Here is a 72,089-nt window from a genome sequence, read left to right on the forward strand (position 1 = left end):
GGGCCCAGGAGGAGCTCCCAGGAGGGAGCAAGAATGTGATCTATACTACGAGGAGCAAGAGGTGATGCCAACAAATGTATCCCTGCGAAGGTGAGGCATGATAGGGGTGCCAGTAAGTCTGAAATAGAGACCAGACTTTATTCTGAAGGGCCAATTTGACCTCAAAAGTATCAGCTGAGCTCATGTAAACAACAAGGTTAACGACCATGTGTACGGCATGTGACTAGGCCCGTGGGTAGAATAACATATCACGCAACCCCACTGATCAGTTAGCAGTGAACCAAGGTGACGGAGTAGTAGACCACGTGTTAGAGGGCCAGGGTAGATGAAGATGTGGCCAATTCATCAAGCGACTCTAGAAAACTGATAGCATGTATAGAGGTAGTAGTCAATGAGGGTAGTGGGATAACACTGTATACTGCTTGTGTCACAATTGATGATATGTATTCATTGAACTAACTCAGAGAGCTCTGTGGCAGCTGGGTTCTTTGGCACCCTTTGTCACCTTTTTCCTTTATGAATACAAATTAAACATGTTTTCCTTCCAAAGAGGTGCACTGAGATTTTTTCCTTAGAGGAATGGTTTTTCTCTGGTTGGTTGTCTGGAGGTTTGCCTTAGAGTTTGGCAGGTTGGTTGTCCCTGGTCTTCCTATAGATAAGAGACTGTTTTTTGTGACTTTGTTGAAAACTTGACAAGTGCAGGTATTTGTTCCTGTCAGTGGATTTCTTGTATAGAGTTGTTTCTAGATGGCTATTCATTCCAACTGAGATGGTTGTTTCCAGGAAATGTATGCTCTTCTTTGAGTATTCCATGGTGAACGTGATGCATTGTTGGAAGCCATTTAGTGAGTGATGGAAATGTTTAAGCGTATCTTTACATTCTGTCAAAATCAACAAGATAAAAATAGAAAGTAGGGAAAATCGTATGTCTGTGCGCCTCTTTACGTTGTCTGAAGGTGGTGTTCAATGTGTGAGTATCATATGTATGCTGGCTGCAGGACCCTAACTACGGATGATATTCCCCCGATCAGACAAAGGGTAAGGATACAACTGGTTGTTAGTTAGGTGTGGTTACGTGCCATAGCAAAAACAAAAATTCAAATCAACGATTGATATATAAAATTGCTCTTTATTAAAGACTAGATCAAAGGTTCTATAAGGTCTTTTAGGAACAGTCCTAAAATGTGCAAGGTTCTGTCTTAAGCCAACATTAACCAGACAGTGGCACGTGCTAGTGTGTCATCCCGTTGTGGGCTTTGTCAAAGCATGGTGGTGCAAATATGCAACATTAGAAACACAATTCCTGTTCAGAGTCACAGGTCATTGTGGATTAGCAGCATTGTGCATACCATTTAGTTATCTCAATATCCTGATACGGTTCGTACTCTCTATTTGTACAAAAGCAACCTTGTTAAATCAGAGTTAGCAGCGCCACCCAGACTCCTGTGAATGCCACAATCGTAACAAGGAAAATTCATATACAGCAACCGACACCCACAGACTATTATTCTTACTTATGAACTAACCTGAGGCTCTCGCAATACATTATCAAGACATAAGGATTGTCAGTGCCACCAGGACTTTTAACAATGGACATAAGAGCCCACCTGTACCATGCTGTACACATGACCTTTTAAGGAAGACTCATAAGATGGGCAATTGCCCAAATGTATATGTGAAACAGTCATTTTAGTTACTAATGCAAGAATCTAAAAATGTTGGGATACTAATGCATGTTAGCAATGGTGGAAAAAACATACTAAATGTTAACATTAGCACATGCCACCATCTAGTTAATGTCGGCTTAAGGCAGAAAGTTGCACATTTTAGGACTGTATCCAAAAAACCTTATAGATCTTTCGATCTCATCTTTAATAAACATTCTGCTTTATATCTTTGATTTGGAAAGCTTTTTTGCCATGGTACAAAATCACACCTAACTATCAACCAGTTGTATCCAAATCAAGAAGTTGTCACCAATACAATGCAACTATGTTAGTGGTTTCAAGGATTATTTTTTTGTAAGAACTCTTGTTCGAGGTCGACCGTGAAAAGGTTAGCATACTGTGGTATCATTTTTGTGCCCATGGATGTTCTAGTCTTTTTTAGAACTGTCTTACATTGAAGCAGACATTATTGTGCATGAGTAAAAATCTCATGAGATCTGTGTCTCTCTTAGTGTTCACTTTTAGCAGGAATTTCTGGCATGTAGCAAGTCCATCTTTATGAGAAATGTTGGAGTAAAGTGGGGTGACATCCAACATGGCCAGGAGTGCATCTACCTCTTGACTCTTTCTAGGGCAGTGTGTTGTGTCATGTACAAAATGTTCTGTGTCCATCACCAGATGTTTCAGAATAAACTCATTATAGCCAGATATGGTGTATTTTGATCAAGTAACTCCAGAGATGATCTGGTGGCCCAGTTTTCCTGGTTTGTGGAATTTTGGGAGCAGATAAAAAATCTCAGGAGTTGGATTGTTTGCTAGATGTTGGCAGTGTCCCTCAACGCTTCTCAACATGGTTTTGTGATTAGTTCCAGAGTTGGATTATCACTTAGTTCCTGGTAATAGTTTGTGTCAAGAAGTCGGCATGCTTTCATTTTGTAATTCTGTGCAGATATGACCACAACCATACCATGATTGTCAGTTGATTTTATTATGATTTACTTGTTTATTTTGAGGGTTCTTATTGCCTTTCTCCCTTGGGTGGTGAGGTTCTGTGTAGTCACCTGTTGTTTATTGAGTATGTCGGATCATACATGTTCCAGGTTTAAACTGCGGCCACATGGCAGTATCTAGTTTGAGTGCTTTTTTGTGCCCTCAAAATCTGTGGGAGCCCTTTGTTCATTGTTTTGCTCCAGAAAATATTAGTTGAGATGCAAGTATCGCATGTAATCCTCAATGTCCCACATATTTGAATTTTGTCTACCTACGGGCTAGAGCAGGAGGTAAGTCCCTTGGAGAGTGCAGACTATTTAGCAGTTGTCGGGAGAGTTTGATGACTGAGAGTTAATTAGTGGTGAGTTCATGCATTGGGATCTCATTGTTGCTCCTGTTTGCAGATTTAATGGAAATTGAGGTTAGATTGAGTTTAGAGTAGGGGTCCTAGCTCCAATCACAGAGTTGCATCTGTTCAACCTTCTGGTGACCATCCACTCAGCCATGGTCACCAAATTCAAACTTCTCTGGCTTTCCAAAGGGGAAAGGCTCAGAACATGGTCATGATGGCCAACACTGGTTGTGGCTTACTCTGACTCTACCAGTGTCAAGTAACCCTTATAGTATATGGTATGTTTCATGAGGAATCCATTTGTTCATTGGAATAATGTGCAGCTGAAGATCCTCAAGACTGGATTTTTGATAGGGAACCAGTAAGCGTAAGTCCAAAGAACACATGTATCTCACAGGCTGAAAATGATAAAAACAGCAAGCATCCCTATAGCTAGACAAGGGAGCCTACTCATCATTCAAAAATATGGCACTTATTGTGTAATATAGGTTTCTAGGGGGTGCATATGCAAAACAATGGTCAATCTGCAGAAGCTGTGCTAATATATTTTCCGCACACCCAATCTTTGGCTAGACTCTGAAAGCCCTAACAAGGTGTGCAACCTGGGTATACATCCATCCTTAGGGGCGAGACTGTCCATTCAACCAGAGTGGCACAGTGCCCACCCTCATGTAGTGACAGAGCTGATGGGCTACCAGTCACTCCACAACCACATGCTATATGTTGCCCTGCAAAAGTGCCATTCCGCTAGAAATCCCTTCTGCAGGTTTGCTGTGCATTTCTGTTTGTTAATAAACCATATTGCTGTATGGGGTTGAAATAACCCCATACAGAGGAACTTCAGACACTGCGCAATAACAAACGCCAAGCGCTCAAAAAATGGCAGTGCAATCCTTGTGACACCACAAAAGATAACTTCAAATCCATAGCCAAAAAATATAAAAACGCCATCTTCATCGCTAAATCTGAAGCCTACAACCTCTGTATCTCCACTGCCAACTCCCACTCCAAAGAACTCTTTAGTATCTTTAAAGAATTAACTGTACCACCCACATGGCCTGATGAGATCGTCAAAGACGAAGCATGGTGCACAGGCATACAATCAGTTATGCTTGCAAAACTAAACCTCCTCCAAAATAAGATATCTCACCACTACAAATCCCTACCTAAGCAAAGCCCTCATGTACAGACAAAACCTAATGTAAAAACTAGGAACTTGCCCAAATTCTCATTCACTGAAATCTCCGAAACCGAGGTCATTGACATCCTCAGACATCGCAAACCTTCACAATGTAAGGGTGATGTGTGCCCCCCAAAAAAAATCAAGGACTGCGCAGAACTGCTCGCACCTCTTCTCACAGCATTCATCAATGCCTCATTCAAAACTGACATAGTCCCAGACAGCCTTAAAGAGGCCTGGGTGTGCCCTCTTTTAAAAAAACAACGCTAGACCCTGCCAACCCCAACAACTACCGACCCATAACAACAGTCCCATTCCTCCTGAAAATACTAGACAAGGCCGCCAACAAACAGATTCAACTTTACCCTGAATCAAACGCAATCCTAGGAAAAAGACAATCTGGGTTCCGCAAGGGGCACAGAACCGAAACTGGCCTTCTAGACCTAAAAAACGAAATCACTAACATCCTGGACAAAGGTAATCCCGCTCTCCTCCTCCTCCTTGATCTTTCAGCAGCGTTTGACCTGGTAGACCATACCACACTTACCAGTCATTTTACGCATGCAGCGCACTTCTCTAAGGACGCAGCATCATGGGTGACCTACTTCTTAGAGGGTAGAGCTATGAAAGTGTTCTCAAACCCAGCTCATGCAGCACCCTCCACCATCCAATGCGGTGTCCCACAAGGTTCATGTACTGCCCCCACGCTCTATAACCTTTTTACCAAGCCTATCTTTGATAAACTGGACGAACTTGGGATCACATACACAAATTATGCTAACGACACCCAGGTTCTCCTACCCCTTATGGGCATTATCATCAAGACGCCACTACTCTACAGCAAATCTACTCCACCATACAAGCGTGGATGGCTACTAACGGCCTCTGTCTGAACGGAGGCAAGACCAAAATCCTCATTCTAGGCCAGAAATCAACACTCTCTAACCTTAACCCACTGTACCTCAATTTCAACATAGATAACTGCATCATCCCAGTATTATCTTCAGTCAAAACATTGGGGGTTCACATAGACGCGACCCTATCTATGGACAAACAAGTCAGCGACATAGTATCGGCCTCCGCACTGAGTACTAAACTCATCATTGCAATAAAACCAATCCTAACCAAGGATAACTGCCTCTCCATCGCTAGAGCAACAATAGGAGCCAAACTAGATTACTGTAATGCACTCTTGGCCGGCAATCTGAAAAAAACATATATAGGCTCCAAACAACGCAGAACAACGCCCTTAGAGCAGCCCTCAGCATACCAAAAAGAGACAATATCACACAAGCCAGGAAGACAGTACACTGGCTCCCAGTGAAAGGACCGCATTTCCTTCAAAATTCTCACCACCACTCATAAATGTATCAACTCCACAGCACCTTCATACCTATCTGACACATTATACAGAACTCAATCCACCAGACCGACCAGACAACAATACACCAATCAACTCACTATACCTCGCATCAATAGGACCAAGGCAGGAGGATAGGCTTCCCCTTCCTCGCACCTAAGCTGTGGAATTCTCTCCCCACTGACCTCAGAGCGGAAGCATCTCTCTTCCGCAAAAAACTTAAAACTGCCCTCTTCAACTAATCATTCGCTCCCAACCACCTGTCACTCAATGTATGTATGTAATAATAATTGCGTCCAATGTAACACCTACGGACCTGAATTGTATGTAACTAAGTATAAGCAACACTGTACCAAGCACCACAATGCCTTCGGTCTGCTGTGCGCTCAACAAATGTGAATAAATAAATAAATAAACAAATAAATAAAAACGATGATTAGGAATTTCAACTGGTCCCGGCTGGAAGGCCGGATATGGAAAAAAGTGCTTGGTTTACCTATGAGCCTTCCAATCTATTGCCTGAGATATGAGCTGGGTCGCTCTTCTATGAAGATGCAGGTGGATTGGCAGGTTCCCTCACTATTTAGATTAATCTGGTTACCTCAGTCAGGATCTCTGCTGGAAAATGTTAATGTAATGTTAAACACATGTCCCAAGAGCTTCCTAACTAAGCTGGTTTCTGATGCTCGTAGAATGTTGGAAATATGTGCACGCACGAAAATGGATTACTGAATAATCCTCAGAAACCTAAAATTGGCCTTTTGAGAAGTGACTGGATAAACGCTATAACAAAGGCATGAAGATCATAATAGTGAAATCATGTGTATAATTCAATCTCTGAAAGGGTAATCTATCAGATTCCACTTTCATAAACTCCATGCCAAAATCATAGTGTGTACCTGTGCCCTGCTGCATTAGTCTCCTGATCTGCAGCACCTGGTCAACCAGTGGCACAGAGCAAATGCAGAGGTCACAGGTGTCCATTTGACAGCCAAGTATCTGAAACACAGGGGCAGCATTTAAGAATTGCAAACCTGTGCTAAAATATTGATGATTATAAGTAGCCCTTGCTGCTGGCTGGGCAAACTCTTAAAATAAGCCATGCCACGGTTAGGGCATGGTTCATGGCAATGTTCATTATTATTACAACAACATCCACTTTGATGTCACACATGTGTCAGCTCCTGAGAGTTACCTCATCTTGTGGAATGTGATGTGTATTCTGGCCACATAGACCAATCTTGCCAAGTGACAATTCAAGACCCAAAGTTAGAAATTAAATAGTTTAAAACACATGGGGCCTCATTACACGGTAGGCGGTAAGGGTTTACCGGTACCAGTATTTTACCGGTACCGGTAAATCCTTACCGCCTTACTACGAGGTCCCTTTGCGGGTTGGGGATTTTAACGCCTGCTTTTTGCAGGCATTAAAAACCAACCCGCAAAGGGACCCAGGGAGCTAATTACGGTACCGCAAATTGCGGTGCCGTAATTAGCGCCTTCACCATTCCCATTATGCCCTATGGGGCAAAAATGGGGAATGGGGAAGGGCAATGGTGGAAGGGGGAATTACCGCCCCTCTAACCTTGGAATGGGGCGGTAATTCCCCTTTCCACCAAGGCGGTGGCAGTATTTTACCGGCATGAACCATGGCGCTAATTGCGCCATGGTTCACCGCCTACCGTGTAATGAGGCCCCTTGGGCTGGATTTGCAAGCTCTCAGAAAAACCAGTCATTCCAGTTGCCAGCCATGAAACTTCCCCAAGTAAGGGAGACACACCATAAATCCAGGACACGTACATGAGAATTGCCAGCTTGAAAAACTTTGTACGGGCTAGGACAATGAAAGTTCACATGCTCGACAGACATTCATCTGTGCTCCAGGCTGGGACAATAGAAGTCCTGGGACACTAACCTGTCAAGTGAAAGGGGCAATAAAACCTTCAATTAAGATGAAAAACCCCTACCTTGCCTGGAAGAAAATGACATTTGGTGGTAGTTAAAGTTAAAGAAAAAAATTACCCAACAAAGGAACTGCCTTTTGATTAGAAAGACTATTTTGTAAAGAAACTTTAACGACTTTTTATCTCTGCAGCAAGAATTAGTAAAATATAAAAAGATTGCAGTTTCAAATCTAATTTTATGGGCTGTCTTTTAAAACTTGGTAGAACTCATTGCCGCATGGGGAACAGAAGTTCCAGAATACGACAGATTCCAAGGAAAGTACTAATGTTGCAAATATAACATTTTGTACATACATCCCTGGGAATAATTCGCATCTGTGTACAAAATTGTGGAATTTTAGCCAAATCTTTCATGTGTAAAATGACCAAAAGGTATCAGAAAGGCGAAACAAGTTCACACAGATCTGAGGATTGGACTGATCTGTGCTGCACTTAACATGTAACCTGTGTGTATAATTTGCCAAGAGATTCCAATTGTAGAAAGGTATGTTTTTGGCAAAATCGGATTTTAAGTAAAGTAAATGTGGGAGTTCTTGAACATTGTAAACCTCACCTCATAAACCTGACATCATTTCCTTGGAAATCCAACCAGTTGGGAACAAGGCGGAGACTAGCACCCCTGCCAAATCCAAGTAGTTTAGGGGCGTGCGTAGTTAACCCTGCCCAGCCTACACTTTGATGATGTCATTTTGCGCTACAAATAAGGTCCCTGACAAGACCCTAGACAGACATTCTTCCTGATTTTCCTGCACTGGCGTCCTGTACCTGTCATCTATCCTTACTCCAGATCCCAACTACAAGCCACTTATTGCTGATCTTACTCCAGGGCCCATTGCGAAAACCAAGCATTGATGATCCTGCTGTACCATTGGCATCCTGATCCAGATTGGCTTGCTGCCACTCACTGCATGCTGCTTCCATCCTGCTACCCTGACGCCTTATCTTATCCAGTGACCAGATGTGCTACCCGGTAACCAGTCCATTCTCAGCTGATCCTGTCCAGCTGATTTTGTCCGGCTGTCCTTTGTTAGACCAGATCCGCGTGGTGACCAGAGCGCTGACTGTCCAAAATCCAAAAACTAAAAAGTGGACTGTGAGTATCAATAGGAACCATAGAAATTGAAATTCATAGTATACCTTGGCTTGCTTTGTCATATCCCAATCTCTAAGGTATCCTATTCTGACCCCGATATCTTTTTAAAATTGTCAGCATTATATGTGAAACCCTGCCTTTGATTCCTAGTGTTAGCGCTGATTTTCTCTTCATTTCTGTTCTGCTAGAACATAAGCCAGTAGCGATTTTGATTAAATACATTAATTTGCCCTTAAGGAAACAGGGTACACCACGAGTAGAGTTACAACGGCTGAGTAACGGTGGAGATTCACGGGTGGTATTCTCTTTTTGTTCATCATTAAATCCAGTTTAAGAAAAATGTGCAATCCATTTTAAAGCCGTTTCTCTGTTGCTTCTTTACTCTATTTTCCTAAAAACGAACCTCACTAGATCTTGCATAACTCACCTAATTTTCCAGCTAAAAACCTTATTTCACTTCTATATTGTATCTATGATCTATAGCTACACCTCAACACATTGCGATTTACAATATTTCACCCATGTTTATTAAAAACCGTTTTGGTAATTTCAGCCGGGAATTGCAAAAGTTTGCTAATTTTCCAACTTGTCATTTGCTGCAAACATGTTTTAAAACCTGCCACTCACTTTTGAACTGTATGCTCCTGGTTATACATTGCTTGTGATTGTTTGTACTTCTACATGGTTAGTGTAGTGAGGAATAGTATTTGTTTCAAGGATTTTGCACACATTCATTAGTTCATTCACCCATTTACGAGTATCATTTTAGCATTGCCAGGGTTTAAAATCAGTTTTTCTCTCTTGTTTGAGGAGGGAAGGTCCGATTTCCATTCTGTTTACTATTAGTCATTCCTGATTACCTGCTGTTTCTTTTTATCCATTTAGAATTGATTATTTTTGGGTTGAGGGCACAATGCAGGGTGAAATTCTTACTCAAGTGCTATCTTTCCTAAACTCAAAAAGTACTCCTATTCAGTGGTGTTTTGTAGATGTGTCAAAGAAGGTTAACTAAGTGCATTGCTTACATTCCTATTGTTCTTATCACCCCATTGGTGATTGCTGCCCCATATTAAAAAGTGTATGATTTCTTTTAATTTTCAAATAAATAAATAAATATTATATTTTACTAACCAGCCTGGTTCATGGTCCATTGTGACCCTGGTTATTTGAAAAGGGGGTGTGATATGAGTGGTGTACTATCTCAATATTGAATCTAATCTAAAACATAAACATTTCAAATGCTCACTGCATTCTGGGCCGAGACTAAGGTGTGCATCGCCTGATTGAAATCCTTAACAACACTCACACCCCTCTTGAAAGTATAGCCTTCCCTCGTCCCATGTTACCACAAAAGGTGATGGTGGTATACCTCTTAACTGTGTCTTTTTTACCTCTATGATTCTATTGGCTCTGGGTTTGTAGAGGTGTGGGGGCTGAATAGGTGATTTTGCCTCTGTTCATCCTTGTACTCCTGCAGAGAAAAAGTCAATTTGTCACACACCCTCTTTATAAATAATTCTTCAATACATGACATCCTGTGTGTGGTGGACATGTATATCTGTTCCCAATGACACAGACAGCCATGCCCTAGAGTCAGCCACTATGCATGCTTGCCCGCACTGCTTCATTATCTTCTGGGAGAGTAAAGTGGTTAACCAATTAATAAAGCAATAATGTTGTTTTTTGTTAAACCAGTGTAAATATGCTCTTTTTCTGTAAATCCAAATAAAGGCAGAATGTCAGGTGCATGGGGTCGGGTTAAGTTTAAGGTAGCGTGCCTTATGTACAAATGCTTTTATGATCGTGCTCCAAAATATTGAGTGCAGGATCCATCGCTATCAACCTACCAGAGACCTCCGCTCTGGAGTTAAATTGTTGATGGGTATATCCCGGGCTAAACAGATCTCGAAGGGTGATCGGAGGCTTTCTGTGTTTGGCCCGAAGCTATGGAACCAGTTACCAACTGCCATTTGGTCATATCCATCGCTAGAAGGCTTCATAAAGGCATTAAAAACCTTCCTATTTAAGTGAGCCAAAGCGACATAGGCTACAGAAGCTTTCTCTCAGTCAAAGGTTGAATCATAGTTAACACCTGTGCTCAAATGCAGTTTAGACTGCTTGGAGTGCATAAGAAAAACTCAAAATCAAACCTTTCCTAGTTGTTTGTTTGAAGACTGAAAGATATCCTTTTGTTGAGGTTCGTATTTTGAAGAGCAGTGCTTCTCATGCACATTTGGGGGTTGCATGATGATTGCAATGTGTTTAATGTGTGAAAAGTTCCCAGGTTAAATTCCTCATTCATTCCATCCGGGGCTAGACTTCCCAATTTCTCAATCCAAACTAATTCTCTCTGGTCCCTGTGGTTTCCATGGTTTCCACCTCAGTGTGTTTTTTCACTACTTCTAGTATCATTACTTTCAATTGGGCGATTGTGTGCCTATTCTATGTGAAATGTCGTGCCACTGTCGACCTGAGGTTGTTTGCTCATTCCATCGTTCCTTCACTTTCCTAACTGTCTGTCCAACATAAAATATCCCACAGGGACAACTTAGTCCATAGATAACTGATCTTGAGTCACAGGTGGCAAAGTCCTTCAATTTAATTTTTTTTCCATATCATGGATGTCTTATGTAGCTACCTCTCATCACGTTGTTACAGTTGCTACAATTCAGTCATTTCTTTCAAATGAAGAAAACTATTGCCATATGCATTAGGAATATATCTGTTCTAAAACTAAATTGATCAATGCTATTCTGGATATTGGAGAAACTATAGTAAAATGTGTAAATGTTGGTGAAATTTGTATGACTACATATACCAATACAAAGAAACCTTTATTATATATTGTTTTAAGACAAAATGAATCTTTGTCATTATTTTGAATATAACTAAGCGATAAAAATACATATTGGTTGATTTACAACACAAACAGGTGTGCATGGGGCGAGAGTGTTTCACAAGTGTCTTATGTACAAATAAGGCACTTGTGAAACACTTGTGGGCACCTGCTGTTCTCTTATGAATCCTATGGATGCCTCACTGAATCCCTGCCTAAAGTCTTTTCCCAGGTGGCCAGGGAGAGGCAGACACTTCCTGATCATGACCCTGGGAGAAGAAAGGAATACTGGGGACGAGACATGGTATGTGCCATCTATTAAAGGAGACATATTTTCACACCCACAATAGATAATGGCTTGTTGCCACCATAACCCTTCTGTTGTACGAGTTCACCATCTTAGTGTGGGTGGAAATAGTCAGAAATCCTGTACGAATAAAACAAATAGACATTTTTCTCAAAGTGAGGGAACTCAAAAAATTGAAGATTCCCCTAATTCTCGAAGAGGGTATAAGAAGGTGGTTTGTGAATTTTAACAACAATTATCAAAAGACCTATATTCCTCTTTACAAACTGGTCTGATGACTGAGTCACCTAATATTCCCTTTATAAAGTTTGCTGAGTAGGGAGATCAAAAACTAAGAATGAAATCGGTGAAGAAAACTAATTTTGTTATTCAGGACTTAAAGTCTCAGAATTCCCACAGTACTGAGACGAGGAAGATGGATGCAGAGGACCAAAACTGTAGTGGTCATCTAATTATCCAAAATTATCCTTACCTGAGGGAGACTGAGAGGCTTCAATGGGCCCCTCAGGTGCAAGCTGTAGAGAAGTCAGAGAAGTCAGAGAAACAGAAGCAGAAGAAGCAGTTTACGATGTGCTTGAGGCAGGGCTGGAGAAGCAGGAAGAAGCCGCCACGACTGTAGGACCAGAGAGTGTCTGTGCCTCTCGTTTTCCCCCTTTCTTAGGTTGCACAGTGGGAGGCATGAGAGAAGAATGCTTCACCCCAGAAAGTATGTTGTGCAGAGGTTGCGTAGGGCAAGGCAGAACTGCTGAGAGCAGTCGAGACTTCCCTGTTGGTTGGAGAGCACCAAGGATGCTCCAAGGAGGATCTAATCTGGTGTGGCAGAATCGAATGTGACCTAAGAGATGTTTGGGTCCTGATCTGGATAAGCCATGAGTATTGAGGTTCTGCAAACACCAAGTGGAGTACAGAGAAGCGACTTACCCGGTGAGTCTGAAGCAAGCAAGTGACTCTGGGGTGCTCCTGTGCTGTCCGCGTGTGCCGCGCAAATCGTTTCACTCACGTATGAGTGAAAGACATGCAAACAAGCTGTATGAATGCCGAACTGTTAAAACTCATTGCAAGTGGCATGTTGTAAACTTAAAAGGCTCCAATTCTGAGCATGTACAGTGTTGGAAACTCCAACTACCCGGCGAGGAAACCTCTTTGAACTCTGAAAGACACAACCAATACCCAAGCCAAAAAAGTTGGAACATGCAATATCAATCTATCAATCTAACAACTACTGCCAGAGGCCAGAGGGGAACAGTGCGAGCTGGTTGATCTTGCTTTGGGAGATCTACAGATGTGGTTGATACAAACACACATTGCCAAAAGCCAAACGAGAGGCAAAGTTAAACCTTATACATGTCACTGTTTGGTTGTTGAAGTAGAATGGGAAATAATGTGGCATACAGCCTGCTCTCCTGGAAGAAGCTATCCAGAGGGAGAAGAGCATCGTTTGTAGAAAAGTCCTGATATGGACCACCATTCTGCTGCTGCATGCAAATTCTAGTATTTTACTATATTTTACATCTGACACTCTATTGTTGTATATCCTGTATAGTGCCCATATCTATACTTTAATTCTTGTATGCCCCCTGTACATTATCATATTTTCTGTATTGTAATTAATTTTGTATGTATTCTGTAACCTTGATGTGCCTAAGTAAAGCGCCCAGATACCCTTGGGTTCGGTGCGCTATATTAGCAAATAAAAACAAACATACAAACAATGTGAATGTTCTATTCCCTGAAAGCTACGAACATTTTTGGATACCAACAAAGTCTATTGCCATTGTTGTTATTTCTACTTTGAAAGTTACCATTGAAACACTTTTCTGTTCTGGTGTTGATGAAGTAGACAGGCAGGTGAGTATATCCATAGGTAAAGAAGCGATTGCCGAGAAGAAACCTGGTGAAAGAATAAGCCAGGTCATGGAAAGTGCAAGTGCAAAAGAGTGGTACTAATAGAGAACAACATATTTAGTTGTGACATTGGGGAAGAATTGTGAAAGCTTGTTGAATCAAAGGTTACAATTCTTTCTGCAGTTATAATTGTGGAGAACCATACTGACCAAAACCATTTGTTGTTGCTACAAAAGCCGAGGCTATTCTTATTTCAGGAGGAGGGAGAGCTTATGACTGTTTCAAGGTATTTTATTGAAATACTGGAACTTTCTGGAATGAACTACAAAAACATAAGAACTGTTTTGAACATTGTGTTGAAACACATTTCCTTGTTTTGCTTTTGGTGGAGAAACTCCTTGTTTGGATCTGGGGAAAGGAAATTCACCCAGACCATGACAAGCGACATTGATCATACTGTGAATAAAGTCATATGTTATATATTGTTGTTGATTTGAATTGCCATATATTTCCTTTTTGAATGGATTGTTGTATAAGTGTGAGGGGTAGATATCCCTTGGTTAGAATCTTCAATCTAGTTTATGTTAGGCAGGGATACCCTTGTCAATGTAGGAATAATGAGCCATTTATCCAACCTGTTTATTTAATAAAATGGCAAAAGTTGAAAACCCCTTACAAAGTTGTCCGCCTCACATTTCTGACCCCTCGCATAGTGATCAAACTCACCCTGTATAATCAGCTAGTGATCTCTCCTAAAGAGATCAATAGGCATGGCTGAATGTTCATCATAAGGAAAGGCATCTCTCGAGCAGAGATTGGAAGATCTTGACCGTAGTAAAGTTTTTTGTTAGGAGTCCAAAAGATATTTCCTAAAGCTCTAAGATAATTTGACATTCACAAGAACCATAAATCTGAACCAATGAATCTTCATGAAATTTCTATATCTATTTCATGAATTTCTATTTACATTTTAAGACTGATTATCCTTTATTAGTAATATACTTGTATGTGTATTTAGGAGTGTGACCTGTATGTAGTAAATTTCATAGGTGGTGTTTCTTGATTTATATATGTGAATACAAGTACTGGAGCCATCAGATATTTTGTTAAGGGTTCTTTTCCGTCCTATCAGACATGTAAGTGCCCTGTTATGTCATCCAAGTTTAGGCACCTATAAATTACAAACCAACTCACCAGGTGTGCAAAGTATTGGGGAGGGGGTAGTTGTCTACTGTATAGGTAACCGGTAGCGACACAATTTTAGTGAAGCAACAAGGACATGTAAGCTTTGTTCACAGGCGTGAAGAGATACTGTATGGACACAATCACTGATACGAGATTGGTGATTGATGCAATAACCAAAACATTTGCCGTATTTGTGAAAGATGTATAACTCTGTTCTGTTACTAAACACTAGTTTTCTGTCTCCTCCCTAAATTGACACCCAGCCAACTTTATAACAGGCACCTGCACAATGTCTGGTTGAGTATAGATGTAGTGATAATAAATATTCACTAAAAAAAAACTTTGTTAAGGGGACGTTATGGTTAAGTTGTGCTACTAAAAACCTGTGAAACTCACTAAAAAACACTTTACAAATATGATATTATGGTTCGAAGTAAAACCGAAAAACCCCTGAAATTCGCCAGTTATGGTAGGCTAAGCAACCATAACTGCCCACACCACTGTGCAATGCTAACACTAACACCCAGGAAATCAAAGTTGACATCACAAATGTCGTTGATGACATCACTGATGACATCACATGTGCATTTACTTTACAGACAAGGGGTTGTGAATGTTATTTTAGCAAAAAAGTGTCAGGAATTATCGGGACATGTGTAATAAACTTCATACTTCATCACACAATGTAGTGTGCTAATGAAAATTCCATTGCAGTGTTCTTTCTAGTACAGGAACCTATGCATACAGAAATGTAGGTATTGGCTGCAGCATACACTACAGAGTTGCTATATTTTTAATTTTCCAAAGTTATATAATAAAATGGTAAATGCTTCTGTATCAGACTTTTCTGGTCTGTGAAACACGTACTAAGTTGCTAATAATGCATCACTTACTACATATTTCTAGTAATATACAGAAAACATAAATAGACTACAATGCATACAAATATGGGGCTTATATATGGAGAGTAAAGTAAGCAAATAAGAGTCAGTATCGTTAGCAAGAGTGTATAATCTACATGATTGTATTCACGCATAAAAATGATTGCAGTGCTTCAGGCCTGCTTTTTCCCCTATATATGTACATCATAAGATGCAATTAAATTCTTAGGAAAGTATTGTAAGAACATGTGAGAATAGCAATATCTATAAATGTAATACCTTTTGAAAGTTACGTTTCTGACTGTCAGTAAATAAACCCACCTGGCCTAGATATGGCAGTGAACAAAAAACGAAGGATCTACACTTGTGATGTCATCAATGATGTCATCATTGCCATTTGTGATATCATCTTTGATGGCCTGGGTGTTAGTGTTAGCAGTGCACAGTGTTGCGGGCAGTTATGGTTGCATAGCCTTCCATAAATGGCGAATTTCAGGGGTTTTTCGGTTTTACTTCGAACCATAATGTCACGTTTGTAAAGTGTTTTTTAGTGAATTTCACAGGTTTTTAGTAGTGCAACTTAACCATAACATCCGCTTAACAAAGTTTTTTTGTGTGAATTTTACAGGAGTTTAGTATGGCAACTTAACCATAACGTCCCCTTAACAAAGTTTTTCTTTAGTGAATTTTATGAGTGTTTAGTAGGGCAACGTAACCATAACGTCCCTTTAACAAAGTTTTGTTTACTCAATTGGACAGGTTTTCAGTAGAACAACTTAACCATACTGTTCCTTTTGCAAAGTTTTTTTGCTAAAGATGATCGGTTTATAGTAGTGCCACGTAACCATAATGTAAAAGAACTTCTGACTAATTTAAACACCTTGCGGAGAATACCACTTCACAATATGCTCGTGTACAGAACGGTAACGTGTCCCAGAATCCGTAAACACTTAACAGTAAGATGTTTGCTCATGGACAATGTGGAAACAGATTTTATATTGATGTAGGAATGTCCACCTGCAACATTTGCCTTGCACAGCGACAACATGTATTGGTAGTCAGCCATTAACAATGTAGTACACATTACATACTTTTAGCAAAAGTTTTAGTTATCTGAAAATGACATCAGCTAAAGGCATCCCTCCTCCCCAAGAAACAGCAGCAGTACTTTAATGAAGGAGCATGACAAACACTGCCCCAACCTCAGAAATAACAAACGCACAATATTTTTGCACCGGCCACCCACCCCCCCATATCACTGTTTGATGTGTCTTTCCTCATTTCCGTTCGCCAAAGGCCTTTTTAGCTGTCCTACCAAAAAACAAACCCATCCGTTAACAAAGTAAATGTTGCATTAAGAACCACCTTTCACAGTGTAAATGTATTAAAAATCGCATTCACTCCATGTACTTTATATTTCTCAGAAAAGGATATAAACGCTATAAAATGTATCAGTAATAGTATAGATGTGCAAAGAAGTAACGTGTGCTACGGAAAAATAGGATTTCTGGTTATAATGGCAGGCCGGATTACAAAACAAAATCCTTTTTCAAGATGGCCACCATCGAAAGGAAGGGCGGTTGTTGCATACATGGCCCATCTTCATTTTCCATGGCAGCAAGCTAAAAGCAAAAGTAAGTGCCGAGACGCAGAACCTGTACATAAACATACAGCGATTACAAAACAAAATCCTTTTTCAAGATGGCCACCATATAACGGGAAAGCGGTTGTCACATACATTGCCCCTCTTCGCTTTCCATGACAGCCTCCAAAAAGCAACAGTACGTGCCGTGATGCAGAACCTGTAAATAAACATACAGCGACGTGTAATGTGGTACCTTACATTTCAAAATGATAAACAGGATTTTAAAAGAAAACATTAACATTTAAAAATTTGTAACAATGGTTCTAAGGGCAACATTGACAATGTTCATGGTGAGACACACGCTGTTCTTTTCGCATGCACAAAGTATGCGTTTCTGTTAAAGCACCCGCTTTGTTTGCACAGGTATTTGCAATACGGCGCCATGACCGTTGCCTTACACCAACATAAATGATGTTATGTCACTCCTAACAGCTAGTTCAGCGTAGGGACAGAGGGGGCCAGACCTGTCATCCCATAACATTATAATGGACAGGCAGCCGGTCATGAGCAGTTGCATCTGGCGTTGAAAGAAGCCGTCACTTGGCATCTGGAAACCATGGCACGCACAGTATGGCAATATGTACCTAGGCGGAAAACGTAAGAGAAAATCTGTGTCAATACCCAACCTTTAGGAAAACATTTCAAAACAGACACAAAGATTGTGAAAAACAGTACAAAAATGGAAGTGGACAAACATGACATTTTAAGGAATTATTGGCGTTGACCATGGGTACATATAGTGCAAGCCTACAAAGGCCGCGAAACAGCAGTCGCCATAAGGGTTAAAAAAAAGGCAACTACACAGTGAGAGGGTAATTCAGTTATGAAGCCAACATGAATGGACAAGCAAGAAAAAATTACATGTCTTGATGTTACACAAGACCAAAAGAACATGCAAACTGATACACAAAGCTATGTGGGCAAGCACAACAGTTGAAAGAAGAAGAAATAACGGTTAACAAGTGAGACTCTACTCATAGCATGCAAATGCTAACAATCTGCACTCTCTGTTATTGAAGGAAAAATATAACTGCACAAAAAGATAGTACTTCAGTTACATTGTCACAATTAGTGTTTGGTAATATAAAATTAAAACGCGGGTTGGTGTAGAGTCGTCAAAAGTAAACTTACATGATCTTGACAGCCTCCATTGCTTTTCGCAAAGTCAGACAGTAATGTGGTTGCATCAAAGAATCTTTGTGAACTGATATTTCATGTTTCTTACAAATGATTTTAAAAAATAACCTTATCAAAAGGTATATTTTTCCAAGCTCTCATTCCTTGCATAGCTTTTGAAATTTCCCTTTCGCTCAAGGTCAAAAAACAATAGCTCCTTATGGATTGACTTGAATGCGTGGGCCTACTGAGCTTGCAACCAAAAAAGCAAATCAACTGACCTTCACTCAGAAGGGAAATACATTCTCACTTTGCAACAACATATGACAATCCAATCATGAGAACCGCTACTCCCATACGCCTCCAGAACCACTGTTTCCAACAAACACTCCAGGTTGTGGGCTCAGATTTCAAAATGTAGGACGCCAGTCCGACTTCAATATTAATCTGAAAACATTGTAACACAGGCACAGGCATTGGGCGCCGTACATTGACCACCAACTTCCACTTTACCGTAGGAATTTGGTGGCAAGAAAACACAACTTTTTGAGTTTGCGCTGCCACATTCCATCCCAAGCTAATTAAAGCTCACCTTCGGAAACAGTATTTCATAAATATAACAAGTCCATAGGTGTCTTGTTTTGTATGTGTTACCGGCGATGTCCATGTACACCAAAACATGAACGAAAGATGGCGGAGACAGCGAAGAAATGTGACGCACTTCACGCTGTTCCAAAACATGATGCTATGGATTAGCCAATCGATTTCTTGTCCGCGGAGCGAACAGGGAAGTGTGACCGTGGAGCGGACATAGATATCACACTTTTTTTTAGACCTAATTTTTGAGCGATTTAATGAAAACTACTGGACAGATTTTCACCAAATTTACAAAAGCACGCTTTCAGGACCAATCCGCTGCCCCTGCCACGAATTTGGTGAAAATCTGTCCAGCGGTTTGGCCTGTAGGCGTGCGCAAAGTTTTTCCCCGATTCAGCCTGTGAGAAAAAAAGATGTTTTGGGACCCCCTATAACTTTCCCCCCCACTAGACCAAACATCAGAAAACTTTGCAAAAAAATTCAGAGTTGCCCATATACTTTTTTTTGCAAAGGTTGGTGCTGATTCGTCCAGGGGGAGCGGAGTTATAGGACGCCCAAAAAGTGCTCTTCCTGTGAAAACAGCAACCTAACCATAATGTGAGATAGTGATGAATAGCTCTACAACCTTATTTACTTGGATGTTATGCTTTTCCCTGAAATATTAAGTGATTTATGTTAAACATACAAAACAAAATAAGAGAAAACATTCTATGATATGGAATTGAAGATGAAATGCAAACACACGTTTGAATCTATACTGCCATATTCCTTAAGGAAAATAAATAAAATGGAATTGAAAATCATAAAATTGCACCATAATTATGGTTTTCGTTATTACATCATTATAATGCAATTATGATTATTAGTAAAAGGATAGCATACATTGGGAGTCATTCCGAGTTTGGAGGTAATTTGGTGGTAATTCCACCAACAAAATCAGCTACTTTTACAGGTTCCATCACTTGAAATCGTGGCAAAAATGGCTGTGTATATAAAATATTGTGGCAAAAATGTCAACCACAATCATGTAAAGTATGCGGGAGACACCCCCGCAACCCCTGGACCCATTAAACCATTTAAGGGAAGTGGGGGACACCTCCACAACCTGCGCACCCCTTAAATAGTATAATGGGGTACACCTTTACCGGGTCAAACCACAGCCATTTTTTTTACCTGTTATATTTTTGCCGCAGTTTTATTACCTGATACCGTTTTCAGTCTAACTAGATCTGTATACATTATGCTGCTGTAGAAAAGACATTCTCCGCAGTCTTCTAAAATCCTTGAAGACCCGGTTTAAAGGATTACGTCAATAGCAAAGTCACATTAGGAGAATTTATCATCAGTCATTACAAGATTAAGTTCTGAATAATACAAACACTAGTTTCTTTTTAATGATGAATTCGGTCATAATTAAAATTAATTTTCAATTATCTTTTGAAATGTGTATTCTAGGTCACTTTTTTATGAGATTTGATATTAGTACTAAACACTTATCTGCCAGTGATGCTACAGCAAGCAAGAAACAATAAATGTTAAATCCACTGGTTTTCGATTTGGCAAGCTGCCTCCATGGTCCCTCTGGGTCCCTGATCAAATGCTAAAACGTGTTGCTTTGTTACAGCTTATAATCATTTGAGTATGATATGCACGTAGATTTAAATAAAAATCCTTGCAGGGAGTTACCTGATTCAGACGTTATAGTGCAGGCATTATTTTCTCCTCTCCCGCAAATTGGACTGAACGGAAAGCTCTTTGTGCATCAGGTATGCACTACAGTATTTATAAATTAAAGCAAAGGCGATTCGGAATGTCATGTCATTGTTGATAGGTATATGTTTGACAATGCAACAGATAGCTGTCTTCAAAATAAATCCATAATAGCTTCATACTGTATACGGAATGAATGGTCAAGCCAACATTCTGGCGTAGATTTACTCTTATTATTGTAATGAACGAATTCCTCAGTGTATGGCCTACTAGAAACATGATGAGCGCATATGTTTGATTATTTATTTTGATGATGCATTGTTTTTGTTAAGTATGTATTGCTTCTCTATAAAGTGCCTCCTACAGTACAGAGGTTAATGATTATAAATTAAATGAAATCTAGTGTGGCCCTTCATTACAAGCCATTTACAAAACTGAAGGTTGATGGCTGGAAGGTTTTTAATTAATCATAACCATTCGCATTTCTCTGGGCAACCCACCACACCATCGCTTTGCAAGCCTATCATAAAATTACAAAAGGGAAAAGGTTGCATGCAAGCTATGTCCCACTCAAACTACTAGGTCACATCCCTTCTGCACGAGGCCACAAGCAACACCAGAAATGTTCTGCCAATTGCCCAAGCCAAATCATCGTCTCCCCAGCTATATATAGATGTTCTCCATTCAAGGCTTCCAGTAAAGGGGAGTGCACTATTATCTCCCTTGGGTAATGAGTATTTGTTCATCAAGAAGCTTTCCCAGACCTGGGATATAATTGGACACGTCATAGCGTCCTGTGCCTTTTTGCTTCTGTCTCCCATTAGCGTCCAAAATTTAGAGTGATCCCCTTGCATCAATGTAGTGATAAGTTCCTGGTTATTGGTTATGTATGCTTCTTGTCTAAGATGTTTAAGTGTACTTCTGTACGTGTTGATAATTTGCCTCTTAGCGAGCATGTATCCCATACCACCTTTTTGTTTTGTTCTGAGTGCCTTCAATGCCCTCCTCTTTTCTGCTCTTGTTTTACTCACCCTTGGATCATATATGTGAGTGTGAGTAGTTCTACCATGCAATTTGCTCCTATTTTGATGTCTTTTATGCATACATGTACCAGGTGATTGTACTTTTCTCAGGTAAGTTTCTGCCCTCTATGTTCCATCTGAAGCATCACTAGTTCCCACTTCTTAATGAACAGTCTACATGCCCTAGTATTCCATTTCATGGTTAGCCCCCCCACCTAGATAGTGAGGTAAGGGCCAAGTAATGATCTATTTAATGAGTGAATGTACTAAGGCCTGTGGTTAAGAGTAGTGGAAGTGGTCACTTGGTCACTGCCAAGGTCGTCACCCATCACCAATTATTTGCACACCCCACTACCGATGCTGAAACATAGAAGTGGTCAATCCATGACTTACTGTGAATCCTACCCCATGTGAGCAAACCCCCCACGACCTGCCCCTCCATCGGCATGCATACTTGCAAGTCCCAAGTGTTAGGGAGAATTCTCCATAATGGCTAATTTCCCTTACCTACTGAGTCCCTCAGCAGCTTTACTGGATTTCTAGGATTTATTGTTTCACCTGGTAAGAGTGTGAGCTTTTTTTTTCTCACTCTTACATATGTTTTGCTGTGTGTGTTTAACAACGCAGCAGGTCTCTGGGACTGAGAAAGTAGAGTCGCCACTGGATCGAGAGAACCGAAGAGAAGCTGACAGAAGAGGACCTCTACCACGACTGAACCTACCGGTGAAGCCATGCTGCAGGTCTGAATCTCCAAACTTCGATGACAGGGAAGATCTGCAAGGAATCTTCTCCCCTTAAGCTGGTGGGTCCAACCAGTTCACCAAACTGCAAGCCAGGCCTCCCTCCTCTGGTCGAATTTGCTGTGCACAGCTACAGTGAACCGGATAGCCAGGAGGATTGGACCCTGCTTGGGTTTTTAAGGAGCGCACCTTTTATTTGTTGCTTTGCTCCGCTGCTGGTTTCTTCTGTGGCCAGTGCAGAACCCTCCAGTCTTCCTTCTTCTTGTCAGTCCGACAGACGCTTCAGGAACCGTGAGCCTACAGGATCTGACAGGAACGTCTGCCTCCGCTACAGCATTCTTCTGCTCTAAAGGTACTGTGCTAACCCTGTTGTTCGTTCCGTCCGACCGCGGTGAAAGTGTTTGAAATCTTTCGCCAATCCGAGGGCTTGTCCTTCTATATTCTTTAAAATAACTTATTTTTCTTCTGACTTAACCGCAAACTACTCTGAACTGTGTGATCCTCTGCAAAGACTCTGGTCCATTGACTTTGGTTCACGCCTCTTGATTTGATTTTCTCACCGTAGTAGCCTTTTCTAGATTGTCCTGCTTACTTACTTGTTGGTGCTGCTTAATTTTTGTCTCACATTGTCTTTCCCTCCCTTTTAAATTGCTGGAGTGTCATTTTGCTCACACTTCATTTTGAACTTAACTTGTCCAGAATCTATATTGGGTGGTGTGTATTATATTGAGAGTGTGATTTTTCTACTGCTTTACTTTAGTGAATTGTTTTACAACTGATGTGTAAATAAAAGTATATTCTTTTACTCAGACACCTTGAGTCAGTGTTTGTTTGAACCATAGTAATTGCTGTCCTTTGTGTAACTATTGATATTGCTCACATTACTCTTAAGATAAGTCTCTCTGCTCAGCCATCGCTACCACTTTACTGTGTAGTACAGGCTTGTACCGAAGGTGAATTTGTACTGTCACTTGTAGTCTTAATTGTGTGTGGTGTTCCCAAAGGGTACTGCATATGATTCTGCCTAACACCAACTAGACAAAAACTGATCCCAGAAGCCGCCATCATGTTTTGGACCCTGACTTGCCTCTCCACATGTAGCATGCCCTCCAAATTCCTGTGTTACAACACACTGTGAATTTAGATTCCCAGCGAAGATTATGTGTTGGCTGTGGTTTTTCCACAGCCATAGTTCGAACACGTTTCCTAGCTCAAAATGGAAGTTCTCAAGAGTGGTACTAGCTTGATTCCAATAGAAGTTTACAAGTAGGACGTTTTCTTTTAAACCTGGGAGGAATATGTTAACAGCCATTAGGTCAGAGGAGTTCACTGGGACTTGGCTATGTATGCAGTTTAAGTTCAAGCCTATTGCAATGGCCAAGCCCCCTTTCAGCTTAGCTTTGGGGCCTTTAGTTCCATCTTTGCAATAAGTAAAGTAGCCATTCAAAGACATGTGTGGACATAGTTTCTTGCAACAATATGACTCCCACTGCTTTTAATGACTCTGCGGTTTCCATGTTGAGTTTGTGAAAGCCACATATGTTCCAGGAGACCACTGTTAGGGGGTCTCTTCTAAAGACTATTCAAATTAGACTTTGAACATGACAATGGCAGCTTCCAACCATGACCAATCCCCCTCCCCTATATTCGTGGCCACTGGAGCCTCTTTGGCGCCCACTTGCGAGTGGTCAATGGTAGGTCCTTCCATAGATGTTTTCAAAACGCGATCAGCGTGCTCCTGATCTAGTAATTCAACGGAGCCATGTCCCAATGATTTTAGGATTGTCCGATTGTTCCATACTATTTGAGCGATCAGGTGGATGCAAAGAAGCATACTGAACTATCCGACCCTTTTTTAGGAAAGGCCACCCTCAGGATGTCATCTGAGCGAAATACCGTAAGGCAGGTATGGCTTAACATCCCTTGATGATTTGGCCTCTGTTCATATGTAGCTGGCCACAAATGTTTGGAATGGTGTACCAGCCCATGATTGTACCTCGAAAGTCATCAGATGTAATACGTGAGTCCTCATGTGTGATGTCTGGATAGGATCACTTTGAAGCTGGTTCTGTACTTGAGGTGTCCGTTAATCCACCTGCCGGTTGTGACTCTTCCTTTGTCTTAGTAGTTGGGGTATCCGATATCTGTGACACACTCGTTGGTGTCAATTTAGACATAGAAGAAGAGAACCGTCCGTGCTCCTCGTTGTTACTCTCAAGGAAAGCTGTTATTTTTGAATGTTTTTTCTTCTTAGTTGGCCTTTTAAGCCCAACGAGCACTCCTATCATTGATGTCATTGGTGGAACTGTTTCAGAATACTCTGATTCAAGACCTTCTACTTGTGAACCTTCCTCAGTTGGAGCTTCTAGCTGATGTGTCACGGCACTGAAACATTTCTTTGAGTTATTTCCTTTGTTGTGGCTCTTTTTATGTCCCTTACTTTTCTGCCCAGTTGCCCTCGTACAGCTCACATGGGCACCTTGCGTGGAATCAGTGGTTGCTTCTTGCAGATCAATGTTAGACACCATGAGAACTTCTACTACTCCATCAGTGCACATCAATCTGCTAATGGCATGGGACTATCTGGAGTCACCCTGAAGCTTGTGGCTGACATTGGATAGTAACCAACTTAGTCTAGGTGGCATGATGGCAACCTATGAGGATGATTTAGGTCTTCACCTGTTTCACTCTTCTTATCTTCAAGCTGCCCCGTATTTGCCCTGCGTGTTACAGATAGAAACTGTTTCATCGCTGTGTCAAATGAGTTTAGCTTGTGCACGTTTTCCTGCACTCCTTCCTTAACATTGTCATAGAGTCTTAGCAATGACTCTAGGACCAGGTGGGGGGCACAAGTGGACGCAGGACCCTGTGTTTCCACTTGTGGCATGATGTTTGAATATCTTCCTAAGGAGATTCCAACCTTTGTGGGGTTGAGAGCGGGTTGTGTGGTGGTGCCGAACCTCTTCAACCTCTACATGGCAGACATGGGTGCTCTCTGGGAAGCAGGTACAACAAACCCAGTCAGGCTGGGAACGGTAACACTCAATCACATCACCTTTGCAGATGACAGTGTTATTCGACCTCACTCCCATGGGATTACAGCGCAAATTGTGCCTGTTCTTCGAGTATACAATAAAAAAGAATGTAACTATTAAAGGCCAAAAGTCAAAGATAGTGGTCTACTCAACTAAGAGATCCCCTAAAACCTTTGCATGGAGAGTAGGTGGTAATCCCATGGAAAGGTTTCAAACGTTGTGTGACTTGGGGTGCCATGTCTCTATCAGTTCATCAAAAGAGTGATGGAAGCAAATGCTAAAAAGCAAAACAGCTCCTTTGTTCTCTAGGTTAAAGCAAATTCATTTACAATTAGAGGGCTGATTCATGGAACAAACGTGCGCTGAAAAAAGTGTTGCAAGCTGGCGCAAGCAGGCGCAAGCGTGAAAAAGGAAGCGCACGATTCATGGAAGTCCCTGCGCGTGTTTTTCCCGAAATGTGCGCCAAACCTGTGCGTGGTGCCCACGGGCGCACACATCATTGCAACATCCCGAACCCCGTGCGTGACGCGCACAGGTAAAGCGCAGAACGTCCGTGCACACACCAAAAAGGGGGTGGGACACGGAGCGTAACACATGGAATGGGGAACAACTCGTGAAAAAGAAGGCGTAACTGGGGAAGTACTGCAGGGAAATAAACGTAACGCCCACACGCACACGAACAACTCGTATTCATGGATTTGAATACGGGAAACCCGCGCATGGCAAAAGACGCGCATAGGCGTCAACGCATCGTGGGACACCGCAGGAGGAGGAGAATAGCTAGGGCCCACATTTTTTCCCCCTGGACAAGCCTTTTTGGGATGCCTGACGACCAGGTCTACGGCAGGTATAGGTTTCCAACTCGTATCATCCTAGACCTGGTCAGGGAGTGGGAAGATGACCTGACATCCCCCACCCTCTGCTCCCAAGCATTGAGCCCCTTGGAGAAGTTGCTCAATGTCCTGCATTTTTTGGCCACTGGGTCATTTCAGCGGACTACTGCCATAGTGGGGGGGTCTCACAGGCCACACAGTCACGCTGCCTACACCAGGTCTTGGCAATCATGACTGCTCGCCCCTCAGTCCGCAGGCACATATACATGCCCAGAACACCTGCAGAAAGGCAGGCCGTCGTCCAAGACTTTTACAGGGTGGCACACTTCCCCAAAGTGCTCGGTGCCATAGATTGCACCCATGTGGCCCTATGTCCACCTCAGCCCACTGAGCACATCTACCGAAACCGCAAGCACTGGCATTCCATCAATGTACAGGTGGTATGCGATGCCAAGGGAATCATCACCTCTGTTTATGCAAACTATCCTGGCCCCACCCATGACAGTTTCATATACAGAATGTCCGCCCTGAGCCGGGCCCTGGAAGCTGGGCAGCATGGCGACACATGACTCCTAGGTGAGTACAAATGCCTGTGCACATGCAAGCATTTCACACACAGACAAATACACAAACCCCAATAATCACAACCATTATCACCTCTCCAGGGGAAAGTGCCTTCCCTCTGAGCAAGCACATGATGACGCCAATCCGTAACCCCACCACACCACCCCAGGTAAGATACAACGCGGCCCATATTGCAACCAGGGGCATAGTGGAGTGCACATTCGGAGTGCTCAAGTGACGCTTCCGCTCCCTTGACCTCTCTGGCGGGCAGCTACTCTATGCACCCCCAGTAGTGTGCAGGATCATTGTGGCAGCATGTGTCCTGCACAATGTTGCAACACAGCAGGATGTACCGGTGGACATGGTGGTACCCCCACATCTCCAACCACAGGCACAGGTTCTGCCCATGGGAGGGGATAGGGCACGTGGCGAGGCAGCCCGGACCCAGCTTGTGGCCACATTGTTCACCTAAACTCCCACCCCTGCAGAGTGCACACAGGCCTGGCACATACCAGGTGACAATCGATGATGACAAAGAGACAGTCAACTGTCACAACCTTACCACCCTGAGAATGTTGCCATGGAAGTGCCACATTGTGTGCATCCCTAGCTACTCAAACCAACCCATCCTGTGTGACCAAAAGGTACACATGCAAGGTGTGAATCACACAGACCTGCAAAACAGGCCATGACCATCACTGGTATGTCACCCAAACCCTCCCAAACCACAACATGACATGGCAAGCAATAGCAAAACACCAACACAGTACCAATAATTTACACATTGACATGTGAAAAATGTAAAGTGGCATCAGACAATGATGCCTGACATGGAATCAGATGAAATGACTGACCAAAAACCTCCCACCCAAAATAAGTCATACCCAAATGCATCCCAACAGTTGTAGTTGGAACATAACAATGAATGCCTGTTTACATGCACATTGTGCATTGCAAAATCAATACTGCAAAATCTGTGTGCTGTGTCCATCTCCTACAACACACTGCTCAGCACACAGCATAGTGACCAGCCATTGTGTGTGACGCACACCCTGAGCATCACATCAAAGCGACAAACTAAATCAAAAAGCAAATTGCACATGTACAGGATCCACAAATGGTCATAGATCATGTGCTGCAGGGACACAGTGGGCCCCAGAAGGCTAACTGCATGCACATGTGGACATGGAAGGGTGGTTGTACATGTTGTGGATCATAGTGCGAGTGTGTGTGTCAGTAGGGATATGCACTAAATACATGCATGTACAATCAAGTGACCATCAGTGTCCTCATCACATGTGAACATTGCCCATGTGTACAACCCAGCATGTCAAACAACAACTATACCCTCACACCTGAAAGGTAAACACAACACATGAACAGCCATTGAGCAGCAGAATACATCATGTACATAGGATACCACAATTACAATGTCAGGGTGCCCATCACACTGTGGGGCAAGGCAACTGTCCAACAACAAAATACCCCCCATCCCTCACATATCACCATGACCTACTGAACAACTGTGCATGGGGTATGTAGCCTTCATCCTTGAAGTGCACCTGGCCACAGGATCACCCTTCCCCTTTGTCAATATCTTCCACCTTGTGTGTAAAAAGTGTCCAGCACCCTCAGAGGCCACCTTGACTTGCAAAAACACCAAATCAAACAGAACTCAAAGCAGGCCAACACAGAAGCCAAGCAAAAAGCCTGCAGGCAGCAAAACAAACCAGAAGAGCCTCCAGTAGATGACTTGAAGTAGCAGTACGTCACAAAACCCAAGTACTAGCACAATGATAGAACAACCAAGGTAGCACAGTAAAACAATGTCACAACAGGATGTGTACCATGTGTGGTACATAACATAGAATGATGCACCACAAACGTATGTGTACTGTCACAGCTCCCGTGTACAGGCGCAGGAGTGGTACGAACCAACCACCCCCACCGTGGTCTGGGTGCCTGCAAGGTCAAACTCACACAGGCCTCTGAGACCCTGGTGGGCAAGGAGGGTCAGAGATGTGCAGTCGGGACAGGCATTGGTATACTGGATAACCGGAATGAGGGGCAGGAGAGGGGAGTAGGATTGACAAGGAAAAGTAGGGAATGTGCAAAAACATAATAATCACATTAACACATACACAATCAGACCAAACGTGTACAATCATGCACATAGTACCAAATTACTCAAATTGAAGTCAAAGAGAAACTTATCTCTGGGGTGAGTGCTGGCCTCCTGCCTGCCCACTCTCAGGTCTTGTAACATGAGCAGTTCAATGCTGCAAAGAGAGCCAGAGTCACTAATCTGTGCGTGCCCATAACACACACACACACACACACCACCATGCATGTCCCAAAGTAACAAGATACTCTACAAACTATATGGTGTGGGGCTTCGTACCTATATGTAAGATTCCCTCCATGATGGTTCATACACAGTCAATGCAGTAAGTAATGCGCCGGTGGGTGCGTGGCAAATGGAAGACCAATGTGTCAAGATTCACACAACATCCAATGTTCCCTGGGTAAGCATCCAGACACATTTAGCAAGGTATGACTTCAGTACAAGTCGTGTTCCAGCATAACCTAAATAAAGTAGGCAGTGCATGTGGCAATTTAAACCTGTAAATGAAATGCACTACACACAAGTCTCTCCCTCGCTGTCTGTCCCTGTGAGCTGCTTCTTTCCCTGTCTTGGAACGCTACATGGCTAATACAACTGCCTCAATGGACCATGTTGGACCAGAGGATATGTGCCACTGCCCCTGCATGTTCCCCTGACAACTTTCCCATCAACTACCCATTACTCCACCAACGCATCTTAGCTGTACTGTGTGCTTCAACACCAATATCTGTCCAAGCTCTCCGTCATTGGTGCTACTTAGCATGAATGTGCAACTGTCCTGGTGGACGGTTGGCTGAGGTGTGGCCCCCTTGTGCTGCTCACCTTGCCTGGAGCTCCTTGAAACACGTAAGCTTCTGTATGATGTATGAGCGCAATCCCTGTGGTTCTGCCTGTGCACACATGTGCATGTCTGCCCCACCGAACGTGGCCAGCTTCCAGACATCCAATGGGCCATGTCTGCTGGGTAAGGTGGTCTGGAGGCTCATCCCCCTGCAGAAAGGGCAGAAAACACATGATTAATGCATGAAATCTCCATGTGTGTGTCTCCTCAGGCATGTCATGAGTGAAGCATGTTAGAGACGTACATCAGAAATCACTCCATCAGTGCGACTTTCCCAGCCAAAGTGTCAGCCAATGTCTACAGCATGAATTGCATTAAGCACATGTACAGCAAAGATAAGAAACACACTACACAATGTATAGCAATTAATGCACACATGAAACATGAAACCACCCATCTAGCAAAAGAAGAACTGTGGTCAAAATCACCCCTATCATCCCCACTAGGGGTGTCACATAACTAGTACAGCAGCAGACATGCCACAAATATGACAGTCCAAAGCCCTTGTGTAATAGGCTGTAACACCGAACCATCCTTGCAAGCCCATGGATAAGGGAAGCAGGAGTGGCATATGTGAGTCAGGACCCCAAGCTGCAAACACATACACGAGACAAGCTTGAAGGGACCAGCTGGAACAGACAGTGGATGCTTTCGAAAGCCACAAAGCACCACACCGTCACATGAAAGCAGAACAGACAAGCAATTTTAAACTATATTAACTAATTACACTATGAAAAACCTACATTACCTAATTAAACTAACTATCAAATTGAAACTTAACTAACTAAACTAAAAGAAAAATCAAAAATGGCCACATACGACCCGTGGGGGAGGCACCCAGGAGGGGGGAGGTACAGGGTGCTGCTCAACACCCACATGCGAAGAGGTTGAGGAAAAAAAAACCTCCATGGGCTCAACGCCTGCAGAGCTCGACCTATGTGGGAGATACCTCGTCGTCCGAGTCTGGCTCTTCCTGGAAAGGAGGACCTGGCACAGGAGCCTGACCATGCCTAGCCGCAGCTTGCCCCTCGTCGGCAGCAAGTCTGCCAGACGGGTGAGCCTGGTTCTGTGCGGCGATGACACAAAGGTCTGCATGCAGAACCTCCCGTGATACACGTGCTTCCTCTTGCAAGGTAGCACGTGTAACACGCAGTTCCTCCTGCAAGGCCTGGCTGGACAACTGATGCACCTCCCGGCAAGCATGTAGCTCAGCCGAGATGGTACGCTCAAGCTGCGCAAACCTCTCCTCTGACCGCTCCCTCTGGGACATCAGAAGGACACCCAGAGTGGATCTGAGGGAAGCATACTCCTGCCTCAGGGCCTCCATGTGTGCCTCTGCGTGAGCAACAATTGCTTTACGCAGAGACAACATTTCAGCCTGGCGTGCCCTGTCTGAGTCCGCCATGCCCAGCCTGAGCGAGCGGGCCGTGGACCGTGCCGCCTGCTGCTGGAGAAGCACATGCCTAGCAGGGGGGAGCACGGATTGGGCCACATGCTCCATGCTCACAGCGATGTTCTCCATTGCTGCCCCTTGGCGTTCAAAATTGGCAGTCATGTCTTGCTCCTACTCAGTATACTGTGGTTGCGCGCGGCGACCGCGTTGCTGGGCTTGACACCTGCGGGACCCAAGGACCGGGTGTCCTCGTTGTGTTGGCACTGCCCGTGGCTGCACGACTACATGCCCCCATCGACGTGATGGCCCAGGCACATCAGTGACTGGTGTGGAGGGTGACCCTGTATCCCGAGCCACCACAGGTGGAGGTTCCAACACTGTCTGACCCCTCATTGCAGGTGTCGCAGTGCCCACATCAGAATCACTCACCCCTGACATATGGACCTGATGCACATCCAACTCGACATGGACGTCAGAGTGGTCATCCGGGCTGGACTCATTGCCAGCCAGAAACAAGATGGACTGTAGCACATGTGGGTTTTCGTGGCCTACCACCCCACGACCCCCACTTGTGCTGGGTTGCTGTAGTGATAACAACCCTGTGCGTGGCATGACAACACCATCCTCTGGCTACATTGCGTCATCATCTGAAAAGTAGAGAGAAACACTACACTACACATGTTAGAAGCACACAACACACACACACATAGACATCACACAGACAGCAAACACATCAAGCAGACATGTCACACACAAAAGATAACCTGCCATGCATGCTGGGTCAACTTGACATTGCTTCTGTGATTAGGCATGTAGAATGGTGTTATATCGCTCAGAAGTGGGTCGATGCAGTGCAGCAAATTTGTATGTTACTCACTACCTACATGTACAAGTACTTCATGATGTGTATCTGAAAATGTGAAGGCAGTGCAAGGTCAACTTCAGGCCTCACATGCAATGTGCATTCAATGGGTAGCATGGCTACAAGCAAACCACCCCTCCCCCCAAGTGCAAATGCAGGGATGCCTTGCATGGTATCAAATGGATGACCATAGACCTGTGTATTGACAGACAGTGTTGACTAGCCTCAATTGCATCATGTGAGTCAAGTGACAACACAGTAGATGATGATGGGGCAGTAAGCAGGACACAAGATGAAACCTCTGGAGTACACCCATGTGTGAAGAAGACACTACACCAGTTGGACAGAGTCATTGGCCATGAAACAGGCTGAGGCCTGTGACACACACAGACTGTCACACCCTAAACATGTGTGCAACGCAGGTCTGAACCACAGTGGCCATGGTAAGGCTGATGAAATGCCATGCAATGTAGGTAACCCTGGACACACACTACAATGATAATCCAGTCAGGGACACATAGGGGCATGCACGGAATCCACATGGAGCATGAATGGGCACTCATGTCCCTGCGGGGCATCTGACCTCTGCACAGTCCAAGTGAGACACCCTGCATCAAGTACAAAGGATGTACCCCACAGCATATGTCTGGCAGATTGGCTGGTGGAAGTAGCATGTACACAGGATGGATGAACAGGCAAGTACTCAATGGCAAAATTGAAGCAGACCAGTGCAAAGGTGGAATTGGGGTGCAGAGGGAGGGTGAAGGGGCAAGGGAGCATGCCTACATGGAGTACCCGCATGCAGGCAGAGGACACATGCACATCAGTCATGCTATGACATAGTCCCAGGGCTCAGAGGTAGGTCACCCCAGGCTACATGCAGAAGGGCCAGTGAGCTGGAACATGGACCGGAGGGGCATCCTGGTGACCAGCATGTGAGTAGGGTGCAATAGTGGTGATGCGGACAGTCCCCGTCTGCTCCACATGTCCACCATCCTGCAGAGCAGCCATGCATCAGTGAAGCAATGCATTACTTGCACATCAGAACCATGTACACATTACATGTAGTGGCAGTCATGCACAACACATCACACAAGTAAAACACACATGTCCTCAACAAACATGCAGAAACACTCACTGGACTGGGCATCAAAGTCTGGCATCTCTCCCACTCCTTCGACCGATTCAGGTGGTATGAACTCCGCAACAAGTGACTTGTGCGGAGTGAGGTCTTCCTCCTCAGGTGCAGGCCCACTGGCAGTCACCAGAGTCAAGTTGTAATTTGAGGCACGCTTAGCCTTAGCACTGTGTTTGAGGTCATTCTGTGCGCACCTCATGGCCGAATGCACTCACATGTTCCGCAACTTGCTTTCAGTGGGAATCACGGTGGGCAGCCGTAGTCTGACAATTAGGCCCCACTAGCATGTCATGGCTGTGGTCCCGCACGTAGTCCGCAAGGAAGTCCAGTTCCTGGTTGCAGAAAGGCTTCTTCCTCGACGTGCAGGAGGTCGTGGCTGTGTCTGGGGTCCCAGCCTGTGCTGCAGGTGCAACCTTCCTCCTCTTGGATTGTGGCGCAGACCCTGGCTGGCAAATGCCACCCTGATCAGTATGGCCAGTGGCACCCGTGGATTGAGCCAAGGGAGTGGCAGGTGGAGAGATGACCAAAGGCCTGACTTGCGTCAGTGGCAGCTGGGTGCCCTCTAATGGACCCTGCGTAGCAACATCCGCTGTGCCAGGGTCAATGACCGCGACTGTCCTGGTTGGCAGACTCACAACCGGGGTGTTGTTGGCTGCATCTGCCCCTGCACTTGCCAACACCCGGCTGGTCAGGGCAGCAGATGGCATTACTGCCCCAGGGACACGTGTCTTGGTCAGAGCAGCCCTGCGTGCACCTATGGTTTCCCTCCTGGCCTGTTGAAAATCTTCCAAGGACTCTTCAAGTGCCAATGCAGCCTGCGCTGGCAGACCTTGAGCCTGGGTGGTGTTGTCCACAGCTGCACCTGCAGCTACCACTACCCTTGGGCCCGTGGCAGTCGATGAAATGGACTGTCGGGTCACACGGGCGCCAGTGCCAGATGCAGAAGCTGGATCTCCCAGAACCACAGGGGTTGGTGGCATGACTGCACCGGCACATGGCACAACATTGTGCACAAGTGCGCAGCCCTGCCTCTTCCCCCTCTGCGGCCACCCTGGACACCCTGGAGTACCCTACTCCCTGGTCACCCCAGCCACGTCCCTGACCACGCCTGCCCTGAGGAGGATGCCCAGCTGATGCGCCCCTCACCTTTGGTGGCCTCCCAACCATGGCACAGATGGAGTAGTGCAGGCACAGATGGAGGAGTGCCAATGGGAGGTGTACACCACAATTGTCCTGGTCAATTTGGGTGAAGGGGGTGGGATGCAAGATGTCAACAGCACCCCTGCACCTGTAAGGCTGTATGTGACCCCGGTGATGTAGTGATGGGTCACACAATGCTCAGGCATCCCAAAACTGCAGTAAAACCGTGCACGCAACCCCTGCAGCCTACGTGCGTGGACTTAACCTCCCGCAGTACGCGGTGAGACCCAGTAAAATGAAAAACGTGTATGCGTGGGACACGCAGGCTACTATGACCTCGAAAACGGGTGTGATACACAGGGGCAGCCGCAGTGGGAAAAATAGCGTGCGCGACTCACCGTCAGACTAGCGCGATGATGAAAAACACACGTAGTCAATACCCCCGCCAAAAGAAGAGATACGTCCTTGATCCGCTGTGAAGTAGTGATGGTGCGTGAAACAACACGAAGTAGCAACACACACGTCGGTCACGAAAGGCACGTACAGCGAACTGCTGGCCCTGCTCAACTTTAACCCGCGCTGAGGGAAACGCCCGCGCGCATCACGTCACTTACGCGCTTAGGCCCTTTCCTCAAATTACACGCTTTCCCACACGGACGTGTGGTTTTTTCACGTGCTGATCCACTATGCACCCGTGTTGTTGGAAACGCCCGTGTCCGTAACGTCACAGACGCGCTTACGCGCTAAGGGCCTTTCCTCGAATTTCACGCTGACATGCAATTTTTTCACGTGCCAAATCACTGCGTATCAAGCTGGCCACACAACAACACACGTAAGACCACGCTCCTGCCCAGAAGGCCATATTCCTTCCCCCCTAAAGCCCCGAGCACGCTCCCACCTGCCATCTGCTGAAGCCTGCCTGCCTGCTGCCCACGTTCCCTGCTATTTGGTGCAACTTCAGCCAGGGGTGCAGTTGCTGTGACCACCCCTGCTGGAACTGAAGACTCCTGACTGGGATACCATCGCTCCACAGCCCAACCCCAGGACCCAGTTGCCCACCCACACCTGCCTCTGGGGTTGTGTTATGCTTGATTTATGCTTGGTTCAAAATGGCATGGGCATGGAATGCATTCTGGGAGCGCTCGGAGCCATGTTGGATATTTACTTCACTCCGCAGTGAAAGGCTGCACACATTTTGCTGAAGTGCTAGATTCACAGTGCTGAGACAAACATGTTTTTTCAAGCTTGGTATGCAGTCAAGGTCATTTCTGCTGGCAAAGCTAACGTTGTTATGTCTTGCTACTGTTCTCCGTGGAGCGTGTTTTTAGAGCAGGGAGGCCCTCTGTTCCTTGAAGGGAGCTCTCGATTGACCCAGCTGGCAACCGACGGCTGTTCCTCAACTGCGCAGGTGCAATTTCCAGAAGGTTCGAGAATTAACTCCCCTTTGTGGAGTGTCTATATATGCGGAAACCCGGAGGGGGTCAGGTGAGGCTTCAGCCAGAGAAGGACGCTCTGTCTGGCCTTCCTGTGAGCTGTGGTACTCTCGACCTGGCTGTCCCCGGAGTCTTCCAGCCGCTTCTGGATGAGATGAGGACTTAATTACGCTCACGGTGATGTATTTCCTTTTGACTTCTTTATTTCTTCTGTGAACTATGTCCATATTATTTTTATGAGGTATTTCTATGTACTTGTAAGCTTTGAATAAATAGCCGTAAAGAGCTGATTTATCTTCTATGAGTGCATGGTTGTGAGTTATTGTGTCTGTCTGTTTTTGTTGTTCAAAGTACTTGCTCCATAATTGCATTGATGAATTATGGTTGTTTTGTGCCCTTTCGGGGAGAGCAGTACAGGTTGCCATGTCTACACCATCTGGCACCACTGGCAACCCCCAGCCAGAGAGGCAGAGGGCCACCAGCTTCAGTGCCAGTGAAGATGGTGCCCTGGTGGAGCCTGGGACAGTATGATGCCCTCTTTGGAAGTTAGCACACCGACAATGAAGGACGGAAGAGGATCTGGATGGACATCGTGACTGCCATCAACGCGGAGGAGGTGGCAGTCCGCGACATTCAACACATCCGGAAGCGCTGGGAAGACTTCAGGTCCAGGACCCTTAGCAAGGCCCGGCGCCTCTTGAAGCCAGCGGATGGCAAGGGGTGCTGTGTCCACCTTACCACCATCCAAATGAGGGTCATGGAACATATACACCCAGCGCTCCACGGCCAGGTCCTTGAGAGGCAGACCCGTCTGGAGTCGAGCGGTAAGTGTACATGCCTACTGATTGTACACTGTGCGTGCTATGGTGTGCCAGGAGTGTGCACGTTCAACATATGTCTTTGTAGGGCCATGTATGGATGCATATGTACAGGGATGTGAACCAGCCACATGTGATTCCTCTCATGTGTGAGACACATCGATGGTGTATGTGTTGGCAAGCATGCTGGGCAAATGCATGTGTGGGTGCGCACATGTGAAAATTATGTGTATGTACTGTGGCATGGTTGTGGTGTCACACATGGATGTAGGTTCTTGCTGCATGTATCTGCACTGTGTACATGTGCATGTGTGTGTATGTGACAAGTGTGCAACTGTGATGCAACATGGAAGCATGTGACACTGACATGTAGGAGGCTGATTGCCAGATGTGACATGGATGGTGACATTGTCACTGCAGTAGTGGAGATGTACAGATGCATGTCAGTCTGGTGGCGTGTGTGCATGTGTTATGCACTCCCCGTGTTGCATGTGACATCAGGCACAGCAGGTCACCTCGGATGCATCGTTCACCGCATTGACCTACTGGGACAGGTCACATGGGCTGGATTCCTCCGTATGCTGGACCTTCTTCCGACCCCCTCCTCACCTGAACCCCCTTTGCGCCAGTCGTCCTTCATGCCATCCTCCCACCCATGTATCACCTGGGTACCCTGTGGAGCTGCCTCTGACCCAGCGGCCAGGCTGGTGGAGGGCACATCCCTGCCACAGTCAGGAATCGGACGTCCAGTAGGGGTGGCCACCACAACAACTGTACCCCAGCCAGAGGAGGACGTGCAGGCAGCAAGAGCCAGGGCACAGGCACAGGCATAGCAGCAGCAGCAACAAGGTGGGAGCCATGATGGCTCGGGGCCTTCAACATCCGAGGAGCAGGCATCGGCCAGAGGGCAGGAGGACCCAGGATTGGAAGTGTCTTCCGTGTGGCAGCGGTTGGGCCAGGCCATAGATGCCGAGTGGCGGCGGGCGGAAGAGGCACGCTCACAATGGTCAGGGCGGAGAACTCCATGTGGAGGGCACTGAGGCGGGCCAAGTGCTTCGAGGTAATTCGCAGGGAGTTGGAGGTCAACATGACATCGTCCCTGCGAACCCTCAGGGCCATGGAAGGGGACCGCCTCCAGGACATTGAGCAGGAGTTCGATGATGCACTGGCCCGGGAATTTGGAAAGTGAGCCGTTGGACTAGCCCACCGCCATTGTATATAGTTTTTAGAGTTAGGTTTCATTTTCGTTTTCCTTTGATTTGGGGTGTTTGGACTATGCCCACACATTTGTATATAGATCTTTTCTTAGGTAGTTTTTTGGATAGGTTTCATTTCTTTCGTTGGGCTCATGGACCCTGGATGAACTCTGTGTACATAGTTGAACAGTGGATCATGTGAGGATTTTATTTTATTTATCACCATGGATCAATGGATTTTTCAATGTACGTTTCCTTTGGATTTCATTTGGTGGACTGTGAGATTGGACACATGTTTTTTTTCATCACTTTGGATTGGTTCTTCATATGTTTTTTTATTCTGTTTCAGACATACATTTCATTTCATCGTTTGAAATATGTTTTATGCTTTCATTTCATTTCATTCATTTTGTTCATAATACATTTTTGTTTCTTACTTCCATGTGTGGTATTCGCTCATTGGGTTACTGCATGTGAAAAAGTGGATTTAGACAATCACTTGCACCCAGTGTGTGTGTGTGAGGGACATGTTTTGATCTACATAGTTGACTTTCGGTTTGTGTCATGGAATAGCCATTTCAGTGTGGGGTGGATTGGGGACTTGATTGCCTCTCAAGACTGGGGTGGCGTGCTGTGGGATTTTGGTGCACATGAGGCCCATATTTGTGCATCTTTATGAAGTGTTGGGGGGGACATGAGTCGGGCCTGCTGGCAGGTGCCCCTCAATGCTGGGTGGGTGGGGGTGCTGAGGGACATGAGTCGGGGCCTGCTGGCTGGTACCCCTCAATGCTGGGTGGTCGGGGGTGCTGAGGGACATGAGTCGGGGCCTGCTGGCAGGTGCCCCTCAATGCTGGGTGGGTGGGGGTGCTGAGGGACATGAGTCAGGCCTGCTGGCAGGTGCCCCTCAATGCTGGGTAGGTGGGGGTGCTGAGGGACATGAGTCGGGGATCACTAGTTCAAGGTGACATGTGGGCTGGCTGGGGGGCATGCCCATGGTGGATGGGCTGCCTGCAGGACATGACCAGGGGTGCAGGGTAGTCCCCTGTGGTGTGGGATGCCTACACGGGCTGGGGAGGGGGTCGAGGGCACACCTGGGAGGACCCACACTGGCAATTCACGTGTGTAACACCCCGCGCACCCCACTGGATACATGTACCCCGCTCTGCAAGCGAATTCACGTGTGAAAGTTCCCGCGCACCCCTCAGAATACTTGTACCCCGCTCAGAGAGGGAAATCGCGTGTGAACGTTCCTGCACACCCCAGGAATACTCGTACCCCGCTCGCCCAAGGCCTATCGCGTGTGAACCTCCCCCGCACCCACGAAATACACGTACCCCGCTTGCACAGGGCCAATCGTGTGTAGAACTTCCCGTGCACCCCATTAATACACGTACCCCGCTCGCCCAAAGCCTATCGCGTGTGAAACTCCCCACACACCCCTCAGAATACACGTACCCCACTCGCCCAAAGCCAATCGCGTGTAGAACTTCCTGCACACCCCCGAAATACACATACCCCGCTGGCACAGGGCCAATCACGTGTAAAACTTCCCGCACACCCCCGAAATACACGGACCCCGCTCGCACAAGGCCTATCGCGTGTGAAACTTCCCGCGCACCCCCGAAATACACGTACCCCGCTCGCAAACTTCCCGCGCACCCCCTAAATACATGTACCCCTCTCTCACAGGGCCAATCGCGTGTAAAACTTCATGCGCACCCCCGAAATACACATACCCTGCTCGCATAGGGCCAATCGCGTGTGAAATTTCCCGTGCACCCCCGAAATACACGAACCCCACTGGCAAACTTCCCGCGTACCCCAGAAATACATGTACCCTGCCCGCCCAAGGCCAATCGCATGTAGAACTTCCCGCGCACCCCCAAAATACACGTACCCCGCTCGCACAGGGCCAATTCCATGTAAAACTTTCCACGCACCTCCAAAATACACGTACCCCACTTGCACAGGGCCAATCACGTGTGAAACTTCCCGCGCACCCCCAAAATACACATACCCCGCTCGCAAACTTCCCACGCACCCCCGAAATACACGTACCCCGCTCGCAAACTTCCTGTGCACCCCCGAAATATACGTACCCCACTCGCATAGGGCCAATCGCGTGTAACACTTCCCACGCAGTGGGGTATGTGTATTCAGAGGGGTGCGCTGGCATGTGCGCCATGTACGGGATTTATGCGCTGTTCATGACGCACAGGGAGGGGTTGGGGCGTTACTGGCGCTGCTGCAGGGTCGCTGCACCACTCTGCACCACGGCTGCTTATGTATGCTAAAATGGGTGCCTATCTTAACACCTTCCAGTGTTTATTTTGGAAGAAGACCTTGCGGCTGGCTAACAGTGCCATGATCAGGCATGTTATGTTATGTTAAGTAAATGTATTAAGCGCACGGTCACCCGAGGGCATCATGGCGCTAAAGAGAGAGAGCAGTGGACCATCAACCCATCAGCAATAATCATCTAGAAGAGGTATGTTTTAAAGCCTGTCTGAAAGCCAAGTGGTTTGAGATATTTTTCACTGCCAATGGTATATCATTCCATAATTGTGCAGCGACCACCGAAAATGCCTGTCCACCAGTACGGGTCTGGTGGAAGCATGGCACACATAGCAAGCCTGCTGTGGCAGAGTGCAGAGAGCGATTAGGAAGATAGCGGGTAAATTTAATCTGGAGGTATTCAGCCCCTTGATTATGTAGTGCCTGATGGACAATGCAAAGCGCCTTAAACCCAATGCGCTGAGCCACTGGAAGCCTAAGACTGGCAAAATATGAGCACCATACGGTGAGCCCATTGCTACCCGTGCAGAAAGATTTTGTAGGTGCTGGAGCCGCCTGACAATGCCTTTAGGCTGAGCCCAGTAAAGGGCATTGCAATAGTCAAAGCAGCTCAAAACCATAGCTTCTACCACCGATGGGCGCAGGGTGAACGGAAGCAGGGGAAGCACCTTATAATTTCAGATGAAAGTGGCCAGTTAGACACACTGCAGACGCCTGAGCATCCATAGAGAGAGAGACTGACATAACCACACCTAAGGTCTTCACTTCAGCCGCCGGAACGGGAAGAGGGCCAAGAGAAGAAGCCCAAACAGAAGGCACCCAGAGGAATGGACCAGGGGGAGAGCCTACAATCAACACCTCAGTCTCGTCTCCATTCAATTTCAGCCAATAGTGGTTCATCCAGTCACACACGGCCATTAGGCACTGATGAAGACACAATGACATGTCAGCCTGATCAAGATCTAAACGGATCAGGATCTGAGTGTGATCAGCATAGGAAATAGCACCTGACGCCGAAGGAGCAGATGAGACACACTAATGGCCACACTAAAGGCATGAGTTTGGTATGATCTCCATTGAGACAAGAGAACTGTGGAGGAAAGTGGTGTAGTATGCAAGACTATTAAATCCTCCACCCAATTCATTATAGCAAGGTTGGGGCTCCCCACAGAGGAGTAGTTCAGGTAGTGGTATTACTGGTTTTAAAAAACAGATGACTGAAACTCTGCAGAAGATAGACTCATGTGTGGAAGAATTGACACACAATCCGCCCTTAGTTAAAAAAATGTGTATGAATACGACTGGCGAACAATATTGATCAAATCTGCTCTTATAAACTTTACACAGAATATGCAAAGACTGGGACCAAAAGAGCTCTGACTTCGCAATACATTTATATTTTTCCATGCCCTACTGCTCGCCAACTATGCTTGTGTTTTCGGCTGCACCAGTTCCCAACCTTGGAAAGGGTTCGCAACTGGGAACGACCAGAGGGGGAAGTAGGTTGTAGGCTTTGCATTAATTGCAACATGGTTGAGACCTTAAAGCATTTGATGATGGCTTGTCCGGAATTATCTGACATCAGAATGTGCCTAAAAGCTTCCAGGCCATTAATTAACTTTTCTGGTGAAGATTAATGTGGGGTACAAACCAAAAACTGATATTACCACTATGTTGGCTGCACTTTTATTCATTGGGCTTCATGTAACGAGACCGGTGCCGTTCAACCCTTACCACCCTACTACGAGTTCCCTTTGCGGGTCCTTCCTTAAACGCCTGCTTTTAGCAGGCGTTAAGGACGGGACCCGCAAAGGGACTTTAGTGCTAATAACGGTACCGTAATTTACGGTACCGTTATTAGCACCTTCCCATTGAGCCCTATATATTTTCAGTCATTGGGCCTCATTACGAGGCCGGCGGTAAGAGGTTAACGGCACCGGTAAGGATGCCGGTGCCGTTAACCCTCCTACCGCCACATTCCGAGGTCCCTTAGCGGGTCCCACTAAGGCCGGCTGGTTTTACCAGCCGCCTTTAGCGGGAGCCGCTAAGGGATCAGAGAGCTAATAACGGGCCGCTATTTGCGGGCCCGTTATTAGCTCCTTCCCCATTCCCATTGAGCCTATGGGGGCTCCAATGGGAATGGGGAATGGTTTTCAGAATGGGGATTTACCGGGTCCTCCAAGGTTGGAATGACCTGGTAGGTCTCCATTCCGACTACCCGGACCCGGATACAGGTTTGGAGTCAGCCATGGTGCTAATAGCACCATGGCTGCCTCCAACCTCATAATGAGGACCATTGGGACTCATTACGACCCTGGCGGTACGGGGTAAATGGCATTGTAAAAGGTGCTGGTGCCGTTTACCCCGTACTGCCTCATTACGAGGTCCTCTCGCGGGACCCAGGAAGTAACACCTGGTCAAACCAGGCGTGCTTACCGGGTCCCGCGAGGGGAAGAGGGAGCAAACAACGGGCCAACTCGTAATGGCCCGTTGTTTGCTCCCTCTCCCATTCCCATTCAGCCCTATGGGGGCTGAAATGGGAATGGGGAAGGACCGGGTCCGGGTCCTTGGAGGGAGGAATTACCGGGCCTTCCGAACTCAGAATGGCCCGGTAATTCCTCATTCTGAGGACCCGGACCCAGACACGATTTCGGCGGCAGTCATGCCGCCAATAGCAGCCTGGCTACCGCCGAGGTCGTAATGAGGCCCATTGTCTTTGTCTTTCTCTTTTCCTTTTCTCTTTTTAACATGATTTTACATATGTTGTGAAAAGATTTACACTTGGTGTATAAACTAAAGCACAAATAAAACATTTTTTTAACCTGGTACAACTGATAACAGCTTCTTAGGGGAGGAAGTTAACCAATCACAGACAGCTCCTTATGGGAGGGACCTAGCCAATCGCAGACCTTGAATAGATGTATGCTATAAAGGGAACAATCGCAAGGCTTATTTAGTAATCAGGATGATCACACAGAATATATAAAACATTTGACTGGCTGCAGGAATGTTCACACTCCTGGCTTCATAGCGGGAAGAAGGGGGAACAAAGGAGTCGCTAGGAGGATAGAAAAATGAAAGCCTGTGTAGGGTTTCATCTCAAGCACTGGCAGAGAAATGATTGAGACAAATAGAAAAATCTAAAGTTCTACTGATGGATATAATCCAGACACTGGTTGAGGGTAAGAACAAAGGAGAACAAATAGCTGCAAGTCTACCATCGAATATATATCAAACCGTGGCAGGCTCCAGAGACCAAGACAAAAAACAGAAAGCCTACAAAAGCCTGCGCATTTTGGGCCAGGAGCACGATGCCAGAATGGTAGGTCAAAATGGGCTAGGTAGGCAGCAAAATGTGCTGGTAGGAGCATGTCATCGTAATACCAAACACAAGTGAGAGGAAATACTTGCTAGCAGGGGACGGAAATAGATAATACTCTAAAACAAGAAGGGAGTTAATCCAAGAACTGCGATGGGTGAAATATACCTTGGACGTAGAAGTGACAAAGTGAGATGAGTGCCTGTATGCCTTCAACTATGGAGACAAGAAGCAAGCTGGATGCTTTACGTTTGCAACTTTGGGGACCAGGAGCGAGTTGGTGCTATAGCCCAATGGCTGAGAAGAACAGATGTATGTTGAATGAATTAACCTTGAGTCTGTGAATTTTAAGCCTAAAAGTCAATGGGCAACAGTGGTAGGTAGATAGGTTTATACCCCTTTTCATAGTTATCTATGAAGACCAATTTAGTAACAGTTTGTATTCCTTTGGAAAACTATACATAGGATATGGAAAACATAGGTGGTGGCCCCTGTCTCAAAAAATGGGTGATTACAATAGCCCTGAGGTATCCAGCCTGACACTTTGGTGTATCTATTCCTTTGTGTGTTTTAGGTGAAGCCATGGAGATTCATTCACCCCACCTTCTTGTGTTCATCAAAAAAGGTGTTCAACTTGCCTAATGTGTTCTGTTGATCCTCCATCACATCTTCAAGCAAGAGCTAAATAGCTGCCAGCAATTTCCAAAGTAGATACATGGTCATAGCTTTACGAGGTGACACATATAGAAACATAATAGAGTATTCCATAATATGATTTAAAAAAACATCAGTAATCTGAGCAGGTAATTTAGAAGTATTTGCTTTTGTATTTTTAATTACCGATTTCAATGGTGATATATTGGTATTGTTGTGTTTTCCGACTGTGGACACTTCATGTTCTTCACTGTGGTAGCCAGACGATTTGCCATAGGGTTTAGTCTTCCTAAGATTGTAATGTTTAGGTGTGCTCATCGTTTTACCAGGCATAGTTACTTTTCAGCCGCAAACGCTTACCTTCCAACAGAAAGCTGCGCGTATCAGATGCTTGGAGGTGGGGGGACACAGGCAGGTGAAGATGAGCTCACAGTTCTCTCTTTCCGCTAATGATTCTGGAATATCCTCGCGAAGGGTAACACAGCCGCTGTCCTCTGCTGAACACCACCAAACACACTCATCCTTACACTTCGATTCACGCTCTGTGTGGGCGGCTGTGGGAATAAGGAGGCGGCGTTCTCTGGCACAATGAACAGAGTAGAAAGACACTCAAGCAACAAGTCAAGGATTCAGGTCCCCGCTATACTGCAAAACCCACTCGTCCTCACACTCCGCTTCCGGATTCTAAATGTATTAAACAAATTGGAAAGTAAGGCAAAGTTAGTACATTACAACTTACGGTCCAGGAGATTTTTCTGATGTGTAAGTAGTCACCATCTAGTCAATACAAAGGATTATGCAAGAATTTGTGTTTTATGAACAAACCAAGGTCACACAATACACTTTGAATGGTTTTAGAAGATACCAAAGAAGACTAGGTAGTTTTATGTGTCAGTGAAGATCAATGCAAAAAGAGAAAGGTATGCTGGTATATTAGTGGACTTGTTCCCTTTCTGGGTGGTGTTGGCTTTTCTTGCAAAGTACATATTTGTAATATTTTTGCATGAAGCTGTATTGTAATATGTCTTCAAAGAGATTGTTAGAAATGACTATTTTGAGAATAGGGTATATAGAGGGTATCATGTTTATGTTTTAGGTGAATTTAAAGAGTTTAAGCTCAAGGGGCGAAAAGCACAGCACCCAAATATGTATGTGTTATGAAGAAAGGATATGATTTGTTAAGTTGAGGTATGCAAGCAAGGTTGGACTGGGACATAAAATTGGATTGGGCACCAATGAAAAAGTGACCCACAGTAGCAAATGTCAATGTGTTCCTTTTGTGACAGAGGGTTTGAGTAGTACCAACAGGGGAGTTTTTTGGTTGCAAGTTGTGGATTTAAAATAATGTAATTTTCATTATAACTGTTCATACCTACTAGTTGCACAGTGAAGCAACTTTTCAAACTGGCCCACTTTGTCTAATAAAACTGAGCGAAACTGAGTAGGCTTGCATTTTGGATACTGCTCTCTTATCCTATAGGTTGGCCTGAACTTGTGAGCAAAAGAATGTATTTAGAATGACAATGATCCTGAACAAGATCTAGAGGTGTATATTAGCTCAGATATGTTTACTCTGGCCCGCTGACTGTCATTTGCCAGAACCTCAAAGGGTCCAACAATACCTACCAACCCACTCCCAGTCCACCTGATGTGGAGGGACTTCTTTGCTGGGCTGGATTGCAAGGCAGGTGTACACTGGTTGTGATGTAAAACACAACTCTCATTGAGCTGGTAGTCAGTCCCTAATCCTCCCCCAAAGGGGAGTTTCTATTTCACATGAAAATGTAAATACCAGAGAATCCACAATACTCCACATCAAGAACTTTGGCATTTGGAAAGCAATATTGCAATATATTTCAGCTACATACTAGTGCGTGTAGACCCATTCTAGTTCATACCTACATGGGGTAGCTCTTGGACAGCAATGGAGATTGAGCCTAATGGAGAATGCAACCTGCTGCACTACTGTTTGGGGGAAAACTCTTTCCAAAACACCAAACATTGACAGTCCTTAAAGGCCACAAAGCAGATACTGTGGTTGTCCCTAGGCACAATTGGTCTAGCTCTTATACCTGTGAGAGGTCTAGCAACCCCTTCTAACCATCTCATGCATCCCCCTTCCCTATCTCCTGCACTCCTCCTCACAGCACTTGCACGTCCGAATGCCACAAGGCCTAGTAGGACCACAATTGGATATTCACTGTTTTTGCCATTGTTAATTACTCCCCTTTTTCGCCCCCACCCCACTTTGCCTTGTGGCACCTGGAAACACCATTTTGATGAACAGGCGCCTAAAAAATGCTCAATAAATAAATATATTATCACAGAACCCCCATGGTCTTTTAAATGACATGCTGAGCTTTGCTACATCACACAGTTTAGACCTTGTTCCACAACTGAAGCTCGTAGGCAGCACTGGTGGCTGCACTAAAGCAGAGGTGCAGCCTGTGGATTGCACTATAATGATGACAAAACAACTTCTTCTCACAGGCTCTGGCTATCTACCTGACTATGCAGGTAGACAATAGGAAAACAATAGTCCCTGAAATCCTTGTGGTGTTCCACCCCATGCTGTGGGCTATGGTGGTCAATCCTTCAACCTGTGCTCTGGGTCCTTGCCCCGCTCTGATGTGGGTGGCATTGACATGACACGCTCTCTGTGGTTGAATTTCTATTCCCTGGGCACAACATTAATTTGCTAAGGAGCCAACAACTACTTACTAAATTCACCTTTTTCCATTGTTGGTGGTTCTCTCACTCTGCAGTAATACTGGTCCTTTCCCGTCGTCCCACCAAAAATAATGTATAGGAAGTTGCTCCCACCCTGACCACGGTGCTGCCCCTTCATCAGTGATATCATGTGCTGACTGGCATTGTGCGGGGCAGAAACCTCTGCTCACTCTCACTACTGTTACTGAATCTCTACCACATACGTCCTTGCTTGTAAATCCTCGCTGCTTTGTCATGGAGTGCGTACCGAATGGCAATGTAAGGGTTGAATGCAGGTACAGGAGTGTTCATCTTCTGGGAGCCTCCCCAGCATTGAGCACCATGGCCTGTTGCCCAAAATACAGTCACAGCTCCCTGCATAGGCATGTCAGAACCAGTCGATAGTCTATTCTATCAAAACACCTTCATAGTCTTTCAGCTGACCAACTACACACCTTGTTCTCAGCACCCAGACCAGGCGCCCTGAATCCCATAGGGACCACAATAGAGGCAACCTATTCTCCTTCATTTTACACCTCTCCAACTATCCTTCAGTGGTCACCCCCAAGCAAACAATTCCTCAAGGCCCTGACTAAAACACGGCAACAATGCAAAGGCACATACTACACAAAATAAAATGCATCTGGATGACAAATGGCGTGTGTTTTTTTCTTTCTGCATTGATACAGTATAAACACCAGGATAGGGGGGGCACAATTGAGCCAGGGATTGCAGTATAACAAAGGCAAAATGTCATGACAACATGAACTAATAGCGTCCCTAAGTGTCTGATTGAAAAATAAATGTATCGAAGGATTCTGTAAAATTTGCATTGAGCTGAACTAGGAGGCTATTACTGTAGTGACTAAAGTCTGCAGTATACAATTGTGCTTTGTATAGAAGAAAAGTTGCAACTAGAGAGATTGCAGAGAGAATACATGATTGAATCAGTTGAAGTACTGGAATTGGCTAGCAGCTGTACATGAGTTGAATAGAAGGATGAGATGTGGAGCTAAGAAGTGGACATTTAACAAGAACGTTGTGTTTGTGGGGTTCCATCTTCGGAATGTTAGAGAATTATTGACCCATGCCAGTGATGCTGCGATATTCTCTACCATAGGCTTTACGTCTGCTTAACATCAGATTCAATTTCATGTCCAATCTAAGAGCATAACCTATGAGGATTTATGAATTATTCAGGTTTAAGTGGATGGGATTTGGCTTAGTGCCGTTTGTCAAAGTTTGATGCAGAATGCATTTTTAAAGTGCGTGGCATGTACTGCATTCAGGACTCATTATTATCTTGTGGAAAAGATAAGGCAGAATATTATGGTAGACTTACAATTGTGTTGTAGGTGTTGTGACATGTCGGAATTACTGTAAATGGTAAAAAGCATAACACTAAAAAATGCATTACTTGGGTGAAGAGTTGGCAAATGTTTGAGTGCAAAGTCATCTCTCATCAATGCAATAGGGGATACCGCTAGACCAAGGAACAAATATGAGGTGGCATCAGTGTTAAAAATCTAAGAATATGATTGTAGGCGGGTTCAAATATTTTCTGACAAGACACATAACATGAGATTGAGCAGGAACTATTGTCAGTTTGAATGGTCAGAAGCCTGGAATAAATTATTCCAAGAAGTATAACATGAAATTGAAATGTCCTGTGCATGCAAGGCTTGATACTGGGTGTAAATGCATCCTACCCCCAGATTCCAGTGACTTCTTTACAGACTAGTGATGAAATACCAGTGTCCTACCATTGTGTACCTTGTGAGTTGCCGAGGTAAAATATTCTCTAAATAAAAAATAAACTCTTGCTTGTTTGTGGGCAGTGCTCAAATTAAGAACATTTTATGGGCAGACATTTTGTTATAAGGACTTATGACAAACCACTGAACAATTCTTAACAAAAAGGTACGAATGGTGATTCAAGAATAGTTATATGAGATGGATGACTGGCATGCAGGGGATTGAGTTTTGAGTGGAAAAGAAGTATAGTACCTGATGCAATATCAAGGAAACCAGTTGATGAAGTTGGGAGTGACTGGAATTAATGCGAGAGACAAATATTTCAAGTATCAGATAGTTGTATCTGGAAAACATATGTCACTGCATGAAGAGAAGGAAGATGAGTAATACAAGTTGGAAAAGAAGTATGTCAAAGAAAAATGGAGATGGATGTAAGAAATTCATAAAGTATCATAGGGCTGTGATTGAATTGAGCGTGGAGAGTGGACAGAAATCAGGGTGGAAGATTGGAACCACCCAGAGGAAATGGATGCAAACTGTCGCTGGTAACACATAGTAGTAATCTTGTCATGACCAACACACTTTGTGGGAGTGCTGTGTTTGAGTGCAGATATGCACTGAGTCCCGGCTGGAGATCAATTGTGTCTGTACTGCTTATTGGCGAAAACGAAAATGTGGAAAATTAGGAAAACTTGTAATTTGGTGCTGCTATACGCTTATACAGATTGGATATGCCCATTACCCACAGTCCTTCTACAAATACAGCAGCCTACGCAAAATTGCACGTGCACTTTGTGGGAGTGCTCTGTTTGATTGCAGATAAGCAGATAGGCAGGAGGCGGGTAAAGGGTGAGTGTGCGGAAATAGAAAATCAATTGTTGAATCTTTGAACACTGTTATTACATGAACTCTGGTGTCTATTAATTAAAAACAGTGATTCCAATCCCCAGTGAAATAGGGAAACTCATTGCTAATGTGAACCAAAAACCTGTTAAAAATACCCCTCCAAACATTGCAGAAAAGCAACCTGCAAGCTTATTGCGGTGTCGCTCACTGTCAATTACCTCGGACATTAGGTCATTTTGTAACCCTAATCGATCGCTGATTCCCACACCAAAATGTCATGAAAGTGGACTTGCAACTGCCGAGCCCCCAGCGGGAGCCTTTGTAAATTTGACTGCTCCGGAGCTAAATCAACTAGAAGCTGGCACCCAGCAATAAAAACATAATCAACCGAGCGACCTTTAGGCAATTCCAAATTCTCCGGACACAGCGGGATCACGCTGCCGGCAGACTGCTGTAACCAGTTAACCATCTAGCCTTACATACTTCCTGTATCAAAAGCCAATCAACTGCATGCACACAAAATTGACCAAACAAATAATGGCCTTCACTCAAAAATAGAAATAATATCTCATTTCATGCAATAGCAACAGCTGATACTACCGACCACAGACCTTTGGCAGTTGATATATTTGAAGTTCTGGTTACAATAGTCGCAGCATCTTCTGATATTCCAGTAGAGCTTCCAACTGCTGAACCATTAAAAAGGCAGTGAAGCCCCCTTTCCTCTCAGATCAATCCACACTACTAATATACCAGTTCAGGCCATTGCTAATAGTTCTCAATCCCCCATTCTGACCCTGAGTTCACTGCATAATTCATCTTTGAGCCCATATGAGATATCCATTTCATTCACCAACCCGATACCACGTCGTCTCAATCAGAAGAAATCAGAACACAGCCCATCTGTTGATATTACACTAACTGCGATAAATACAGCCCTTTAAAGCTTGGAAAAACTGTATGAGACCTAGGATAAGAAACTGGACAATCAAACCTTGCTGCTTGCATCTTTACTAGACAAAAGTCGATACACTATTCACCCAATAGCAGAGGTAGAAACGGCGAGACTGGAAAACTACACTACTCCAGCCAAAAGCAGCTTGCCCAATGAACAATCTATAGAACAACCAAAAGACCTTGTCATGCTGCCGGTAGGAACAAATGACTATAAATCTCTCCCATTGATAGACAAAATTTGAATCTTTCAATCCAGGCACTGAAGCTGGCCTTTACAATCTTTACCAGAAAAAAGGCAACTACTACTAGAAAAAAAACTAAAAATATAAAAAAATCTTCCTCAATCCGCTCAAACAGGTGCATGCAAATTCATAAAAGCGCTATCCCTCCCAAATAAACAACATTTTATAGTAAAAAAAGGCACTAACAAAAATACCTGACTATAGCTTGTGCCAAAAGAGAGCTGCAAAAGAAAACTGATCTGCCCTCTAAAGCTCAGGAGCAATCAAACATAACCTACTTTGAGCCGTTAGAAGATCTGATGGAAGAGATTGAGTTGATGGAACAGGAGTTTGCTAAGTCTAACACACTACCTCTGAAAGAAGATCGGCTGGCCTTTGGCTATCTGACTTCAAATAACACTATTGGTAAAAACCTATCATACCATAAAAACAAGGGACCTCATTACGAGGTGGACGGTAAGGGTTAACGGGCACCGGTAAGGAGACCGGTGCCGGTAAACCCTTACCGCCCTATTCCGAGGTCACTTAGCGGGTCCCGCTATGGGCGTTTTAGCAGGCGCCCGTAGCGGGAGCCGCTAAGGGACCAGGGAGCTAATAACGGGCCCGCTATTAGTGGGCCCGTTATTAGCTCCATCCCCATTCCCATTGAGCCCTATGGGGGCTCGAATGGGAATGGGGAATGGTTCTCGGAATGGGGACTTACCAGGTCCTCCAAGGTTGGAATGACCCGGTAAGTCCCTATTTCGACAACCCGGAATGCGGTAAGGGGGTAGCCATGGTGCTAATAGCACCATGGCTACGGACTTTTATATTCTAGAGCAACGTAGAAATTAAATCGATTTCACTATATTCAGCGCTGCCCAAGCCTGTTACCACAATCTTACTGATTAATAATGAATCAAAGTCTAATATAATAACTAGGGAAATTAAAAATGATAGAACTAGTCATCTAAAGGATAACTAAAGGATAACTCTGTGAGGCGCATGACCTGTCAAGTAGACAAAGTGACAGCGCAGCCAGGTAATTATACCTTAATAGCAGGTGACCTTGCATTACTGTGTCACTACCTACTGTTGCCCACATTGTGCTTCAGCATGTGCACCTTAATAGTCTTGTCTAAACTTGCTCCAGCAAGCTGCATAACGTTCTGATGCCTACTGTTCCACTACGACCTACTCGCTACCAATGTTACGTATGTTACTATACTGTTATTGTTCTGCTCGATTCTGTTCCCCCGCAGTACTGTTGCTCACATGCCCAATGATACCTACACTGCAGCATAAATACATTATAGATATAAGTTACTGAGCTACTGCCTTCACTTCGCTGTCCAAGTGTTTAGGCCACAATGACTAGTTGACAGATAGGTGCTATACCTTCTAGCCATTTCCTGTGTATTACAGTCATAATACAGGCACTACCTGTGCAACTGATACTAGCCTACCTATGCAACTGATTCTAGCCGGCCTATGCAATTGACATCAGCCTACCTGTGCAACTGATATTAGCATACCTGTGCAACTGTTCTAACATATAGGTCCATATAGTCAACACAGAATCTACCCACCCGATCCTCTCCAGAACATTTTGTATACCTATATGTGCCAGCCTTCTTAGCTATAGCTGCACTGGACTATCGTGACCCATCTCTCACAACTAATATGCCAGGCCACTACATCTCACTCATCCTTAGGCTCCTGATCTCCTCCCAACTGCTCACTAGTGTAGCATCCTACCCCAACACCACTATCCTAGCTGAGGCGAAGATACTTCCCTGTAATCCCTTCAACATGGTACCTAAGCCTAGCAATCTTGTCCAGCCCAACGATCAATATACAGGATACTATACCATGACCCCATGTGCCACGCACACGAGAAACCTAAAACTACGTAGCAGACTCCCTAAAATTTACGAGCCACTAACCAGATCGCTACCACCCTTTAACAAGAAAACCGACGGTTACCATACCACGGCTACTTCCAGCTTCAAACAGCCTACCACCTCACCCACCTGCAGTACTTCCAACATGCAGACCCCCATACCTATCTCCAAGTCAACAGCCCATAAGAGCCCTGCCATATTCAAAGCAGATAACCAACCCCTTAAAGGAGCTCTCCTGAACGCTAGATCGCTGGTGGCCCACGCTATTGATGTAGCAGACCTAATCCTAGTAGACAGTTTAGACTTTATCGCCATAACAGAATCATGGCTACACAAGGCCGCAGGACCTGCACTTATGTTAGCCATCCCAGAAGGATACACTATCATCCGACAAGACAGAGCCAGTGCCCGAGGTGGTGGAATAGCCATCATAGCTAGAGAACGTCTTTCCTTTAGACTAGCAGACCCTCACGACCAACAATCTTGTGAATCCCTCTCTGTCAAACTACCATTAAAGAACTCCCAATCACTCACTATGCATATAATTTACAGACCCCCTGGCCCGATGGGCACGTTCGAAGAGGACCTACATAACCTAATTGCTGGTAACCTCAAACACACCTCACAAGTACTAGTGCTTGGAGATTTCAATTTAGGCCTGAATGATACTGCTGACAAACAGGCTATGCAAATAGCAAACTCCCTTACCGCACTAGGACTAACTCACAAAGTGAACGCTCCCACACATACTAAGGGTAGAACCTTGGACTGGGTGGCCGACCACAATTGTACAGCTACAATCACTTCGCTCTCTCCTCTATCATGGACCGATCACTTCCTGGTGTCCATGACACTTTCCACTACCAGAGAGACACTGATAGCACCCCAAGAAGCCCTACCTTGTCTAACCAGGCTAAAAAAGAACATAACAGTGGACAGTGTGATCCCTAATATTCTACCCACCTTATATTCTCTGCCTGACAACCTCGACCCAAGCGCTATGGTGCAAGAATATAATAGGATCATGCTCTCCACCTTGGACAAAGTCGCCCCCCTTAAACTGAGAGCGAGTAAACCTAAACTACATCTCAACAAATGGTTCACTCCTCAACTAAAAGATATGCGACTTTTAAAAAGAAAATGCGAAACTGAATGGCATGCCTGCCCCTCCCACGAGAATAAAAAGAAGCTAGCAACCACTGCATCACTCTACAAAAAAGAAATATGCCAGGCTAAAAGAAACTCCTATAATGAACGAATAGCAAATTCCAACTCCAGTATGAGGGAATTATTTACAATCCTCAAAGAACTAGAGTCCCCTATCTCCCCGCCTGACATCTGTACCAAAGACAAGAACTGGTGTTCAGAAATACAACTAGCTCTAACTAATAAAATCAACACCCTCCAAACCAAAATAAAAAACAAGAAAGACTTGCTAAACTTATCTCCACCGTCCGATACCAACAACTACCACTCCCCTCCAAAGGGAAATACCTCTGACCCAAACACCATATTCTGCTTCACTAAAACAACTATCCTGGAAGTGGAAAAAACCATCCTATCTCTCAAACCATCGAATTGCAAAGGAGATATTTGCCCCGCATACATCATAAAAGAGGCTGCCAGAGACCTCTCCCCCTTTATATCTAAATTGATTAATGCTTCCTTTGCATCCGGCACCTTTCCAGCTAATCTTAAACAGTCCTGGGTGCTCCCGCTTCTCAAGAAGCAAACATTAGACCCACTCATCGCGACCAACTACCGACCTATCACAACGGTACCTTTCTTACTTAAGATTTTAGATAAAATTGCTTACTCACAGATCCAGAAACACCTTGAAAAGCATAAACTTTTGGGAGTCCGACAGTCAGGTTTCCGACCATTGCATGGGACGGAGACTGCACTGATAGACTTGAAGACTCAGATTGATGAGCTGAGGGATCAAGGGAAAACAGCATTATTGCTGCTACTTGATCTCTCAGCTGCATTTGATCTAGTCGACCACAAGGTCCTTTGCAGACATCTAGTCATAGCAGCCCACTTTTCCACAGACGCTGTCAAGTGGATAGAATCATTTTTGAATGACAGAACGAGCAGAGTATTCTCACCCACTGCAGCTGCAGACCCTACACCGATTACGTGTGGAGTCCCCCAGGGTTCCTGTCTGTCTCCCACTCTATACAATATATTTACCAAGCCATTGTTCGATGATCTGGACCTTCTGGGTGTCACCTACACTAACTATGCAGACGACACTCAGATTCTCCTCCCTCTTTCTGGGGATCATGGCAGGGACCTGGCGTTGGTAAATAGAATTTATCTCATCATTCAGGCATGGATGGCAAGCCACGGCTTATGCCTGAATGATGAAAAGACAGAGTTGTTAATCCTCGGTTCTCCCTCCAACATCTCCAAATTAGGACATGAATATACCTCCTTCATCATTGACGGCAATACTACCATTGTCTCCAAGGAGGTGAAAACATTGGGCTTCTACCTCGACGCAACTATGTCCTTTACCAAGCAACTAAATTCCCTGGCGTCCACTGCAGCCTACACATGTAAGCTGATTAGAGCAGGTAGGCCCTTCCGCTCTAAAGATAATTGCCTTATACTGGCCAGAGCTTTAATCCTATCAAGACTTGACTATTGCAACGCCCTTTACAGTAGTGCCAACAAAACGATCATTCAAAAACTCCAAACGTTACAAAATAACGCCATCAGAGCTGCACTAGGCATTAACAAAAGAGTGCACATCTCTGCCATCAGACGTCACCACAAATGGCTATCTACCCACAATAAAATTCATCTGAAAATGGCCTCCCTGACGTACAAAGCACTACATAACGCTGCACCAAGCTACCTAATTGACAACATTTCTAGAAGAACCTCCTTTAGACCGTCTAGAACCTTCAACACGAACTGTCTGGTAGTACCCAGATTCAAATCCTCCAGGATCGGCGGCAACAGCTTCCCTGTTAAGGCCGCCAAACTTTGGAACTCCTTACCACACCAGTTGAGAGCCGACATACCTTATCCTCTCTTTAGAAAAAACCTCATTACTCACCTCAACCTGACTGAAAATGACCTCCCCTCTGTAACTGGGAGACACTAGCGCGTCTTGCTGTTAGATTGTATACTTGCTAATTGTGCATACCTATAGCTACTAAGATGTAAATAACTGCCTTCCTCGTATTGTAAGCCTGTATATTTTATTACTTCCTGTGTAATGTTACTGGCCATTTATTGTCTGTATTATATGCAACACTTGTAAGCTTTGCATATCCTTTATGCGCCCTGCTACTCCTGGGTCTGGTGCGCTTTATAAATGTAATAAACAAACAAACAAACAAACACACCTTAATGTACAATGCTTTCCAACGACAAAGCACAAGATATCACCTTTATCAAAGTTATGGTTGAAACTCATGACAGAAAGACAATTCTTAATGCTAAATGGAGCAGTTCAAGCTGATATCACGCTGCGAGAGACCTGGAGAAGGGGCCACCAAAAAGCAATGATCAATTATGTCTTTGTGCACAGAGATATGTTTCCAGTTATTGAGACCTTTAAAGTCATCCCACAAACCCAGAGCAATCATGAACTTCTGGCGTTCAGTTGGACATGGTCGTACTCAGTGAATCGAGCCCAGTTTTTTAAGTCTGCCCTTCATTTTTTGGGAGGATGGAATAGATTTAAGTGGACAACCTCTTCATTAATCCAATTGGCCAATCAAGTACAAGATCCCCCCAGAATCTCTAAATAATGATCTTGTCAAAATGGAAGGATAGCTCAGCATCAACGTGCGCGCGTCGGAAGCAAGACGAAACGAAGCAACACAGGTTCGATCCCTGGGTCCGTGCTTAGAAACCCCTGCGTGTTTAAGCGCGTTATAAATAACGCAACTAAGACAAAAGAAACAATTATGCAATAAAAAAAACTATTACTGTAACAGCGCCTCGATGCCCGTGGACTGTGTGAGCGCTTTAAAAATACTTAAAATAAAAATATATATATATATATGTAGCGGCGATGCACATTTTTAAACTGCTGCCTTCTAATCAACTGAAACTTCGATTTAAGCATAAACATATGTATGACAATGAGCTCAATAAGAGGAAAATCCAACTCTGCAAAAATAAGAGGCAGAGGCATATATATGTGTACTTCATTATACTATTCTATAATGCGTGGTGCTCTGTTAATGTATGCTATGCTATGACAAATTATGAAATTGTGCTTCTTGTTTTGCTCTTTTATGCTGTGCTATGTTATGTAAACTCAGGTTTTCTTATATTATGCAAACAGTAAGCTAAATTCCATGTGCTCCTCATCTCCCATTTACAACTTTCAGAAGCAATGTAGAATATTTGCTCTAAACATCTAGAGAATTACAAAGCCTTCAAATGTCTTTAAGGTTTTAATGTTAGTTTGACACACAAAGCCAATACATATTGAGAGGTCCTACCTCTAATCGATCAAAGCATCTGTCAAATGAAATGGTTGTCCCATAAGTTAGGAATGTCCCAAGTTATGCGTTTCATCTGTATGTTAAAGAAGCCCAAGTGTTGGCCTTGCTCATTGCCTTTACCTGGTCGTCTGAGACCTAATTCAAACATTCAGAGGCAGCATGCCCCTCCCACATCCAAGCTTTGCTCTGGCAGTTATATTCGGATACCACAATCCAGATCTGACTATCTCTCGATGGCAGACTGTCCAAACAGATACCTACATATAGAGGTTTAAAACATGGCTGCATATTGGCTGTATCTCTGTTTAATTTGTTTATAGCATATATTGGCCAAACCTTGGGGCGGACAGTTTCCGACTCACCCAAAATTGCCAATAAAACGATACCATGGCTTCTCTCTGTTGACGATCTTGTCCTTTTCTCAAAAACTTAGAGAGGCCTACAGCACCTTCTATCAGCTCTAGAACAGTTTGCCGTGGCAAACCAACTACTAATAAATCTAGACAAAACCAATGTAATGGTATGCGCAAATAAATCCCAATTGAAAAGATCGTCATTCAAATGGTTAATGAATATCAATATTTGGGAATTAATACCAACAACCATCGTACTGATGAACAATACTGTGAAGAGCTTAAGAGAAAAATACAAACTGCTATTTCCCAGGCCCGTTTTATAAATACAAAATACAGGAAATTCCCTATAGTCCCTGTACTGACATTTTATGCCCAAAAAGTTCTCCCAATAATTACCTATGGGTCAGAAACTAAGCCTTGAAAAAATGCATCATTCTGGCTAAAGCACGAAGGCTGCTTTGAAGGAAAATGCAAGCTCTGCCAGCAAGCCCTCCAATTGGTATTGTGAGAAATGAGTTGGGAATGCTCTCCCTTGTAGCGTACTATGGGCCTAATCACGAGTTAATAGCCCTACCGCCAAACCCCCTGGCGCTAATAGCGCAGGATCACGGGTTTGGTGGAATGGGTATTGCCCATTCCCCACTGAGCCCATTTGGGAATTCCCCATTCCCCATTGGGCTCAATGGGGAATTTTCGCGCTCTTAACGCCGGCGGATTTCCCGCCGGCGGTATGAGCGTGAATATTTGGCGGATTTCCCCCCAGCTCAGAGCTGGGGAGAAATCTGCCAAAGCCCTGATTTGGCAGACCCTTAAATCCAGCGGTAATAGCGCAACCGCCGTATTTAAGGGTTACCGCCAAACTCGTGTTGAGGCCCTATATCTGGGAAATGTCTCTTAATAAACAAACCTAACACATTGCTAGATATAATAGTCTTGTATTAAGAAGTAACTAAACATCACTATATATCGATGTGGAAAGATGAACTAATGACCATAATGAAAACGGCAGGCATTTCAATATCTCTACTAAAAGCAACCTTGTAAGAGCAAAGCAGAAACGATGGCTCCATGATTGGATTTCGACGCAACAACATTGCATGGCATATACCCAGTCCAAGAATGGAGGCTTTAAAGTCAAAAATCTTCAGACCATGGAGCCGTATATTGTTAGGTTACTAATCGCGTGTATCAGAAACGTATTTCTTCGGTTCCGACTTGATTTATTGCTAACAAGGGACATTCTTGCAAAAATGAGAATAATCATCAAAACTGCGTACTTCTGTCGCTTTTGCAATGACCAACAAGAACCGGAATCCTTAAAACATTTAATACACAATGTTCATCTTTACAATTTCAGAGGAAAAACTCCTTCCACCATCTCTTCCAAGATATGAGAAATCTGACACAAGAGTCTTTATGGTATATGATTTTTAATATCGAGTGTGTATCTATTTCTATCACAACTATGACATTGAATTTATCTGAAAATGATAACCCTGAACAAAGCTCCTAATTTAATAACACAATATGTGATTTTTTTTATGAATTAACCAATGAAATGTATTCTAATCCCTGAATAATCATAATCTAGCAACGGATTATAACAATTTGATCCATTAAGGGCCTGATTCACAGAAGCGTTTTATAATGGTTTAATCCCATAGGAATCAGAACATAAGTGTACAAGAAACACCTAAATTGTCTGCACTTTCGGAGAAACGTGAGGTATAATTGTAACACTTGCTTGGTATTTGCGTACTAACTATTCTTTTTTCTGCTCTTCCTAATCTGTATGTTTTACCCTCTTCTATTTAAATTATATTTATTTAAAGGTTGTGAAATCAACCATATCAATAACATTTTAAAAAAAAGAATAAAGGTCTGGTTAAGAATAACAGTCAATGGATAAAAATGGATAAGAATAGAGTGAGCTTGGTGCAGGAGTGTGATAAATGTGTATTAGGTTATAATGCACTTAACACAAATTCAGAGCCTTTAACGCCTATGGATATGCCTAAAATGCCATTGGCTTATGAAGCTTGGATATAATGGATCCAATTTGTGCGAGAGGACCACCGCAGAAAGTGGACGTAAAGTAATCTGCTGTGGACTGTGGACCCCTGAGTCTTTTCACCATTGTTTCTGTGAGAGGTGTGGCCTGAACAGCTGACTGCTGCAACATTACTTCAAAAGGTCCATTCCATCGTGGAATGCGGAGCAGAAAGTGGATGTAAAGTGATCTGCTGTGATCTTGCAGTGTCGAGGGCGGTCGAGGCAGCAATAAGCATGCAAACTCTGGTGAGCGGAAACTGCAAGAACCCTTTGTTTTAAGCTGATAACGAGAGGCTGTCCTCGCCCTACGATCGTGCAAGGTAAATTGTTACTATTCTGCCTTACGGTAGCCATTGTTAAGACTTTGCAGCACCTTGCACCTTTTAGACGGTCCATAACTTTGCAATAGCATGCCGTTTTACAAGAAGGGCCCGCAGATTAGTTACAAAGAAATAAGAGGGGCAAATGTGCTCTAAACGTTACCAACAGCGGAGCTGGTAACAGTAAATTGAAAAGGAAAGCACCGCTCAGCAAAGGCGCAATAGCTGCATGTATTTTGAAAACTACTGAAAAGAATTGGACCGTATTGGAGGAAAAGGACTCGATTGGCCAGAATGGTAGCAATCCTCAAGATATGACCAAATATGGGGACATAGATAACAATTCCCTTTTGGAACTTTGTTTATCTATGCAAAGATCAATGACCCCTGCACTAACAAGACCCTCAGCGAATCACCTTCAAGGGCTTGATGCAGAAAAGAGCCCCCCTACCCTAGATCCATCAGATTGTCGGCTTCACCGAACTTAGCAATACACCTAGAATGTTCGGTTGTTGAAGGTGAACTGGGGGGTACCAAGGAATCTCTGTCATCCCCTTCAGCTCTAGTTGAACTGCAATCTTCAGTGGCATCGCTACAATTTGTATTGAACATTTTGTTGAAAATGTGTGGCCGGGTACTTGAGAAAACTATTCCAAACAGGAATCCTGCAGTTTCTTTGTCCACAAACTCTAAAGGAGAGGTTGAGAGCAATACAGCTGAAGCTACTCAAGACCTGGCGGTGCCTGTCCCTGCCCCTGAACTGGATCTGCATACCACAGGTAAATCAGTGATAATGTTCTCCAGGAAGCAAGGACGCCTCACGAGAAGGGCGGCTGTGAGCAAACTCCTGTGTGCAGTTGCCTCTCCTCTCCTGATACAGCACCTTTGGAGAAAAGGACACAAAAATAAAAAAAGAGAGTGGCACGAGCAAACAAAGTAATTTAAATGGGGCGGGCCTCCTGACCAGCTGGATCATTTCTGAAAAAGACAATGAGGTGCTTGGTGAAGAGAATGATATCTTGGAGGTTGCACCTCCTCAACCATTTGGTGAACCCGGCAAGAATTCTTCTACCCCTAATAAAAGGTCAGGATCTTCATCATTTGAAAGAAATGTATCATCTATGAAACCTATGGACAAGGTAAATCCTGCTGGGCAGACCGGGAGCCGAATTTGCATACTCAAGAACTTGAATCTGAAAAGCCAAGGAAAATGGCTTGTACAAACAGAATTCTTAATTAGACTTCATATGGTTCCCCAGCTACGAGCCATTAGGTCAGAGGATTTTGAGTTTATCGAACCACTAAAAGTACTTAACCCAAATGTATCAGCTATTCATTGTAAGCTCCTTGCTACTGCCCAAATGATTCGTAAACACACAGAGAGCCTTCTGGCTGCCGACGTCAAAATTAACGCAGACCCTGGATAGGAAGATGCTAAATGGCCAAAAAAGGATAAGACAGGGAACAGTGCTAAGTTTACCCCTTCTTCTCTACCAAAAGGAAAAGATGTTCAGATTTTAGACATTCAAAACATGTTAAAGTGGATTGCAGAATCTTTACCAGTTGCAATGCAGAAGCGCTGATATTTCTCAATATTTTCATGGAACTGTAGGGGTTTTAGCCACTTGTTATCTCTTGAGGGATCTTTATCTTATATTATCAGTCATAACTGTATCTGTCTCAAGGAAACTCGGTTGACTTCTTCCATTATACTGAACGGGTACACAATCAATCAGTCCCTTGCCAAAAAGGGCTCTCGGGGCAGACCATATGGGGATTTGCTTACTGGAATCTTACATACAGGTAATTCCTATCGAAAAAGCACTAAATTGGATGATTACATCATTGCTGTTGAAGTAGAAAGATCTTATTGCAGCGTCTCAGAAAAAACATTACTGATTAACTTGTGCAATACTTTGGGTGAAAACTTGTGAGAGTCCAGCCGTGAGGCCTTACATAAGCTCATGATTCAATGGACATTAGTCTCAGGGAATACATCGATAATAATCGCTGGAGATTTTAATTGCCATATGAGTGGGGAAACGGGAACCACCATTAATCCAAATTTAAAACCTAAAAGCAAAATGATCCATACGATTGACTTCCTAGAAGGATTGTACTGGTTACATTTCCTTGGCAGTTGGGACCTTGACATGATAAATGGGACGACCCCTAGTGACTATCCTGGGAAACATACCTGGAACAGAGGTAGTGCTTGGAGCACCCTGGACAAAATATTTACAAGCCCTGAAATTGTATTTTGTGTCCAGGACATGACTGTGTACCCCAACAAATGGAGCGATCATGACGCCATTACCTTGAACCTGGCTGCCGATGCAGAAAGTCTTATTATTAAACCTTTGGGCAATATGAGGGTTAACCACTCTGCAACCCACATTTTCTGGTCGGAAAAAACATCGACAAGGTGGTATATGCAGCGTCTACTATGATAATTACAAATCATAGTCAGTTTGCTGCTATGTCGGTAAATGAAATTGAGAAATGGATCTCTTCTTTTGCGAGTAGCCATGCTACTTTTGCAGCAGATCTGATTGTCTATGATTAAATTAATAACACCATCTTTGATAAAAAACATTAGAGATGCTAAAAGGAAATTAAGGGCAGATATCCGGATCTATTATTCTACCTGCAGGGCGCTCATAAATAAGTTTAGAACCTGGCTAAAACTCAAGAGGCGTATGAAGAAGCTTGCATAATGCTTGGCAGAATACCGTTCAAGTCATATGTTCTAGAAACAGGTGAAATATTTGGGCATTATTGGGGAGCCAGGGAAAGCAGAAGGGTACCACTGATCAATCCAATTGGTACACAGCGAAGGAAGAAGTAGTTCTAGCTGAAACAAATATTCTACCTCCCTCCCCCCCTTAAAGTGACCAGCGAAATGCTTATTATCAAAATAAAAATTGTAAAATCCTCACGAGCGCCTGGTCCTAATGGACTGGCAAATGTTGTACTCAAGAGCAAGCCAGAATTCTGGGCTAACCTAATAAAAATATTATTTGAGAAAGTTCTGGCTGAAGGAAGAATACCGAGATCCTGGCAGACCGCTATTCTTATCCCAGTTTTAAAAAAGGGGGAATTATAGGCTATTGTCTATGTTAGATTGCACGATCAAACTCTTTGCACCTTTTCTCCTCCACAAACTACAGGTGTGGGTAGACAACGCAGGTCTGCTTAATATATTTCAAAGTGGATTTAAACAAGGGTATTCAACAGCACACAACCTTTTAGTTATGGATACCCTTCGTGTGAGAGCAAAAAAAAACTGGCAATCCTCCACTCTATGCCCTCTACATAGACTTCAAAGCAGCATTTGATCTGGTCAGCCGAGAAAATTTATGGCAGAAGTTGCAACTATTTGGCTGTCCAGAGGGGCTACTTTACTACCTGCGGCTGCTTCACTTGAACACTAAGGTTTCCCTTTAACTTGACATGCAAGGTATGATGACTTATCCCATAAAACAAAATAGGGGAGTCAAGCAGGGTTGTGCAACTGCCCACTCCTATATAATCTCTTTGTATATGACTTTCCAGCTGAAATTGAAGCAGTACACAATTGCCATCCCAAAATAGGTAACAACCATTGCCTGTACTAGCCTACGCCAACGATCTAGTCATTCTGGATCACACTTTTAGTGGGCTCCTAAGATCGGCAGAAACTTTATGGGCATATGCAGAAACCAATGAGCTGGTCATCAATCGAGAGAAAACTCAGCTAATGGTCTTCTCTGGCAAAGAAATTGCTCTCCTGAGATTATTGGTCCAAGAATTAGAGACTTTCCTTATGTCCCAATATAAATATCTTGGGATCGAGATTGAAACCAAGGGAGAGTATCTTGCCTGCATGCACTCACGTATAACTAGGGCTGCCCAACTCACTGCACTGGTACATCAATTCACAATCACCCATGGTGGATATACTATATGGGGAGCTCGACAATTATACATTCAGGTTCTCGTTCCGATGGTAACCTATGGTCTCAAATCACTTATGACGATTGACCTAAAATCGCTCCAATTGGTAGAATGCAAATTCAGGAGAAAGATTCTGGGCCTCCCTACTTGTATTCCTATTGCCATTATTAGGCTAGAATTAGGGTTACTATCATTAAAATTAATAGTGCTAAAAAAACGAGCTGAATTGTACTTCAGAATTTGCATTGCCCCGGAAATACTGCTTTTGGCTTCCATGTATCAAGAATTCTCCAAAGAGGCTGTGAATTCCCTCCTTAAGCAGAGCATGGAGAGTCTATACAGAGAGATCTGTTGGACACCTAGGTGGGGGGGGGGGTGACACTGTCTCAATGAAGCAGTCTCTAGCTAAACGTGTAGATCTTTGGGACTGGTTGGAAAATTATGCCCACCTTAGTACTCTCAAAAGATATCAATTCATCTTATACCGAAATTAATCCTTCAAGAGTCCTCAGAAATATTTAAACCTCTTCCCCTCATCCAGACTCAGAAGATTCATATTATTAATTGGAATCGATCATCTTCCTGTTTTGGCAGTTGTTTGTAGGGAAAGACAGCTTGCGATAAAGGAACGTTATTGTCGAATATGAAAGATCATCGAAACAAAAGAGACTGCCAAACATGTATTATCTGAATGCCCTAATATGGCAAAGGTATACCAAATCCATTATGGTAGATATGTGCATTGTCTTGACTCTATAAGTGAGACCACATTCTGGCTTCAATATGTAAATTTGAGTAATATCTGTCTCCTTATATCACTATATAATGTCTGGATGGTGATAGAGAGTATCTATATTCAGTAAAAAAAAAACTTTGTTAAACGGACGTTATGGTTAAGTTGCACTACTAAAAACCTATCCAATTCAATAAAAAAACTTTGTTACAGAGGTTATTGTTCCAAGTAAAACCGAAAAACCCTTGAAATTCACCAGTTATGGTATGCTAAGCAACCATAACTCGCACCACCACCCTGCACTGCTAAAACTAACACCCAGGACATCAAAGATGCAATGCTACCTTTATATTTTTATTTTTACTCAATGACACTGGGCCTCATTCCGAGTATGGTGGTAGTCATGGCGCTATTTGCGCCATGACTACCTCCCATACCGGTACCGACTCCGACCTGGTTCAATGGGGACTTGCCGGTGTAGACCGACCTTTGCGGGACCGGTAACTCCCCATTGAAAAATCCATTCCCCATTCCCATTTGAGCCCCCATAGGGCTCAATGGGAATGGGGAAGTAGCTAATAGCTAGTAGCTAATAGCTAAGATCTGAAGTCCCTTAACGAGTCCCGTCCATAATGATTGGTCAGACCAGGTGTTAAAGGAGGGACCCGCTAAGGGACCTCGTAGTAGGGTGGTAAGGGATTACCAGCACCGGTCTCCTTAACGGTGCCCGGTATCCCTTACCACCCTACTCGGAATGAGGCCCACTGTGGGCTTGATTCAAGTAATTTGCGCACCAAAGAAAACATTGATTTCAGAACCATTCTGCCCACAAATCTCCATTTATTAAACAGAGATTAGCAGGCAGAATGGCACACAAATTTCAGTTTTTTTGGAACACAAATAACAGACTCAACCCTTAGAATGTTAGTACTACAAAACAAAGAACTGTTTTACTTTTATAACATTACGTTTACTATTAATGCTTCACCTAACCACTAGCTCACTTTCTACTCTCATCTGAAGACTGTAGAAAGCAACGCAGAAATAGAGCAAATGAAAATATAACTGTCCAAAATAAGCATAAATCTCTACCAGTGTTTGTACAAAATGTTCAAACAAAACAGCTAATGCAGTCATTTAGTGAAACAAAGAAGCTTCTACAGAAACTTTACCTCCTCTATCAAAATGTGAAACAAAACAGAAAATGCTTAACAAGAATTCGGCTACCACTACTGCTAAAACTGCTCCTATAAATCCCCATATACTCGCAACTACCCATACTAAAAAAGTATTTTAGCAAAAATGCTCCGCCACAGAGTCCTTCAGAATCTAATAACAACAGGACCGAAATCATGCGCAACCCTTAAAACCTACCGTAGGAAAATAATCCTAGAAGCTCTCGTAGACAGTGCAATCCTTCTGAAAAGGAAGTTAATTATTTTAGTTTTAAACAGGATGAAACCACTAACAAAACTAAGTACTAAACTACAAAAAAACTTCTCAATAAACGGAATGTCAACAAAAATAACTTCTTAAATATCTGTGGAGGTGAATAGAGTCACACCACAACCACAGAACCATATTTTAATGAAGAAGCATACAAACAAAACCAAACAAACACAATTGCCATCCATAGCAGTGGACGAGGGTATGAAAAAATTAATAATACCATCATGAAACAAGAAACACTTCTTACAGAAATATCCCCAGAAAACTCAGAATTACCTCTCCATTCAACTGAACCAGAACGTCCAGTATACAAATGGCCATGGCCATCAATGTGTAACATTCCCAACAAATCTTTCAAATCTTTACGCCAGTTCCTCAATCAGTATGTGAAAGGTAAAGACAAAATCAAAATGAAAGTGCTGCAAAATACCTGTCCAGTGCGCAAATACACAGGACAACAAGGACATTCGTTAACCTGCATTTCAGGACCTATTTGCAAAAGTACCTTCCATGATATCAAAATGATATCAACACATCATTCAAATGTAAGAAATCTAGTGTATAAACTGTACTATGCTAAAAGTCCTGCTTTTGAACTAGCCAATTTAAATAACACTCTTCTGCATGGTACACCCAAATACCTACAAGAAGAAATCAACCGTATTCAGAGAAAATATTTTGGAAGTGAAAGCCACTTACAAAATGCAATAGCTTTAGAACACACTAGCAACAATTCTGCACATGGCAACCTTCTATTACACACATACAAAAAAGAAATACAACAATTTAAAAGTACATCTGCTGAAGTACCAAACCATGTGTGTGCGTGTGTGTTGCCGCAGAACTTTTTACAAAAGTAACACAAAAACTATAGATGTAACATACAAAATAGAACACAATGAAGATTCTAAATGGTTTGAATTAGCTCTCTACCCTTTAGCTGAAAACAAATACGAAATAAGTGAACCCTTAATAGTTTGCAGTTACTGCACTTCAAAACTTGACAACAACCAAACTCCTTCAAGTGCTATCACAAATAACTTGGAATTATTCCCACTACCAAAACCCCTGCAACAACTCAATTTGTATGAGAGCATCATAATTCAAAAAGTACACCCATTTCAAGCAATAATACGCCTTCAACCAAAAACAGCAAAATTACCTCCCTCTGAATTGGTCAAAGGCATTTGTGGCACAGTAGTTTATTTACCATTAGATCTGACAGAAAATGTGCACACTCTAGGAGTGCAACGTCCAATAGAGCAATCTTTAATTGTCTTAGTAAATGGTGAAACAACAAAAGACAAACAAATTTGGCAACAACTCGTGGACTTACAAAAAGTTAGACATGCCTTGCAATATCTGAAAGACAATAATAAATACTACAAAGAAATAAATATTGAAGAAAGCTTAAGGGAAACAACTGAAATAATTCAAGAGTCACCAGAAACTGGTCAATTTGAACTTATGGATCCTTCTGCAGTAGCCAGTATTTTGGACCATTATACAATTCATCCATTGCACTCTGACAGCATAGATGCTGTACTAGAAAGTTACCAAATGCAACAAACCAAAGGTTCACCAATGAGCATATGGGAAAAAAAGTATAGAAGCACATGCTTTTCCTCTACTATTTCCTACTGGCAAAGGAGGAAGATATAAAGATAGACCCACTCAGAGAACAGCATCAGAATACCGCTCATTACGAATGTATTCTGAAGATCCCGGATTTAGACAAAATGTGGAATACATATTCCACCTACTCTTTGAAATTGAACTAGCAACCCTATGTTACGGAGTTGCACACATATTGAAATCGGGAACCCACTTTCAAAATATGTCAGCTACGCAATTAATACAAAAAGTGCAAGAAAAAGATGAGGTTTTACATTGAAGCATAATAAATCTGTTTGCAAACATGCATGGTACAAAAGAATACTGGTTCCGACATTGCGGAGATGTACGTTGTATGATCAGAAACCTTGGACCACCCACTTGGTTTGTTACATTAAGTAGTGCAGAATATGCATGGGAAGATTTACATGATTTCCTACGCAAATCAAACAAAAAACAAAACCAACATAGATATGCTAACACCTGGAGAACTTTGCTCTCTAGATCCTGTTAATGTCTCAAGATATCTCCACCATCGTTTCATTGCTATGCTACACTTTATTTGTAATAAAACTGTTCCTCCCCTTTGAGAAGTGCAACACTTATTTTGGAGAAAAGAATACCAAGCCAGAGGAGCACCACATATCCACATGCTTTTATGGATTAAAGGTGCTCCTAAATTTGGTCAGGACAGTGATGCCACTGTTTTGCAGTTCATCCAAAAATATGTCACTTGTGAAATCCCTTCACAAACGACACATAGTGACCTTCATGCACAAATTGTACAATTTCAAAGACACAAATGTGGCAAATATTGTCGTCGCAAATACAAAAACAAAGGGAAATACTACACCAAATGCTGCTTTGGTTTCCCTAAACCTGTTTCAGAAACAGGTGAAGTGAACAACTTCATGTCTTCAGTTAGACATACTGTTAAAGGTAAATCACCTGAGAACATGTATTACATAAAAAGAACAGAAGAATCAAAATATATCAATGATTACAATGCAATCATTTCCCTCTTATGGAAGGCAAACATAGATGTGCAGTACATTGCAGACAATTGCACTGCAGTTGCATGATATGTTACAGCCTACTTAACAAAAGAAGACAAAACAGACCTCTGGAATGACCTATCATCAGACAAAACACTATCTCAGAATTTGTACAGATTAGGCATAAAAATACTCTCTCGTAGAGAATGTGGCACCTATGAAGCTGCAGATCATTTAACTGGTACTGCTTTGTATGAAAAATCTGGAAATATAGTATGGCAAAGTCTTGGTCCTGCTAAATCTAGAAAAAGAGTTCTCAAATCATATGAGGACATAGAAACAATAGCCAAAAATTATCCCAACAGCCGAGACATTTTGAAAAACAGTTTACTAGACACATATTACCCGAACAGGAGTACCACTTTGGAAACCATGTGTCTATACCACATAGCCCAAAACTTGGCATACAAAAATAATATAAAACCGATGAAAACAAAGGTAGATATAGAGTGACAGATTGTGAAGTCAGCTTAGTGAAATTTACCAAACAAAGCTTGATTAACCATGTCAAATTGTCATTAAAAACTCCTCAACAGAAAGAACTATATTACATGTCCCTGCTACAACTTTTTAAACCATGGAGAACAGAAGAAGAGATACTAAATAACTATGACTGCTATGAAGACGCTTTCAAAGCAAATGAAAGCACTATCACCGATTGGGAACTTTACGCAGTACAAAACAATGTTGCACACTGAACAGCAACACGAAGAAGAACTCCAGGCCCAACTAGATAAGGACACTTCCGACAGTAGTCAACCTTCTGTAATAGGAAGCCAAGAACCACTGCGACAGCTACTAATAGCAAATGAGGCAGAATCAGATATGACAGAAGTAGAAAACACCATGTGTCACTATGAAGAAGATACAGAAGACTTAACTGTACTACAATCAAAACTTAACAAAGACCAGCGCACCATTTTTGAAGAAGTAACAAAAGGAATTGCATATGGTGTACAACATGAAAATAAAGAATGTACCTGCAAAAATTACAAACCTATACTGCTATACGTCAGTGGTGAAGCTGGTTGAGGCAAAACATTCTTAATCAAAATCATCAGCAAGTTCCTTCAACAATTGACAAACAACAGACTGTCAGCTGTTGTAACTGCCCCCACAGGTTTAGCTGCCTACAACATAGGTGGTGTCACTTTACACCGATTACTACTCCTTCCAGTAGAACACCAAAACAAATTAGACTATTACAAACTTTCTACAGAAGCTGCAATGGAACTACGCAGAGTATTAGAACAAATGAAAATGCTACTAATAGATGAAGTGAGCATGGTCTCCAACCTAATGTTGGCTTTGATTCACCTCAGATTGCAAGAAGTACTTAAAACAAACTATTAAGAACTCTTTGCAGGAACATTCAGGACTAAATACCTTAGAAAATTCTATCTCCAACACGGCTGGGTTAGAGAAAATATTAAAATTATCCTTAAACTGTAGACTAATGCTTAAATGTAACTTTAATGTGGAGAAAGGACTAGTTAATGGAGCACTGGGTACAGTTGTTGGCTTTCAAACATACCCACGTGACAGCAACATTCAGTTTGTCAATATTCTCTTTGACAAACTTTCAGAAATAAAAAGGATAGGGGGCTCAACAGCTCGATTCCTTCTCTTCATAGACATGTATGTAGGCAGAGAACAATTTTCTCTAACTCTTGCATATGCAGTCACCATTCATAAATCCCAAGGTCTTACCCTAGACAAAGCATTGATAGATATTGGTAATACAGTCTTTAAAGAAGGCATGAGCTACGTAGCACTATCACGCTTACGTACACTTGAGGGTCTATTTCTAATCAACTTTGATGCAAGTAAAGTAAACGCTAATCTTCCATGCATTTTAGAATACAATAGACTACGTTCACTATACACCCCCCATCTAAAATCAAATTCTGTTCCACAAAAAGGAAAACTTTGTAAAAGAAAAGTAATTCAAACTGAAATGCAACAGGATTGGACTGCACATCCTCCAAAGAGAGTAAAAGAAGCTAATACTTCATCAATTACCACAACCAAAGAATAACCTATTAGGCAAAGTAACTCAGGTACTTCTTCAAAGAAGCACCAGACACTCTGAAAAAATGACTTGGACACAGAACTATCTGGTCCATTCAAATTTTCAAATGTAACTGGTATAAGTTGCTACACAAATGCAGCAATGCATATTCTATTGCAATTGCCACCAATTGTTGAGAACATTTACTTACACAGTACAGACCAATTGTGTTTGCAAATGTTTGTCCTTCATAGAAATGCAACAAACAATCCTGACAACACGTATAGTGTTCACGGAATAAGACAAGAATTGGACTACTGTGCTGGAATGCTGAAATTCACTATAAACTCACAAGAAGATCCACAAGAATTTCTAATGTACTTATTACAATTACTGGAAAACAAAAACATACCTATAAATGAAATCTTCCAGATTTCATACATGTTGAAACATACAGACACTCTCTGCAACAATGTGACACAGGAACAAATCCCTAATGAGCGCTTTGTGTATGTATACATACCTAATTGTGAATCCATTCCATTTCAGCAACTGGTACAAATGCAAACCATGGCAGATTATGTACTACTTGCAATTCAGATAATCGCTCCACCTTACTAATACAAACACATCGTAACTACGTAATACTAATGCTTCTACGTTACAATGCAGATGGTACCAAAAACAACTGCAAGCTGACTGGATTCACACACGGTCAAGTATCACTTGGTAAAAAAACCTTCACAACAATAGGTATAATCTACCACGCAGGAGCCACAACCAGTGCAGGTCACTACACTGCATATATTAAAAAGAAATGGGGATGGTTTGAATGTAATGATAGTACCTTTACTCTGTGACAGAGACTACCAGAAAATCTTACAAACCCTTTTTTAATCTTCTTAAAACCAAAATTTAAAAACTAATCTGTACTTCAATATTAACAAAAATTCAATTAAAAAACTATAAACAGTTGGAATACGCCAACAGGTATCTAACTGGCCCAGGATTCTATAACAACCAAACAGATAAATGAATACCACTAAATTGGAACAAAAAATAGGCAGTTAGAATACGCCAACAGGTATTTAATTGCTTCAGAAATCTGCAACAAGCCAACAGATGGAACATAAACCAGAAGTGAAAACTGAAAGCAAACAAAGAAATAGACTGTAGCATAACAAAAAAAGGGTTTTTATCAATCTGACAAGGATTTCTTTCCCACAGACCCAATAATTTGAAAAACAAACACAGAAACTGAGCGAAATGCACAGTAGACTGGTTTGTAAAGCAAATATGAGGGTCCAAAAGAAAGCTGAAATGTCTATTATTCAATGTAACAAGTCTTTATAAAATACATACACTAACATGTTCTTTTCTTTTATCACAGAAATTGAAAAAGAATATTTCCTCCAGGTACCAAAGTCATGTGAAAAATATATCGAATCTCAACAAATCAAACAGTAAGTATAATTTCAAATATTTGATAGCTATTCCAATCTATAGATGTGAACTATGGCTGTGATATGGTGCGGTGGTTGTGGCCAGGGCCTAGAGTCATGG

This window comes from Ambystoma mexicanum, chromosome 6q (genome assembly GCF_040938575.1).
Source record: "Ambystoma mexicanum isolate Mex_15411 chromosome 6q, UKY_AmexF1_1, whole genome shotgun sequence".
NCBI lineage: Eukaryota > Metazoa > Chordata > Amphibia > Caudata > Ambystomatidae > Ambystoma > Ambystoma mexicanum.